The sequence below is a fragment of the Heterodontus francisci genome, chromosome 11 (assembly GCF_036365525.1).
Source record: "Heterodontus francisci isolate sHetFra1 chromosome 11, sHetFra1.hap1, whole genome shotgun sequence".
NCBI lineage: Eukaryota > Metazoa > Chordata > Chondrichthyes > Heterodontiformes > Heterodontidae > Heterodontus > Heterodontus francisci.
The window spans coordinates 100,164,832-100,236,920 of NC_090381.1; positions in this window are offsets into that span (position 1 = coordinate 100,164,832).

Consider the following 72,089-nt stretch of genomic DNA (forward strand, 5'->3'; position numbering starts at 1 on the left):
TTCCTAGTTGGCCTCCTTTATTTGGCCTTAACAAGGTCTTTAATGAGCCTAATCAGCTACCCACTGTGTGGGGGTGGGAAGCTCTGCCATCCCTGAACTCACCTGTGCAAAAATGGCAGGTGCCGGGAACAGGGTTGGGAAACTGGCACGCAGGCCAGTGCCGGTACATTCGGGCCCTGTCCACTTACCTTCCCGCCCTCTGTGGGGTCCGAAAATTCAGCCCATGGATTTTAATTATTGGGAAACATAAGTGAAGTCCAACATCTATGAGGTGGGATGCCGATCAAAATTGCTCAAGGGAGGAGTGTTAAATCAAGAAACAGCGATTTGGTGCTGTCAAAGTTGAATGTTAAAAGACTGCAGTATGACTTCTAGATTTTTAAGCGTCTGGAGAAAAACTGAATTGGAATAAGACTCGGTCCCAGTGAGTTTTCATTTGAACACAGTGGTGTAGGAATCAGTCAGGGCCTGTTGTTGGGGCCAGACCATGTGTTGCATGAGCAGCGCAAGCCCGAACAGAGAAAACAAAGACTGTCCTGAAATTGGGCCTCAATCCTCATCTACACCATTAAGGCAAGCTGCTGGCATCTGTTATACCTCGACAGGCAGCTCGTTCCATCAGAAAAATCAATCTCAAGCTGCCAGTGGCCAGACTGAGTTAAGATCTGGCTGAGGGGGTCAAGACAGAATAGGGTGGGTTGATTGCCAGTACTGTGCAGTGCTCTTGTGGGGTCTACAGAAACTTTGTTCCGAATTGAAAGCTTACCTGTAGTTGGCAGTCAGAGGAATAAATTCTGTACAGGGCTCTTTCAACAAGTGTTAGGCCCCTCATTAACCTACTTCATAAGAACATAAGAAATAGGAGCAGGATTAGGCCATGCAGCTCCTCAAGCCTGATCTGCCATTCAATAGGATCATGGCTGATTTTCTACCTCAACTCCACTCTCGCACCTGAACCTCATACTCCTTGATTCCTTTAAAGTTTTAAAATGTTTCCATCTCAGCCTTGAATATACTTAACAACTGAACATCCACAGCCCTCTGCAGTAGAGAATTCCGAAGATTCTCAAGAAGGTCTGCACTGAGTGTGAAGAAGGGAGTTTGGTATGTGAGTGAATTTTAAGGGTTAATCTCTCAAGACTAGTTTTTTTTACATCTTGCAATTAATTGAAATTCCTGTTTCAGTTAAGAGATAAGTTAGGCTTCTTGTAGGTTTAAACAGGGGTATACTAACACTCTGAGAGTAGATGTAGCGAGTTAATTAGGTAGCTAGCTTAAACTGGTTTCTGAGCTGTAGCAGAGCTCTAGCAGAGCTGACACAACATTGTTTTCAGAGTATAAAGACAGGGGACTCTCAGTACTGCTTGTCTGGAGGGCACAGTGTGTTAAGAAGGGAGTTCGGTAAGGAGGGGAACATAATTTAAGAAAAAAAATTTGAGTGCACAGAGTGTAAAGTGGGAGTTTGTTGCTTGAGGGAAGGGTTTCTTTCTTTCTTTCTTTCTTTCTTTCTTTCTTTCTTTCTTTCTTTCTTTCTTTCTTTCTTTCTTTCTTTCATTTTTTCACCTTTTTTCAGCCTCCAGTAGCTGCCTCTCTCTTCGGCATAGAGGGAGAAGTTAATTGGTGAGTAACTGGTAAGTTATTTTACTTCTCATTGTAATAAAAAGTTTTTAAAGTTACGTCGTGGCAGGTCAGCTCGACCAAGTGGAATATACGTCCTGTGGTATATGGGAAGTCATTGACGCACCATGTGTCCTCGACAAACACATCTACAGGAAGTGTCACCAGCTGCAGAAGCTTGAGCTCTGGGTTTTGGAACTCGAGCAGCGGCTGGAGTCACTGTTGTGCATCTGCGAGGCAGAGGACTACTTGGATAGCACGTTTAGGGAGGTAGTCACACCGCAGGTTAGGAGCTTGCAGGCAGACAGTGAATGGGTGACCGCCAGGCAGCCTAAGAGAACCAGACAGGCAGTGCAGGAGTCCCCCGAGTCTATCTTGCTTGCTAATCAGTTTTCCATTTTGGATACTGGTGAGAGCGATGGTTCCTCGGGGGACTGCAGCCAGAGCAAAGACTGTGGCACCATGGGTGGCTCAGCTGCACAAGAGGGAAGGAAGAAGAATGAGCAATAGTGATAGGGGATTTGTTAGTCAGGGGCTCAAACAGGCGTTTCTGTGGCAGTACATGTGACTCCAGGATGATGTGTTGCCTCCCTGGTTCCAGGATCAAGGATGTCACGGAGCAGCTGTAGCACATCCTTCTGGGGGAGGGTGAACAGCCAGAGGTTGTGGTCCACATTGGTACCAATGACATTGGTAGGAAGAGGGATGAGGTCCTGAAAGCAGATTTTGGGGAGTTAGGAAGGAAATTAAAAAGCAGGACCTCCAAAGCAGCAATCTCAGGATTACTCTCAGTGCCACGTGCTAGTGAACATAGGAATAGGAGGATTGGTGTAGGAGGGAAGGCATCAGATTTCTGAGGCATTGGGACCGGTTCTGGGGCAGGTGGGACCTGTGCAAGATGGACAGGCTACATGTTAACAGGACCGGAACTAATATGCTCGCAGGGAGATTTGCTAGTGCTGTTGGGGAGGGTTTAAACTAGCTTGTCGGGGGATGGCAACCTGAGGGGTAGCTCAAATGGGAAGGAAGTAAAGCTGGTAACAGGAGTTAGAAAAGTAGCAAGTGACATTAGAAGGCTGGTGAAACAAAGGCGAGCATCAACTAGGCTTAGAATGCAGAATGTCAAGAAGACAAGGTTAAGGACACTCTACCTGAATGAACGCAGCATTCGCAACAAGCTAGATGATTTAAAGGCCCAAATAGAGGTAAATGGGTATGATCTAATTGCCATAATAGAAATGTGGCTACAGGGTGACCAAGACTGGGAACTGAATATTCAAAGATATTCAACATTTAGGAAGGACAGGTAAAAAGGAAAATGAGGTGGGGTTGCTCTGATAATAAGGGATGGGATCAGTACATTAGTAAGGGAGGATCTCAGATCGGAAGAACAAAATGTGGAATCTGCTTGGGTGGAGCTAAGAAACAGCAAGGGGCAGCAAACATTGGTAGGAGTTGTTTATAGGCCACCAAACAGTTATGGTAGTGTGGGGCATGGTATTAATTAGGAGATTAAAGAAGCATGTGGCATGGGTAATGCAGTAATCATGGGTGAATTCAATCTGCATATAGACTGGGTAAAACTAATGAGCACTAATGCTGTGGAGGACGGGTTTCTGGAGTGTATTAGGGATGGTTCTCGAGAGCAGTATGTTGAGGAACCGACTAGAGAACAGGCTATTTTAGATCTAGTATTATGTAATGAGAAAGGGCCAGTTAGTAATCTTGTTGGAAAAGAACCTTTAGGGATGAGTGACCATAATATGACAGAATTTTAGACTATATTTGCAAGTGAGGTAGTTCATTCTGAAGCCAGGGTGTTAAATTCAAACAAAGGAAATTATGAAGGTATGAGGGGCAAATTGGCTGAGGTGGATTGGGAAAATACATTATAAGGTATGACAGTACATAGGCAATGGATAGTCTTTAAAGAAATATTGCATAGTTTACAACAACTATACATTCCTTCACGGCTCAAAAACCCCAAAAGTAACGGCAGTCAACCGTGGTTAACAAAAGAAGTTAAGGATTGTATAAGATTAAAAGAAAAAGCCTATAAAGTTGCCAGAAATAGTAGTAAATCAGAGGTTGGAAGGATTTTAGAATACAGCAAAGGACGACGAAGAAACTGATAAAGAAAGGGAGAATAGAATATGAACATAAGCTAGCAAAAAATATAAAAATTGACTGTAAAAGCTTCTACTGGTACATAAAAAGGAAATGTTTGGCTAAGACAAGTGTGAGTCCATTACAGGCAGAGTCAGGAGAATTTATAATAGGGAACAGAGAAATGGCAGAGAAGCTAAATGATTACTTTGTGTCTGTTTTCACTGAGGAAGATACAATAAATCTCCCAGAATTAGAGATCCAAGGGTTTAGGGGGAATGAGGAATTGAAGGAAATTAGTATTAGTGAGAAGGTTGTATTGGAGAAATTAATGGGGCTGAAGGTTGATAAATCCCCAGCACTTGATATTCTACATCCCAGAGTGTTGAAAGAGGTAGCTATGGAGATAGTGGATGCATTGGTGATCATCTTCCAAAATTCTATAGATTCTGGAACAGTTCCAGAAGGGAGGGAGAGAGAAAACAGGGAATTACAGATCTGTTAGTGTTACATCAGTCTTTTGGAAAATGCTAGAATCTATTCTAAAGGATGTGATAAATGGACACTTGGATAATAATGATCTGATTGGGAATAGTTAACATGGATATATGAATGGGAAATCATGTTTGACGAACCTGTTGGAGTTTTTTGAGGATGTTACTAACAGAATTGATAAAAGGGAATCGGTGGACATGGTATACTTGGATTTTCAGAAGGCATTTGATAAAGTCCCCCACAGGAGATTGGTTAGAAAGATTAAATCACATGGGATAGGAGGTAACATACTGGCATGGATTAAGGATTGTTAACAGGCAGAAAGCAGAGAGTAGGAATAAATGGGTCATTCTCACATTGGCAGGCTGTGACCAGTGGGATACTGCAGGGATCAGTGCTTGGGTCACAGCTATTCACAATATATATCAATGATTTGGTTGTGGGGACCAAAGGTAGTATTTCCAACTTCGCGGATGACACAAAACTAGGTGGGAATGTGTGTTGTGAGGAAGATGCAAAGCGGCTTCAAGGGGATTTGGACAGACTTAGTGAGTGGACAACAACGTGGCAGATGGAATAGAATGTGGAAAAATGTGAGGTTATCCACTTTGGTAGGAGGAATAGATGTGCAGAGTATTTCTTAAATTGTAAGAGATTAGAAAGTGTAGATGTACAAAGGGACCTGGGTATCCTTGTCAATAAGTCACTGAAAGCTAACATGCAGGCGCAGCAAGCAATTAGGAAGGCTAATGGTATGTTAGCCTTTATCGCAAGAGGATTCGAGTACAGAAGTAGTGAAGTCTTGCTTCAATTGTATAGAAGCTTGGTTAGACCGCACCTGGAGTACTGTGTGCAGTTTTGTCCCCTTGCCTTAGGAAGGATATTATTGCCATAGAGGGAGTGCAATGAAGGTTCACCAGACTTGTTCCCAGGATGACAGGACTGTCCTATGAAGAGAGATTGGGGAAACTGGGCCTGTATTCTCTAGAGTTTCGAAGAATGAGAGATGTTCTCATTGAAACCTACAAAATACTTAATGGAATAGACAGGGTAGATGCAGCTAAGATGTTTCCTCTAGTTGGGGAGTCTAGAATCAGGGAACACAATTTTAAAATAAGGGTGAAGCCACTTAGGACCGCGATGAGGAGAAATGTCTTTACTCAGAGGGTTGTGAATCTTTGGAATTCTCTACTCCAGAGGGCTGTGGAAGCTCAGTCATTGAGTATGTTTAAAGCAGAGATTGACAGATTTCTAAATACAAATGACATAAGGGGATATGGGGATAGTGTGGGAAAAAGGCATTGAAGTGGATGCTCAGCCATGATCATATTGAATGGCGGGGCAGGCTCGATGGGTTGAATGGCCTACTCATGCTCCTACATTCCTATGTTCCTTATGAATGAAGAAATTTCTCCTTATCTCAGTCCTAAATGACCGACCCCATATCCAGAACTAAGCCCCTAGTTCTAGACTATCCTACCTCTCAGCGTCTACACCGTCAAGCAGTCTTAGAATCAGATCATCTCTCATTCTTCTAAACTTCAGAAGGTATTGGTCCATTCAACTCACCTCTCCTCATAGGACAACCCTCTCATCTCAGGAATCAACCTAGTGAGCATTTGTTGCACCACCTGAAGGCACATATCTCTGTCCTTAGGTACAGAGACCAAAACTGTACACATTACTCCAGGTGTGATCTCACCAAAGCCCTGTACAATTTCAGCAAGATTTCCTTGCATGGTCTTGTAGCCTTTGAATCCAACCCCCTTGCAATAAAGACCAACAAACCATTTGCCTCCTCAATTGCTTGCTCTACCTGCATGTTAACTTTCTGCGTTTTGTGGGTCAAAAACCTGGAACTCCCTCCTTAACAGCACTGTGTGCATGTACCTACACTACATGGACTGCAGCGGTTCAAAAAGACAACTCACCACTCTCAAGGGCAATTAGAGATGGGTAATAAATGCTGATATCGCCAGCGACACTCACATCCCATGAACTATTAAAAGTACAAGAACACCCAAATCCCTACAAACACTTTTTTTTATTTTCAAAATATACTTTATTCATAAAATCTGTAAAAAAATACATTACAAAACAGTTCCAAAAAGCACAAAGTCAAACAATACAAAGAGTGCAAAGGAGATAAGTTTCCTTCAATACAGGAGTGAGTTGCCTCACAACCCTTCCATTTCATTTTACATGCCATGTATATTTTACAGCAAACAAATATCTTCTGGCTACAGTTCGAGGGGTTTTCCATGGATCCAGCCCCTCAGTTCACCTTGGTGGGGGGGACCTTACCAAATCCCTACAAGCACAAATGTTCAATAGCTTCTCACCATTTAAAAAATATTCTGTTTTTCTATTCTTCCTACCAAAGTGAATGTGCGTAGCACCTATTTTTAGGTATCAGCCCCATACGCCTAAAACTTTTTCCCACAAATTTAGTTTGTCTGGGTGGTAAAAGCTGCAGCAGTCATTTATTTTAAAAGAAATAGGAAATAAATGATGTGTGATAGAACAGGACCGCCTAAAAAGTTGCTTCGAATATAAATGAGGCTGGGAAGGCTCCCATTATTTGCTGTCAAATGACACCTACGTACCCCTTTAGAATCTGCATCACCATGCATCTTTGAAACAGAAAATGACACTACATAAAAATAGGAAAAGCGATAGTAAAGAAATTCACCGTCCTGTATATATGACAAACAATAAAAAATACAATAATTTCAAGCACAACCCAATTCTATTGAATGAAAATTGAAGCATCCACTATCATTTATAACATTGATGAACTTTTCAATCCCTTTGACCTTGTTATTAACTGGGAAGTCTGTAAAATGCTCTCTAAGCTCTGGAATTCCTACCCTAAACCTTTTTGCCTCTCTAGCTCTCTCAACATCCTTTAAAGACACTCCTTCAAACCTGCCTCTGTCCTAATATCTCCCTATGTGGCTTGGAAGCAAATTGTGTTTGATAATGCTTTTGTGAAGCACCTTGGAATATTTTACTACCTTAAAAACACTATCTAAATGTAAATTGTTGGTGTTGTTCTTGTTTTTATGATGAGACTTTCTGAAACAGAAAACCCAATTGCAATGCACCAAGAAAAAACAGGGTTCTCAAGGAGGGACTTGAATTAGGTCAAGGATTTCCTGCTATTATGTTTGCATATGCATGAAACTGTATTGTTCCTTTTTAAGGTGAATGTTTTCTGTAATAAGTATGTATATTGTACTAATTTAGAATTCTAGGCTGTCATCCATATAGTAACTATATGAGATGATGAAGAACATCGACAGCTTCCACAAACAATGGAAGTACATGTTGTTCAAGAACAAAGCAGTTTGTGTCTCAGGCCACCACGACTGTTTACCTGGTTTGGGAGAGTTACATCAGACGTGAGCCAATATGTTAGAGCGAATACTGAATCAAGGTGAGACATTTGATCTCATGGGTTGTGGGTAGAGTGAAAGGACACTACCATCTCGATGTCCTTTAATCATACCTATGGCAGCTTAGTTACAGATAAACACCAATAAAATCTGCAGCCAAGATTATTACAACTTCCATGTTGGTACCATTCAGGCAGAAAGAAGAAAGCACAAAAGAATTTCACACAGTACCTTGAACAACATATTTTATTTTAGAGATCAATAATTATAGAGCTTAGATGTCAGTATGGATTCGAACATTCCTTTCATCCTCCAAAGTATCCCAATCCAGTCCTGATGAACAGGATGAAATTTCTTCCCTGAAAACTCTCATGCATCCAACCTTTTGAGTTACTTCTGTACCTTCCTTACACAACATATACCATCTGCACCCAAAAGTGCATGTGGGCAACATCTCCCATGCCTTTGCTGAGGTTATTCTCAAACCAAACACTACAAAATGTCCAAAGGTAAGTCTTTGCCTTTCTGGGAAGCACGAGGTCTCGTCTCTACATCTCTACAAGTTGGCATGGCCAAAATCAGTAACTCTGGGTGTGACGTATAACAAGCATAAATATATATTACTGCTTTATGGAATAGCACATTAGAGTACGGTGCCAACAACATCCAGGTTGGACTTTTGGGGGTGAAATTGGTATTTGGCAATAGTGCAAACCGGCAGCCCATTTTCAACCCTGCACGATTTTCTTTTCCATTAACTTCAATAAATGTAGGCATGGTATAAAATGGCCAATTTGCCAAATAGTTATCAGCCCAGTCTTGTACAATTGCCTACCACTTTCATATGTTCATCTCACACTTGATGAGTTGAATTTATTAAGGCTCAGACAGTGGGCCTGAAAGCTCGGCCATTTGTGGGACCATTATTGGGCCAACCGGTAAATAATTAGTTGCCGTTGGGGCTCCTGTCCCTTTAAAGGACGAGAGCCCGCCTCTACGAGCTGCTGGCCAATCTGAGGGCTGGCAGCTCTTCAGTTTCAGCAGCACCACCAGGAGTGGTGACCATTGCTGGGAATTAACTTAACTGAGAGGATGTAGCGATGGACACCATCCTCACAACGTGGTTAGTAGGGTCTGGGGTCGCTGGGGCCAGTCAGGAAGGCCGCGGTGAGGGGGGGTGGGGGGAGCTGGTTAGTACGGGGAGGGTATTGCCACCGAGGATGGCCATTGCCGCCAGGGGGACCCTCCAAGGATCACAGAGTGCCTGATTAGGAGAGCCTAACCCCACCCGAGTATGCAGGGAAGCCACCAGCGGCAGTGGGAAGAGGTCCTTAATTGGTCACATAAGTGGCTCACCTGGCCTCTTTGCAGGAGGGCGGTCATCCACATTTTCCACTGCTGGTAAAATGCCACGGTGGCAGGAAGGCAACAGGCACCCAACACCCGCCTTATCTTGTCTCCTAGCCCATCCCTAGAGGGCTGGTAAGTGTCAGATATGGAATCCCATTCCACATCAGCATCATTACTTACTCCTAATCGTATACTGGGTTGTACTGAATGTCCTTGTAGCATTTGTGCAGCTTAAATAATTTCTGCCTGAAGATGTGCTTCAATTTGCCATTTTTCAGAATAGTGTATACCTTGGCTGATTTCATTCTACGATACTCATTGTGTCCCTCTGCTGACTGTCTTTGGGCCTGCTGCCAATAGTTGAATCCCTTATGGAATCTTTCTCTTAACATTCTGTGGATTCACCAAATCACTCAAGTCTTCATTGGCAGTGTATACTGCTATCTTTAGGCAATTTTGCCCTAATTGTATCAGTTAGAACCCGTTATCCAAAAAGAACTGTCCCTAGGAAGAAATAAGAGATTATGCCAGTCTTCTGCTCTCAATGTGCTGAGTCATGCTTTTGCTAAATGAAGATAGGACAGACTTCCCTGTATTGTGAATTTGCACAGAACAACTGTAGTTTATAAAACAGTAGTATATGCTCGAGGAAGAAAAGGACAATCAAAGTACTACTGGAAAAAAGGGAGACAAGATCAAACCTTCCAAAGGAATACAGAAGCTGCCTAACAGAAATTTAAATTAAATGATCATATAAGCAGACCTCGAAACAAATAGATGAACAATAAAAATCAACAAATGGAAGACAAGCTAAATCATGACACTCAGAAACTATTTCTCACATCTATCAATACATTGCCTGAAAAAAAACACAATACTCTTTCCTCATTCATTACTCCATCATAGCTGGTGTTGATTATCATCTGAAAGGAGAGACAGAATACTTCAATAAGCTACTAAATTGTGATTTACTTGACACTTCAAGGGGCACCCACAAAGTATCATTCACTGAAATAACTGTTTGCCTCAGGGAGAAAAAAATAAAATAAAAACATAACCAATGGATTGAAATGTCTGAGAAATAAATGGAACCTTGTGTGAATTATATCTCAGTGAACAGGAGCATTGCATGGTTGCACTTGAGTCATTGTTTACTTTAAGTACACCCAACAAATTGAACGTGAGTGGGTGATACACTGCCATCAATCTCATGCCAAATAAAACAGATAAAGCACTGGCAGCCAGCCCTCTGCCAAAAATAAGAACTGGCATTGGCAAATTGTCAGAATCAGTATTCAAGCATCAAACTTTCAATTTCGTTTTGTTTTTTAGAACCATTTTTAAAAGCAGTTGACATTTGGCCATAATTTTGATAGTATTCAAAGGCTGTAATGAATGCAGTCTGATTGATGTAGTGAATTGGAACATTGTCCTTTCATCCCCATATGGGACCTGCAGTCAAATCTAGCCCAGTCTAATGGTACAAAAATCATACAAATTCCTATCTGTTTCTAGGCATTGAGTTAGCAAAATCTAGGTGGAGGCCGGATGAATTTAAAGGGAACCATATCCACTGTTTCTGCCCCTAGTTAGCCACTCTGAGAATTTCTAATTGAGCAAAGGGAGGGGCTGTTGCCAGCCATCCCTTTTATGATGTCATAGATAGATGTGACACTGCTGGATGACAACTTCTCTGTGGAAACTCAAGCAACCTATTTATTCAAAATCTCCGCCAAGTCATCACTCTCTTTTCTTATGACCGAGGTTGGAGGAATGCACTGTCTTTCTCTAGTTCCACTACTTCACTGGTCACAACATATATTTAAATGTTTTATCCAGTTACTGATTTGGACAATTATATACTTTATCTATATTAGTTTCAGAATAAAAATCCGCCATCCAGGTTTTGTTAATAAGTATCAAAATTGTTGATTATCATATGTTATGACCGAGGCAGGAGGAATGCACGGTCTTTTCTAATTCCACTTCTCCACAGGTCACAACATCTATTTAAATGTTTACCTGGTTACCGATACAGCCAATCATATACTCTATTTTTTTAATCTCAGAATAAACCAACCGAGTTTCTTTAATAAACAACGAAATTATTAGTTTATTATAAAACAAGACTTAACCAGTAACAAAGCAAAGCATTAACACACCGATTAAAATATGAAAGTTCCCATTCTAAAAATTCCCCAATTACACTCACACACTGAAAAAAATACAGAAATTCACTCTGTTACAAAAAAAAAGACAAAAAAGACTACTTTGGCCAAATACTTGCTAATTCTTAAAGAAAAAGAAAGAAGATATGGAAGGAAGTCAGTTGTCCCTTTTTTGGTCAGGCATCCGGGTATACGGAGATGCGTCACTGGGATTGTTTCAGAAGCAGTCTGTTCTGGAGATGTCAAGAATTATTTTAATAGGCATTCTAGGAGAAATGTAGCATCATGGCTTTTCCGCCAACGTACACTTGAATCGCAGGATTTTTCTCCAGCTTCTCAGGAGATATACGGCACCAGGGATTTTATTTTCCCACACTGGACCTTGGCAGGATTTCTTCAAAACGGTAGAGAAAGAGGTGAGCTGGGTAATTTCTTTCTCCTTGGCAGGAAAACACCAACTTTCTTCAAGCAGTTCACACCACAACTAAAACTGAAAACAATGTCCAAACCTCAAACTGAGAGTCGCCCTCCTGACCTCCATAAACCTTGACATGTGCCTTCTCTGTAACGATATTTTCCCAAGTCACCAAAGTTTCTGCTGTTTTCTGAGCCCAAATCACAAATGGCCTCCAGCTTCGGTGGCTTTCAAACAACATTGTGTCCTGTCGGTGAACTTGGTAAAAAATACACATCCATGGAATCTTTTCAGTTTTAACTCAAATCCTCAAAAAATAAAAATATTAAAAATAATGGAAGCACTTTCGTATCATATAAAACAAGACTTATTCGATAAAGATGCAAAGCCTATTAACACATAGTTTGAAATATGAAAGTATAAATATCTATCCTTTTAAAATATCCTAACACACACGCACACACACACACACACACACAGGTTAAAGAAAAAAATAAAGAAAAATGAAAAAACTGGCTCTGCAGAGATCAACTTTAGAAAAAGAAAACACTTTGGCCAAGTTATTCTCAATTCTTGAAGAAAAAAGATAAGGATAAGATATGGAATGCTCCAGGTGACTTCCGGTCTGACGTCCTGGTACACATAGACAGCTGTCACTGGGATCTTTCTGGAACAGTTCTGTTCAGGAGACGTCAAGGAGTAGTCTTGCAGGCTTTTCAGGAGAATTACTGCATCAGTGGGTCCAGCTATCACACTGGATTCTCAGAAGGTTTTCCAAAGCCGGTGGAAAAGGATGAGTTGGGTGGTTCCTCTCTTTGCAGGCTATCCACTAACTGAACATTCAAACAGTATCCAAAAACGAAACCAAAACTCCTAACAGCCTAAACCCAGACAAGGCCACAAGGCTCCAACTGTTTACTTAGCTTAAGACATGTGACGTCCAGTAAGTGTTTGCTTTTAAATAAAGTCCCAAGTGTCCTTCCAGTGACCCTTTTAAAATAAACCAAGTCCAGGCATCATCTCAGGTATTTTCCAGTCTTTTAAACATAAGTCCTCAAAAAATATTAATAATGGAAGCACCTTTATGACACTTACTTCATTCTTTTAGAAGCCCTACTCTTACTTAGGTACCCTCTCTTACTACTGATGTGCCTATAGAAAACTACTTTATTATCCTTTATGTTATTTTCTCACATATTCCCTTTCAGTCTTTCTAATTTCCCTTTGCATCTTTCCTATATGTTCTTTATTCCTCATTTTAACTTGGGATAGAAATGGGGCCGTGGTGTGTTGCAACCTGCCTACCACCCCAGACAACACCAGTGTGAGGCCCGGGGGATTTTAACTCCTGGGAATCATTAGCGTGCCCTGGCCCTGAAACTGATGGGAAACTACAGCTACAACTACAGTGAACAGGAATGCAATCTCAGACTGTAAGGTACAGAAGGAACTGGCCCCAGCACTCAGATACGTCATGCGAAGGGGGTTTTGGGAGGACCTCACAATTAGGGTGGAGCCCAGAATAGGGGAGTCTGAAAACTTGCACGTGGAGCTCAAAGAAGCAAACCTGTTCCTCTAAACCCCACAAGGAAAGTCAAAAATGTTTTTAAAAATGACTTCTTTGGTCCTCTTCTGGCCTTGGCTCCTCTTCCCGCTAGTTGACATGGTTGAAAAGCCACAAAGCTTCTCTACTCAGGCCCATGGTTAAATTAGAAATCAGGGTCCCAGCCATGTCATCAGAGCCAGATGTGTATATTTGAAGAAAGACCCCATCAAATTCAGGTGGGTCTCATTTCTCACCTGTTTGAAAGAGCAGTTTAAAATAGCAACCCACAGCAAGAGAGTTGGCCGTGGATGTATGAGTCCCATGGGTTTTAAATGCCCACCAGTCCAACTTCTGCCAAGTTGGCAGAAAAATGACCCTTTTATACTTGTTCTTTTAATTTCCTGTTTATTATCTATGCTCCAAATGCTAAATCCAACATTTAGTTTCAAATTTAATCCCATTTCCCTACTCATCCAGGAATCCCTGCCCCCTCATACACTCCTTTTTTTCCTTATTAGGATATCCTTGATGCATACCCTGTCCAGCTCGTAGTTAAACATTTCTCATGGCTGATCTTTGGTTCCAAATTTTCCTTCCATTTCATTTGGACATGGTCTCTTTTTATTTCACTCTAATTTGTTTTTTCCAATCAAGTACCCTTGTCATTGACATTTCTTTCCCTTTTTTATTCTTCAATGAAATTAATTATAATGTGATGATTATTTCCCAAATAAGCCACGATTTGCTTCCTTTCTTTACACAGAACCTTGTTGGAGCAGCAAGATATTCATTGTGCAAACAAATGCTGCTGAGGTTTAGGTGTTATCCTTGGCTCAGTGATAACACTCTCACCTCTGAGTCTGAAAGTTGTGGGTTTAAATGTCTCTCTAGAGACCTGAGCACAAAAATCTTGGCTGACACTCCAGTGAATTTGTAAATGTTGATGTTCAGAGAGTGGTGTGTGCTCCTACAAGGAACACAGAAAGTTAGCATGCAGGTACAGCAAGCAATTAGAAAGACAAATGGCATGTTAGCCTTTATCACAAGGAGATTAAAGTACAAGAGTAAAGAAGTCTTGTCTGTACAGGGCCTTGATGAGACCACACCTGGAATACTGTGTGCAGTTTTGGTCTCTATATTTAAAGAAGGATATACTTGCATTGGAGGTGGTACAGCAAAGGTTCACTAGATTAGCCCCCGGGATGAGAGTGTTGTCCTATGATGAAAGACTGAGTAAATTGGGTTTATATTCTCTGAAGTTTAGAAGAATGAGAGGTGATCTCATTGAAACCAGACGCTGAAGGGGCTTGATAGGGTAGATACTGAACACTGAGGCACAGTCTCAGGATAAAGGGACGATTATTTAGGACTGAGATGAGGAGACATTTCTTCACTCAAAAGGTCGTAAACTTTTGGAATTCTCTACCCCAGGGGATAGTGAATGGTCCATCGTGGAATGAATTTAACGCTGGGATACACAGATTTTTGGTATTGCAGGGAATCAAGGCATATGGTGTGTGGTGGGGGGGTGGGGGGAGGGGGGCGAAGTGGAGTTGAAGCCCAAGATCAAGCATGATCATATTAAATGGTGGAGTAAGCTCAACATGCCATATGGTCCACTCCTGATCCTATTTCTTATGTTCTTATGCAGTACTGAGGGAGTGCTTCACTGTCAGAGGTACTTTCTTTCCAATGAGACATTAAAATGAGGCCCCGTCTACTCTCTCAGGTGGATATAAAAGATCCCAGGGCACTATTTCAAAAAAAAAAGCAGAGGAATTCTCTCCAGTGCCCTGACAAATATTTATCTCGACTGACTGAAACTAACAAATAAAACAGGTTAACTGGATAACACCACATTGCCGCTAGTGGGAGCTTGCTGTGTGCAAATTGGCTGCCTCATTTCCTACATTACAAAACTGACTTAACTTCAAAATGTATTTCATTGGCTGTTAAGTACTTAGAGATGACCTGAGCTTATGAAAGTCACGAAACAAATACAAATCTTCCTTTTTTGCTGAGTAGCACTATTAGGAAACACACATAGGCTGAATGGGCTCCTGCTTTGCTGTAATGACTCTGTGAAGACAAGGATAAGAATTGAGCATGCAGTTAGGATGTTTGGATAGCTCAGGGTGCCTTGCAGTACACACCCAGCACAATGCTACAAATTCTAGTCGCATTTTGCGTGCTAGAATCATAGAATAGTACAGAGGCACACCATTCAACACATTGATTTTGCACCAGAACCTAAACCTTGGCAGCATTTTGTGCCAGAAAGATTCACAATATTACTATCAGGAAAGGACTGATGGTGGATATGCCAGCAGATACCAGGGAACCTGATGATGAGATTGCAGATGCTGATAGCTCAGACCAGGAAGAACAGGAAGCAGGTGTAGTGGCATTGATTGCGACCAAACAATCAACACATCAAATATTATAATAAATTTATTACAATTATTTATAAAAACATGACTTGGTTCTGCCACTGAGCATACCCCTTGTGTCCATGTGAACTTTCCTCTGCCTTATACTGCTGCATCTTCTGCATATCCCCTGAGGATCTGGGGCCTGAGATTAGATGGCTGTTGAAAATTATTATGAGCCTCGTAGGAGATAGCCCTTTGTTCAAAGCCCCTACATCCTTGAATGGACTTAGAACAAGCTAATTTTTTGTCCTGGGCTGCTTGGAATCCTGCTCCAGTAAAGGTGATGGGCAGTTGATAAAGGGCTCCTTGGTGCTGCTGTTGTGATGGAATACAGCTTGAGATTTATGGATATCAGCTTCTCCAACTGATATTTCCAAAGATTAACGACCCTCTGAATGAAAAAAATCCTCCCCATCGCCATTTTAAATGGAAGGCCCCTTATTTTGAAACTGTGCCTCCAGTTCTAGATTTTCCCCACGAGGGGACACATCCTCTCAGCATTTACCTTGCCAAGACCCATCAATGGATCAGTGGGAGATCAGACCCACACAGAATCACAAAGATCTTTAAATCCCTGAGAGAAAGTAATTAGGAAGGCAAAAGAATGGGGTATAAAAGTAGGGAAGTCTTGCTACAACTGTACAGGGCGTTGGTGAAATCACAACTAGAATACTGTGTACAGTGTTCATCTCCTTATTTAAGGAGGGATATACTTGGATTGGAGGCAGTTCAGAGAAGGTTCATTCGTTTGATTCCTTGGATGGAGGTGTTGTCTTTTGAGAAAAGGTTGAGCAGGTTGGGCCTATACTCATTGGAGTTTAGAAGAATGAGAGATGATCTTATTGAAACATTTAAGTTTCTGATGGGTCTTGGCAAGGTAAATGCCGACAGGATGTGTCCCCTCATGGGGAAAACCTAGAACTAGGGGCACAGTTTCAAAATAAGGGGCCTTCCATTTAAGATGGAGATGAGGAGGATTTTTTTCACTCAGAGGGTCGTTAATCTTTGGAATTATCTTCCCTAGAGAGGAATGGAGGCTGGGTCATTGAATGTATTCAAGGCTGAGCTAGACAGATTTTTTGATCTACAAGGGCTCAAGGATTATGAGGGACGGGCAGGAAAGTAGAGTTAAGGCCACAATCAGATCAGCCATAATCTTATTGATGGTGGAGCAGGCTCAAGGGGCCAAATGGCCTACTCCTGTCCCTATTCCTTATGTTTAGAAAGTCAACAGCAATGCTCCTACTAATCTGCATGGGTGCAGAGTTGCTCAGCAGCCTGGAAGGAACTGCACAGGACTTGTTCAGGTATAAATACTACAGTTGCACAGACTGGTCATGCAAAAAAAGTGACTGCCTGCACAACAACTACATTTTAAAGGGAATATTGGTCAATAGAATGCATCAGTCCCTCTCAGACGCTGCCCTGTAATCCAGCTAACATTGACCAGGGTATTATCCTTTATTCAGTACTTTCATATTGAGTTGGTTGACTTATTTGGATCAGCCATGAAGTGGAGGAAGGTTTGCAGATGCTCCTGCAGTTGTCAGTTTCGCCATGGTGCCCTGCAATAAGTTGACTCTCTTCTCCGATGCTAACGCTCTCCATCAGCCATTAGTATTTCAGCCATTTGCTGCACATCTTGAGGAGCCCACCCAGAACCTCCTTATGTGTCTGATTGTTTGCTACACCCTTATCTTCATGGCAGGACCTCTGAAACCCTTAATCTATTGCTCTGCAGCCAGAGGTTTCCATGTCTTACACCTTTTCGTAACTCTCTCCATCTTCACTTGCACATCTTCATTATCTGATTTTGTTGTGCTCTGTATCAGACCACATGCCAATCCCTCAAGTCTTCAATCTGTATCCCCTCCAGTGGGTGGTTCTGAGCTGCTGAATTCAAGGCAGTGAGTAGATGAGTGGCTGACAGTGCTGCTAAAGGTAGAGGGGTCTACAAAGTCATCTCTTTACCAATCTTATCCACTTGTAGCCTCTGGAGATGAAACAGTCCTGAGAGCATTAGTCTATCTGAGCAGCATTCTTGTCCCACCAGCATATTTAAATGTGCTAATACTGGGTTTTCGAGAGGTTCACTTACATTGCCACATCAAGGTCTCGGGAATGGCCAGGGCCATATCTCCAGCCTAATTCACCTCCATAATCAGTTTTTTCCTGCATTGTGAACAGCAGAACGCTGGGAGTTATTCTGAGATTCCAATTTTTGAGGCTCTGCTTCTTACTTAGGAATTTACCTTCCATTGACTTTGGCCAAACCATTAAGAAACATTATAATTTGTTCCTAAAAATATTCCTCTATTAATGGACTAAATATTACTTTGCATTTACATAACTCATTATGGTTCTGATAAAGGACTGTGCTGGAAACAACATGAGGGTAATTCTGACTTTTGAAGATAGGTGAGACCAAGTTAGTCGCCCGTTATATATCTTTCTCCATTTCAATTTCCATTGTGCACATCGCAAAAAGTTAAAATAACCCCCCGTGTATGTTCTCTATGCAGATGCTGACTAATCAATCTACCGTGAATTTTCAGCATCTTCTGATTCTAGTTCTGATTTCCAGCATTCAAGAAAAGAAAGCATTAGTACCAAACTGTTTCCTCCATTCAGCATCCATTCTGCCTTAAATTCTTTTTTAGATCGCTTTGCATTTAGTCTATTTATATGTATAAAATGTAATCAGCTGCACACTTCAACAGACCACTTTGCTTAATTCTTTTTAAAAATGCATCTGGGAGGCTCGTATGAAAACATAACAAAACAGGTAGAGCTGTCTGCCACTTTGAAAGGGAAGAATATTTCTGGGTCCAAGCAACAAGGAGCAGCGACAGCAGGTCTTGTTTCCTGCACAGAAGGTTATTCATCCTGTCAGTTTAGGCAAGCTGCTTTAGCGAAAATGAAAAGACAATGTAAACTGAAGTGCATCATGGCATTTGCTCTATACATTAAAAGAGCATGTTGTTCATTAGTAGAGAAGCGAGATAATCCACCGTCAGATTTTGTTAATTATTTGGGAATGTTCCCATAAAAACACTTCTAGTTATTGTGGGACCTTTTAAAAAAATACATATTTACATGTATTTGTCAAAATGCTTTCTTTCATGGTTGTTTTTACTTCAATAGAAAGAATTAAAGTTCATCTTGGTGAACTTCCTTTTTTTTAACTGTATTAAGTACCTGATAGAGTAAGGCCTTGGACTATGTTGTTATTGAGTTCTTGTCCATATGCAGGGATTGATCCACTTCAATCTTCCAGCAGGGAGCAGTTTTCCAGTGTGGCACAGCATGGTTCCAAATCAATAAGGTTAATAGATGTAGGGCCACACAGTCAGAGGTGATGTGGCTGGCATTTTCGGTGCCAATGAAGAAGATTTCTGATGACGAGATGTCACTTTCGTGCTTGCGATAATGTCAGCCTGATTACCTACAGCACAGAGCCAGTTAGTGCGTTAGCAGGGCTGTATATGGCCCATTAATCTGAATTATCGTTACAGGAACACTTTGAAAATTGGCTTTTCTTCCCCCCACTGTCCCCACCACCCCCCCACCCTCGTCGACCAACCCCCACCACCCCCCCCAGCCTTCCCCTGAATTACTCAACTCGTCTTTTTATTTTACTGATGTGAAGAATTTGATGTTGATGGAAATTATAGCTGGCACATTGCGCTAGTCGTGTCTCTGCCTTTCTCTCTCTCTTTCTCTGGGTAAAGCCTTTTCCCTCCAAGTTTGTCAGTATATGACTATTGAAGTAAGGTTGCTTATGTATTAATCCCTGATGCGAAGACCATTCAGGAAAAATGAATAGAGAAATTATGAAAATTGGAATGACTGAATAAAATGATTGTAAATTGTCCCTTTTCATTTTTCTTCATCAGCCTTAGTGATCTCATTATCTGCAGTGTCACTGAACAGTGTTACCGAATGCTGATCAGATCATTACCCACACATGATAACAACAAATTAGCCAACATTACATTATAATATCTACAAGGCACTGAATACCTCAGCACAGCTGCAAAAGCACCATCTTTTGGTATGATGTTTAAACTATGTAAGAGTAGGAATAGTCTGGATGTTAGGCAGTTCTTCTTTTCCTGGAAAGTAGTGAGTCTCCAGAGTAGAATGCTGACTAGGGTGGTGGATGCTGACTCACTGTGGGTCTTCAAGGGGGAGCTGGACCAGTTTCTGACTGGGACAGAGATCGCATCAGGTAAAAGGTGTCTATAAAGATAACACTTACTCCATGTGGTCTCTTGGACTGTTTCAATAGCCTGAAAGCATCAGAGAGGATTTTTGCATAGTTTTTGTTTGTTTATTGGCCTGAAGTTCTTTGTTTTTTTTGCCTCTCCCAGGAGATTGCATGATTATATAGAAACATAGGAACATAAGGCATTGGAACGTAGGAGCTAGGAGGAGGAGTAAGCCAATTGACCCGTCACGCCTTCTCCGCCATTCAACTAGATAATGGCTGATCTTCTACCTCAATGCCATTTTCCTGCACTATTCCCATATCCCTTGATATCTTTAATATCTAGAAATCTATCGATCTCTGTCTTGAATATACTCAATGACTGAGCCTCCACTGGCCTCCAGGGTAGAGAATTTCACAGATTCACCACCCACTGAGAGAAGAAATTCCTCCTCATCTCAGTTATAGATGGCATACCTCTTATTCTGAGATTGTGTCCCCTGGTTCTAGACTCCCCAGCCAGGGGAAACATCCTTCCTGCACTTACCCTGTCGAGCCCTGTAAGAATTTAGTATGCTTCAATGAGATCACCTCGCATTCTTCTAAACTCTAGAGAATATAGGCCCAGTCTGCACAATCTCTCCTCATAGGACAATCCCGCCATCCCAGGGATCAGTCTGGTGAACCTTCATTGCACTCCCTGTATGGCAAGTATATCCTTTGTTACGGCCACGTGGTAAGGTTTGGGTGGTTCCCCCTGTTCAACGCCCACCTAACCACAGTAAGTGTGTTTTGTTGTTAGGGCTTAGCCCTTTGGTGTTTTATTTATCAAATAAACAGACAGTGACAGGTTTTCTTGTAAGTGTAAAACAGAAAATCAATTGTTTATTGATCAATATGCCATACCCTGAAATTGTCGCAACCGCATCCACTCACACATTCGCTCGCTCACACACAAGAAGAGACAGATAGAGAGGGAAAAAAGGTGAAAATGATTATAAGTGGTGGGTAGGTTTTGGGGGAAGTCATGGTAAACCTGTTGAATTCTCTTGGAAATTGAGTTGTCGTTGGTTTCAGGCTTGTAATGATTGTTCTAGTTCATTGCTGTAGATGTAGGGTTCTACAGCAGGGCATGTTTGCTGGAAACAAGCTTCTGGGTTGCTGCTTTTCTTCTTTCTCTGCAGGTCTCTCTCTCTAGGCTGCTTTTTAAGGTAAAGCTGTGTTACTTCTCTCCTCTTAATAGAAGATGCTTTGGTTTACTCCCCATGGTGATTGCACAATGGCCCAGGATGTGGTTACTTCACACCTTCTTTGTTTCAGAAGAGACATTCATTCTGGAATACTTAGGATGATTTTAGGATGGGTGCAGTTGACACCTCTTAGCTTTGAAGATTTTCCTTTGTCCCTGTCAGACAGTTTGAATATACAAAGTCCAAGCCCCCCTTTCTTTTTTTCTTCGATGGCCATTTTGGATCATTGTTCACGTTTTAAAAAATAGGTTCATTTTTATAAGACAAAGGCAGTTTTTAGAACTCTTCAGATTTTGTTCATAATTTTTGTATCAGGGCACTTCTTGTGTGTGTGACACACCTACCTTCGGTAAGGAGACCAAAACTGTGTACAATACTCCAGGTGCAGTCTCGCCAAGGCTCTATAGAATTGCAGTAAGACAAAATTACGGCAATAGTACTGAAGACCTGTGCTCCAGAACTTGCCGCAACCCTAGCCAAGCTATTCCAGTATAGCTACAACACTGGCATCTACCCGGCAATGTGGAAAATTGCCCAGGTATGTCCTGTACACAAAAAGCAGGACAAGCCCAACCCGGCCAATTACCGCCCCATCAGTCTACTCTCAATCATCAACAAAGTGATGGAAGGTGTCAACAGTCAAACATCAACAGTGCCATCAAGCAGCACTTGCTTAGCAATAACCTGTTCAGTGATACCCAGTTTGGGTTCCGACAGGGCCACTCAGCACCTGACCTCATTACAGCCTTGGTTCAAACATGGACTAAAGAGCTGAACTCAAGAGGCGAGGTGAGAGTGACTCCCCTTGACATCAAGGCAGCATTTGACAGAGTATGGCATCAAGGAGCCCTAGCAAAACTGAGTTCAATGGAACTCAGGGGGAAAACTCTCTGCTGGTTAGAGTCATATCTAGTGCAAAGGAAGATGGCTGCGGTTGTTGGAGGTCAATCATCTCAGCTCCAGGACATCACTGCAGGAGTTCCTCAGGGTAGTGGCCTAGGCCCAACCATCTTCAGCTGCTTCATCAATGACCTTCCTTCAATCATAAGGTCAGAAGTGGGGATGTTCGCTGATGATTGCACAATGTTCAGCACCATTCATGACTCCTCAAATACTTAAGCAGTCCATGTAGAAATGCAGCATGACCTGGACAATATCCAGGCTTGGGCTGATAAGTGGCAAGTAACATTTGCGCCACACAAGAGCCAGGCAATGACCATCTCCAACAAGAGAGAATATAACCATCTGCTCTTGACAGTCAATGGCATTACCATCACTGAATCCCCCACTATCAACATCCTAGGGGTGACCATTAACCAGAAACTGAACTGGAGTAGCCATACAAATACCGTGGCTACAAGAGCAGGTCAGATTCCCTGAGAGACCAAAATCTGTCCATCCCAACCTTAAATGTGTTCAACGATGGAGCATCCACAATCCTCTGGGGTCGAGAATTCCAAAGATTTACAACACTTTGAGTGAGTTAATTTCTCTTCATCTCAGTCCTAAACGATCGTTCCTTTATCCTGGGACTGTGTCCCCGTGTTTTAGATTCGCCAACCAGCAAAAACAATCTCTCAGTGTCTACCCTATACAGCCCCTTCAGAATCTTGCATGTTTCAATGAGATCGCCTCTCTTCTAAACTCCAGAGAATATAGGCCCTATTTACTCAGCCTCTCATCATAGGAAACCCCCTCCTCCCAGGGACCAATTTAGTGAACCTTCACTACACTGCCTCCAATGCATGTATATCCTTTCTTAAATGTGGAGACCAAAACTGAACACAGTATTCCAGCTGTGGTCTCACCAAAATCCTGTACAATTGTAACACGACTTCTTATTCCTGTTTTTTCTAATTGTTCAGGGGATGTGGGTGTTGCCAGCATTTATTGCCAATCCTTAATTGCCCTTGAGAAGGTGATGGTGAACTGCCTTCTTGAACTGCCGCAGTTCTGTACTCCAATCCCCTTGCAATAAAGGCCACATGCCATTTGTCTTCCTAATTGCTTGCTGTACCTGCATGATAACTTTCTGCGTTCCTTGCACAAGCACATCCAAGTCCCTTTGAACATCAACCTTTTACAAAATATGTCTACCCAATCTACTATAGCCAATTTTCCCCCATACCGTCATAGCTTCCTTTGTTTAGATTTAAAACCCTAGTTTCGGATTGAACTACATCACTTTCAAACTTAATGTAAAATTATACACATTATGATCACTCTTCCCTAGATGCTTCCTTACAACGAGATTATTAATTAGCCCTTTCTCATTGCACAATACTCGATCTAAAATAGCCCATTCTCTGTTGGTTCCTCAACATATTGTTCTAGAAAACCAGATTGTATACATTCCAGAAAATTGTACTCCACAGCATTAGTGCTAATTAGGTTTACTCAGTCCACATGTAAACTGAAGTCCGCCATGATTACTGTATTATCCTTGTTATATGCACCTCTAATTTCCTGATTTATACTGTGTACTACATTACTACTACTGTTTGGTGGCCTTTAAACAACTCCTACCAATATTTGCTGCCCCTTGTGGTTTCTTAGCTCCACCCAAATTGACCAGTACACCTACTCAGCATCTATGCTCCAACACTCTGCTCCCCACCTGAAGCTAAAGACCAGTTCTATGAACAACTCCATAACATCATTAGCAGCATCCCCAACACCGAACACCTATTCCTGCTGGGGGACTTTAATGCCAGGGTTGGGGCCGACCATGACTCATGGCCCTCCTGCCTTGGGCGCTATGGCATTGGAAGGATGAATGAGAACGGGCAGAGACTGCTTGAGTTGTGTACCTATCATAACCTCTGCATCACCAACTCGTTCTTTCACACTAAACCCTGTCACCAGGTTTCATGGAGGCACCCAAGATCGCGTCGTTGGCACCAGCTGGACCTCATTGTCACAAGGCGAGCCGCCTTAAACAGTGTTCAAATCACACGCAGCTTCCACAGTGCGGACTGCGACACCGACCACTCCCTGGTGTGCAGCAAGGTTAGACTCAGACCAAAGAAGTTGCATCATTCCAAGCAGAAGGGCCACCCGCGCATCAACACGAGCAGAATTTCTCACCCACAGCTGTTACAAAAATTTCTAAATTCACTTGTAACAGCCCTTCAAAACACTCCCACAGGGGATGCTGAGACCAAGTGGGCCCACATCAGAGATGCCATCTATGAGTCAGCTTTGACCACCTACGGCAAAAGTGCGAAGAGAAATGCAGACTGGTTTCAATCTCATAATGAAGAGCTGGAACCTGTCATAGCCGCTAAGCGCATTGCACTGTTGAACTACAAGAAAGCCCCCAGCGATTTAACATCCGCAGCACTTAAAGCAGCCAGAAGTACTGCACAAAGAACAGCTAGGCGTTGCGCAAACGACTACTGGCAACACCTATGCAGTCATATTCAGCTGGCCTCAGACACCGGAAACATCAGAGGAATGTATGATGGCATGAAGAGAGCTCTTGGGCCAACCATCAAGAAGATCGCCCCCCTCAAATCTAAATCGGGGGACATAATCACTGACCAACGCAAACAGATGGACCGCTGGGTTGAGCACTACCTAGAACTGTACTCCAGGGAGAATGCTGTCATTGAGACTGCCCTCAATGCAGCCCAGCCTCTACCAGTCATGGATGAGCTGGACATACAGCCAACCAAATCGGAACTCAGTGATGCCATTGATTCTCTAGCCAGCGGAAAAGCCCCTGGGAAGGACAGCATTACCCCTGAAATAATCAAGAGTGCCAAGCCTGCTATACTCTCAGCACTACATGAACTGCTATGCCTGTGCTGGGACGAGGGAGCAGTACCCCAGGACATGTGCGATGCCAATATCATCACCCTCTATAAAAACAAAGGTGACCGCGGTGACTGCAACAACTACCGTGGAATCTCCCTGCTCAGCATAGTGGGGAAAGTCTTTGCTCGAGTCGCTCTGAACAGGCTCCAGAAGCTGGCCGAGCGCGTCTACCCTGAGGCACAGTGTGGCTTTCGTGCAGAGAGATCGACCATTGACATGCTGCTCTCCCTTCGTCAGATACAGGAGAAATGCCGTGAACAACAGATGCCCCTCTACATTGCTTTCATTGATCTCACCAAAGCCTTTGACCTCGTCAGCAGACGTGGTCTCTTCAGACTACTAGAAAAGATCGGATGTCCACCAAAGCTACTAAGTATCATCACCTCATTCCATGACAATATGAAAGGCACAATTCAACATGGTGGCTCCTCATCAGAGCCCTTTCCTATCCTGAGTGGTGTGAAACAGGGCTGTGTTCTCGCACCCACACTTTTTGGGATTTTCTTCTCCCTGCTGCTTTCACATGCGTTCAAATCCTTTGAAGAAGGAATTTTCCTCCACACAAGATCAGGGGGCAGGTTGTTCAACCTTACCCGTCTAAGAGCGAAGTCCAAAGTACGGAAAGTCCTCATCAGAGAACTCCTCTTTGCTGACGATGCTGCTTTAACATCTCACACTGAAGAGTGCCTGCAGAGTCTCATCGACAGGTTTGCGGCTGCCTGCAATGAATTTGGCCTAACCATCAGCCTCAAGAAAACGAACATCATGGGGCAGGACGTCAGAAATGCTCCATCCATCAATATTGGCGACCACGCTCTGGAAGTGGTTCAAGAGTTCACCTACCTAGGCTCAACTATCACCAGTAACCTGTCTCTAGATGCAGAAATCAACAAGCGCATGGGTAAGGCTTCCACTGCTATGTCCAGACTGGCCAAGAGAGTGTGGGAAAATGGCGCACTGACACGGAACACAAAAGTCCGAGTGTATCAGGCCTGTGTCCTCAGTACTTTGCTCTACGGCAGCGAGGCCTGGACAACGTATGCCAGCCAAGAGCGACGTCTCAATTCATTCCATCTTCGCTGCCTTCGGAGAATACTTGGCATCAGGTGGCAGGACTATATCTCCAACACAGAAGTCCTTGAAGCGGCCAACACCCCCAGCTTATACACACTACTGAGTCAGCGGCGCTTGAGATGGCTTGGCCATGTGAGCTGCATGGAAGATGGCAGGATCCCCAAAGACACATTGTACAGCGAGCTCGCCACTGGTATCAGACCCACCGGCCGTCCATGTCTCCGCTATAAAGACATCTGCAAACGCGACATGAAATCCTGTGACATTGATCACAAGTCGTGGGAGTCAGTTGCCAGCATTCGCCAGAGCTGGCGGGCAGCCATAAAGACAGGGCTAAATTGTGGCGAGTCGAAGAGACTTAGTAGTTGGCAGGAAAAAAGACAGAGGCGCAAGGGGAGAGCCAACTGTGTAACAGCCCCAACAAACAAATTTCTCTGCAGCACCTGTGGAAGAGCCTGTCACTCCAGAATTGGCCTTTATAGCCACTCCAGGCGCTGCTTCACAAACCACTGACCACCTCCAGGCGCGTATCCATTGTCTCTCGAGATAAGGAGGCCCAAAAGAAGAAAAAAAAGAGACTGTGTACTACATTACTACTACTGTTTGGTGGCCTTTAAACAACTCCTACCAATATTTGCTGCCCCTTGTGGTTTCTTAGCTCCACCCAAATTGATTCTACATCTTGATCTTCTGAACTAAGATCCTCAGTCACTAATGTACTGATCTCATCCTTTATTAACAGTGCTACCCCACCTCCTTTTCCTTTTTGGCTAACCTTCCTAAATGTCGAATACCCTTGGACATTCAGTTCCCAGCCTTGGTCTTCCTATAGCCATGTCCCTGTAAAGGCAATTAGATCATACCTGTTTACTTCCATTTGTGCTGTCACTTCATCTACCTTGTTGTGAATGGTGTGTGCATTCAGATAGAGTGCCTTTAATTCTGTCTTCTTATTATTTTCACAACCTTTAACCTCATCTTCTGGTGCACTCTTAAGTTTGTAAACACTGTCCCTTAGAGTCATAGAGTGATACAGCACCGAAACAAGCCCTTTGGCCCACCGTGTCCGTGCGACCATCAACCACCCATTTATACCAATCCTATATTGATCCCATTGTTCCCTCTCACATCCCTCAATTCTCCTACCACCTTCCTATTCTAGGAACAATTTTTTACAATTTACCTATCAACGCACAAGTCTTTGGCATGTGGGAGGAAACCGGAGCATCCGGAGGAAACCCACGCGGTCACAGGGAGCACTTGCAAACTCCACACAGGTAATACCCAGAACGGGACACGGGTCACTGGAGCTGTGAGGATGTGGTGCTGGCCACTGCGCTACTTGTCACACTCGGATTATCAATTCTTTCTTGCTACCTTGCTCTGTCTTATCCTCTCTCTTTAGTTTATCACATCTTCCCTCACTTGATCCCTCACCCCCACTATTTACTTTAAAGCCCTCTCTACCACCCTAGTTATATGATTTGCTAGAATACTGGTCCCAAAACTGTTTAGTGAAGACCACCCAACAGTACAGCCCACAGTTTTCCCAGTACTGGTGCCAGTGCCCCGTGAATCGAAACCCTTTACTCCCACACCAATCTTTGAGTCACGCATTTAACTCTTTAATCTTATTTACACTTCTCCAATTTTCTCATGGTTCAGGTAAAAATGCAGAGATGATTACCTTTGAGGTTCTGCTTTTTAATTTAGCCCCTAGCTATTCATACTCTCTATGCAGAACCTCTTTTCTAGTCTGAGCTATGTCATTGGAACCCACGTGGACCACAACAACTGGATCCTCCCCCTCCCATTGCAAGTTCCTCTCCAGCCCTGAGCAGATGTCCTGAACTCTGGCCTTGGGCAGGCAGCACAGCCTTCTGGACTCTCTTTCTCTTGGCTGCAAAGAACTGTGTCTATCCCCCTGACTATACTGTCTCCTACTACCACTACATTCCTATTTACTCCCCCCATTTGAATGACTTCCTGCACCATGGTGCCATGGTCAGTTTGCTTATCCACCCTGCAGCCCTCACTCTCATCCATACAAGCTGAAAGAACCTCAAATCCGTTGGACAATTGCAAGGGCTGAGGCTCCTCCACTTCTGCCTTCTCAATCCCCTTACCTGCCTCACTCGCAATCACACTCCCCTGTCCCTGACCACTGACCAAATCAGAAGACCCTAGCCTGAGGGGTGTGGCTGCCTTCTTGACCAAAGTGTCCAAGTAACTTTCCCCCTCCTTGATGCATTGCAGTGTCTGTAGCTTGGCCTCCAGCTCATCCACTCTCAGCCGAAGCTCCTGGTGCTGTAGGCAGTTACTGCAGACATGGTTGCCATGGATCACATTGGTGTCCATGAGCTCCCACATACTGCAGCTGCAACATATCACCTGCCCTGCTATCCTTATTGTGTTTTGTCATGCTGGGCCCCATCTGTCAAGAATGAGCCATATTAATTTTGCCATATGGACATTAAATTTCAAATTGTTGCTGGGAAGAAGAAAAGGCCTGTTACAAGGGCTGTCAGGCACTTGGGTGGAGGACATTTGCTTACCAATGAAGACAGGAGAGGTTACTTGCCTTATCCATTGAACCTAAAATGGACTTTGATCACTAGGTATTGTGTGTAAGAAGAGACATTCCAGGCTCTGCTAGGACAAGAGAATCCACAAACATGGAAGTGGTTAAACCAGTTGGTCACATGACTAACCTGCTGGCCAATTTGGGAGTTTTTGAATTGTGCACTGATAGTTTTTGAACTCAGAAAGACTGTTTGCTCCTGGACTGTAAAGACCCCTCCTGGCTGGCTTGCCACAGCCTCTCCTGTCTGCACCCATCTCTTTCTCACAGTTCTCCAAATCCACTGAAGACGTGAACCTCAAGAGAGAAAAGGTCTCCGACATTGAACAGAGTTTAAGAAGGATACTGGGCCCCAACAAAAAGCAAGACCTGCCTACAATCAAGGACTCTATAGCGAGCTTGAAGAACAGTAACCAAAACCATCTTCAGATATTGCCTCGAACTTTTCCTCTTTATTTCTTCTGCTTTTTTCTGTCTCTATCTGCATGTGTGTTTATCGCGGATGTATGCTAGCGTGTGCACGTTGTGTATCCATAGGCGTTAACTGAATTAGAGTTTAAGTTTAATAAATTTCAACCTTTCTTCTTTAAGCCTAATAAAACCTATTTGGAAAGCAGTGAACAAGGATTCACCAAGGGGGAGTTAAAAACACAGTGTGTTTAAAATAAAACCCTATTACAGTATAGACCAGGTGAAGGCTGAGAGGGAACCCTAGACCCCTTTCTCACCATGTCGTAACAGAAATTTGGGGGCTACTGTCTGAGATTTTACCCACAGACAAACAAGAGAAATTGGAAGTGGGAAGCCAAATCGTTCCCAATCAAAAAAAGAGCAAGATTTCAATACAGGTTTTCTTGTGGTTGTGTGTGATTGAATACTAACATGTCTGCGACTGAAGCTAATAGCTCCCCAAGCCAGGGTGAAGTAATTTGGGATAAGTTAAAAGCATTGTCTATGGAGGAGCTGAGAAAATGTATGTTGCAAGGCGTGGAAGTCTGAACTCCTAAGACTAGTGGCCAACCATTTTTCCCTTGAATCTGAAGAAGAAGAAGCAGGGTTAGAAGTAGACCCCGTCAGGGTATTGCGAGCAAAGATACAATTGGAGCAGAGGAAACTTGAATTACAGGAGAGAGAGAAAAAAAGAGCATTCCAGAAGAAACATGAAGACAAAGAGCGGCAGGAGAGAGAGAAAGAACCTTCTGGAAAGAATGCAAAGAAAGAGAGCTGAAGTGGCTTGAGTTAACTAGGGGGCGACAGAGTAACCTCAGTGAAAGCATAGCCAATATGGAGGAGCAAAATTCAGGGCTGGGTACAGAATTGTTGAAACTATCTCAACTAACTCCCAAATTCAATGAGGAAGATGTGAAAGCGTTTTTTGTGTCTTTTGAGAAAATTGGGAAGGCAGCTAAAATGGCCAGCTGAGACCTGGCCTCTTTTATTACAAAGCAAGCTAACCAGAAAAGCCCATGAGGTTTATCCATGTTGCCAGATGAGAGTTCATCAAATTATGAACTGACAAAAAAGCTATCCTCGGGGTATGTGAATTAGTACCTGAAGCCTGTCGCCAAAAGTCTAGAACCCTCAAGAAGCAAGCTAATCAAACTTATCTAGAGTTTGAAAGAAGCAAGCAGCTGGTTTTTGACCAGTGGCTGAGGGCTCTTAAAGTACAGCTTGACTATGAGAATCTCAAAGAAGTAATTCTGTTAGAGGAATTTAAACACCCTCTCCCACTCTCCATAAAGACCCATGTACAGGAGCCGTGGGTTCAGAGAGACCAGCAAGCGGACATTATGGCTGATGAGTTTGCTTTAATTTATAAGTCAGTTTCCCAGGGGAGAACCTTTCCTAGTCACCCCCACAAATCAAAAAAGGGCAAGGGGTGGGAAAGTGATAGAAGCCCAATCCTGGGAGAGAAATAAAAGCAGGAGACACAGTGGGCCCTCTTCTAGTCAAAAAGGAAGGTGCTGTGAACAGGAGTGAGACCAGAAACCTGTGTGCTTCCATTGTAATAAAGCAGGTCATCTAAAAGCTGACGGCTAGAAACTAAAGGGAAAACCTGTAGGATTAATCAAGGCACACCCGCTTAGTGAAGAAATGAACCTGATGGAAGGCACAGCAGAACAAGCTGTAGCTTTAACTGCAGCAAGAGTGAGATCCAGGAGGCTTACTACTACAAGTGCAGGAAAATTTAATAGGATTCCTGAAGGATAGCTGAGTTTTGTGTCTGAAGGGAAAGTAATCCCATACCCCTGAGTGGGGCAAGCAAGCCCATAGTAATTCTTAGGGACACAGGAGCCACTATATCCCTTTTACTGGGAAAAGGCCTGACCTTTCCCCCAGAGAGTGCAGTGAAAACCAGAACTGTGGTTAATGGTATTGGAGGGCAGTGTATGCCTGTACCTGTACAGCAGGTGCACCTGGAATGCGACCTAGCTTCGGGACTGGTGACCATAGGGATTGCCCCTAGTTTGCCTGTGGACGGGGTTGACCTGCTCCTAGGTAATGATCTCGCATGGGTGAAGGTGGTAGCCCCCCAATTAATGAAAGAGAGACCGCAGGAGGTCAGAGAGACAGGGCAGTGGCAGGAGACGGTCCCCTGCAGTTTCCCTGAATATGTAATGAATCAGGCTATGATCAAACCAGCTCCCCCAGAGGAGACTGCAATGGCACTACAAGCAAATGACCTTGAGGTCTGTCTGTCCGAGACCTTTTTTGGGAAGTTAAAAGACCCAGGGAGTGAATTAAATAATTTTCTGTCACTGACAGGCCAAAACTCCACAAAGATGTGGTGGAGTACTGCAGGAGTTGCCACTGTGCCAGGTTGAGGGGAAACCCCAACCTCCAGTGAAACCTGCACCCCTAAGTCCTGTACCGGTGTTAGGAGGACCCTCCAGCAGAGGGCTGGTGAACTGTAAGGGACCCCTGCTGAGAACAGAAGGGGACAGGCAGGCACAATGCCGGAAAAAGGTTAGAAAGGGAAGGGGAAAAAGCGACCAAGAGGGCAGGTTAGAGGAAGTCTGGGAGGAATCCCGGATGAACCCCCTACTGTCCGGTCAGCCAACCCCGAAAAATTAGAAAAATTAGACCCCACATCCTCTTGCATAAATGCAGACTCTGGAAGCACCGCACCAGAGTTGCTAACAGCATTTACAGGAACCTGCAGAGACAAAGAAAGACCCCTCGCGGAAAGAGAAACCGTGAGGGTGATGCCTCACCTAGCCAAATGTGCCACAGGGGAGTGCAGTAGAGTCTGCACAAATACCTGCAGGCAGGAGTGTCTCAGAGGCCAAAGGGGGGATTAGCAAAGAATCCTCCTGCACAGCCCGAAAAAAAACCCACGCTGAACCACTCTGAAGTCAAAAGCCTTTGCATGACTCAGCAAAGCACTGAAAGAGAGTTCAGGATAGACCCATCCACTACTGACTCTCCTGAGGAAGATAATTCCAACTTAGGGCTAATTAAACCATCCCTCCCCACCTTTGCCGACCTCAACAGGAACAAAGACCCTAGGCAGTCATGAAAATGAGCAAACTGAAGAAAAACCTCCCTAAAGATCCAGATGTTTATTGGGATGCCAAAAAGAGGATAGTCAAAGCGGCACTGGCACTAAGAAAAGACAGGCTGTAATAAGTTTTAGGATTTATGAACGAATGGGAATGAATGAGAGAGAGAGAGAGAGAGACGCATGTCTTTTTCCTCTATCTTCTATTTTATCTCGACCCTTTTTAATGAAATGCACTTTTTTACAAATCACATTTCATTCCACTGGGTGTGGAAGTGTCATGCTGGGCCTCCAACTGCCAAGAATGAGCCATATTAATTTCACCATATGGACATTAAATTTCAAATTGTTGCTGGGAAAAAGAAAGGCCTGTTACAACGGCTGCCAGACACTTGGACACTTGGATGTAGGACATTTGCATACCAATGGAGACAAGAGAGGTTACTTGCCTTATCCACTTAACCTAAAATGGACTTTGATCACCAAGTATTGTGTGTAAGAAGAGACATTCCAGGGTCTGCTAGGACAAGAGAATCCACAAATATGGAAGTGGTTAAACCAATTGGTCATGTGGCTAACCTGCTGGCCAACGTGGGAGTTTTTGAATTGTGCACTGATAGTTCTTGAACACAGAAAGACCCCATCTTCTCAAATGTCTCCCACTGATTTACCTTCAAGTAACTGTTTCCAGTCCAGTTTTGCCAAATCAGATCTCAGCTTAGTAAAATTGGCCTTTCCCCAATTTAAGACTTTTACTCTAGGACTATCTTTATCCTTTCCCTAACTACACTAAATCAAACTGAATTACGATCACAAAGATTGAAATGCTCTCCCCTGATACCCCTCCCATCTGCCCAGCTTCATTCCCTGAAACTAAGTCAAGAACTGCCCCGTCTCTTGTTGGGTTTGCTATGCACTAGCTAAAAAAAGTTCTACTGAATGCCTTTTAAGAATTCTGTGCCTTTTTATACTTTTTACACAGATTTTAACCCAGTTAATATTAGGGTAGGTGAAATCCCCTACTATTATTGCCCTCTTGTTTCTGGCCTTCTCAGAAACGTATTTATATATTTGCTCTTCTAGCTCCCTTCGACTGTTTGTGGATCTAAAACAAACTCCCAGCAGCATGATTGACCCTTTTTTATTCTTTAGTTCAACTGATATGGCCTTATTTGATGATCCCGCTAGCATATCATCCCTCCTCACATCTGTAATGCAACCCGCCCCCTCCTTTATTATCCCCTCTCTATCCCATCTGAAACCCTTGTAACCAGGAATGTTGAGCTGCCATTCTTGTCCTTCTTTTAGCCATGTTTCAGTAATAGCTATGATACTATACTTCCAAGTTGCTGGGGAAGGGGATGGTCGGGTTTGTGGTGGTGAGTGGTGTGGAAAATAGAAGGGGACACAGGAGAAGGAAGGGGGTAAGTGTTTAGTCCTGATACTGTGGCCATCATGAGTGTGGGGCAGACTTGTTGGACCAGCTAGTCCTTTCCTGAGCATCAATTTTGTATCTTTGCATGATTTACATGCTATCCAATCAATCAGGTACTGCTGCATCATATACGTGATGGCTAATCCATTGGGACACTATCACACAAAAACTATAATAAAAACAAGAAATGCTGGAACCACTCAGCAGGTCTGGCAGCATCTGTGGAAAGAGTTAACGTTTCGGGTCAGTGACCCTTCATCGGAACTGACAAATATTAGAAAAGTCACAGGTTATAAGCAAGTGAGGTGGGGGTGGGGCAAGAGATAACAAAGGAGGTCTAGATTGGACCAGGCCACATAGCTGACCAAAAGGTCACGGAGCAAAGGCAAACAATATGTTAATGATGTGTTGAAAGACAAAGCATTAGTACAGATTAGGTGTTAATACACTGAATATTGAACAGCAGCAAGTACAAACCTGAAAAGAAACAGTGGGTAAGCAAACTGAACAAACTAAGATGAAATGAAATAAATGCAAAAAAAAGATTGTAAAAAATGTAAAAAAGAATGTAAAAAAAAGGAAGAAAAAATAACTAAAAATGAAAGTAAAATGGGGGGCTGTCATGCTCTGAAATTATTGAACTCAATGTTCAGTCCGGCAGGCTGTAGTGTGCCTAATCGGTAGATGAGATGCTGTTCCTCGAGCTTGCGTTGATGTTCACAAAAGCTATACCTGACTTAGCTTTCCTCTGGTATATAAATACAAAGAACCAAATGGAAAGATTTTTCCAAGGCCTCAGCACTATGAAGGGTTGAAGTGTTATTGTATCAAGGACAGCTGATTCACTCTCAAACCAGCATTTTCACTGTCTCTGGAACTGTTTGTACAAAATTGCACCAATGAGCAGGAAGTTACAATAAGTGTAGGGATTTGCAGGCTGTTGCAACACAACAAATCTTTTGCTTAAACCTAATTTCTGAGGCTCAAGTTACACTCAATGGGGTGAAACTTGACTTTGTGCGATAATGTAAAACAGATCATTCCAAGGAAATAAAAACCGTGAGAAAAGTAAGACAGGCTGTTCAGCTATCAGCTGCTTTACACTATCGCACAATGTCAAAATATATCCCAGTGAGTCAACTTAGGGTTGCCACCATTCGTATGGCCAAAAAGGGGGCAGGACTGTGGGTGCCGAGGCTAATCAAAGTTCTTTGAAAACAATCGTATAACTTCAGGCAATTCATCAGGCAGCAATGTAGCCATACATTTTTGTTTTAAAAAAACTCTCGAAGGTAAATTCAAACTTCCATTGTAGAAGTGTGCACAAAGGGACCCATGTTGGGGGAGAGCTATGCTCGAAGAGAACCATACTGAAATGGAGAACAGCTCCACACTGGGTGCACAGCTCCACACTGGGTGCACAGCTTTGTGAACGCAGCTCCATTCTTTGTGCACAGCTCCACACTGGGTGCACAGCTTTGTGAATGCAGCTCCACACTGGGTGCATAGTTTCATATTGGGTGCATAGTTTCACACTGGGAACACAGCTTTGTGAACACAGCTCTACACTGGGTGCATAGCTTCACACTGGGTGCACTAGTCCACACTGGAATTTGGATATGATGAGCTTACCCTGAAAGGTCTGTTTTCTTTGTAAATGGAAAAGAAGGTTTCTAATCCTGAACACTAGCCTCTTCTCAGACTCCTGCTGGACAGTACATGCATGTGGACATTCGGATAGGATCAAGCTTAGCTCTGGTCCAGTCCATGGTTGGAGACAGTACTAGAACTAATACTCTGACCTTTGCTCCATTTGAGCATGTGGGGATGGTAAATTTGACCCTTGGTATCAAGATTACAATTTTTAAACTTTCAGACAGCCCACAATTCAAAATTGGACAGGTGGAAACCTGAGTTAAGCTCCTTGACTGTACTTGCCACGACCTCTTTGACTAAAATTACATTTGTAACATGTTTCAATAATTGATGTACATGTTATATAAAATGAGAAATACACCACTACATGTTTGAAAGTTATAATAGTCAGAGCATGTTAGCTCTCTGTAGCATTCCATGAAATAAAAGCCCCTTTTAACGCTGTATGAGTCTTGTGGTACCACATCCCCTCAATTTGAGTCACATTAGAAACAACCTGCATTTATATCGAAACTTTCATATTTTCAGGAGATCCTAATGTGTTCATAAGCCATTGAAGCACTTTTAAAAGTGTGGTCACTAATATTTTTATCGTCATCAATGTAAGGGTGTTCGCACCCAGTAGCCATCAGTGGCAAGTAACCCACCTCCTGACTCCCCGAAGCCTGTCCACCATCTACAAAGCACAAATCAGGAGCATGATGGAATACTCTCCACTTGCCTGGATGGGTGCAGCTTCAACAACACTCATGAAGCCCGACACCATCCAAGGCAAAGCAGCTGCTTCATCGGCACTCCATCCACCACCTTCAACATTTGCTCCCTTGACCACCAGCCCACAGTGGCAGCAGTGTGTACCATCTACAAGATGCGCTGCAGCAATTCATCAAGGCTACTTCGACAGCACCTTCCAAACGCGCGACCTCCACCACCTAGAAGGACAAAAGCAGTAGATGCATGCTGCTCTAAACCCTGCAAGTTCCCCTCCAAGCACACAGCATCCTGACTTGGAATTATATCGCCGTTCCTTCACTGTTGCTGGATCAAAATCCTGGAACACCCTCCTTAATAGCATGGTTGGTGTACCTATACCACATAGACTGCAGCGGTTAAGAAGGTAGCTCACCAGCACCTTCTCCAGGGTCATCAGGGATGGGCAATAAATTCTGGCCTTACCAGCGATGCCCACATCCCAAGAATGAATTTAAAAAATCATTATTGACCTCAAAGATAACTCCCTCTACTCTCTCCCAAAAACAGGCCTGGTCTACAGCCTCAGAAATGTATCCTCCAAAATGCCAATGCCACACAGGGGATGCTACAAATGGCATAGAAAACCACATATCCAAGTTTGACGAATCATATGAAGATGGCTGGGATTGTAAGCAGTGTAGATGGAAGCATGAAACTGCAAATGGATATTTTATAGACTGAGCAAATGGACAAAACAGTTGCAAATGGATTTCAATAAACGCAAATATGAGGTCCACTTTGAACCTAAAAAAGGATAGAATAGGGTACTTTCTAAATGATGTAAAGCTGAAAACAGTTGAAGTCCAAAGAAACTAGGGACTGAGGGTCCAGATACATAGCTCATTAAAATGTCATGAATAGTTACAGAAAATAATCAAAAAGGCTAATGGAATGCTGGCCTGTACGCTTAGAAGATTAGAATACGAGGGGTAGAAATTCTGCTTCAGCTATGCAAAGCCCTGGTTAGACCAAACCTGGAGCACTGTGAGCAGTTCTGGGCACCACATCTTAGGAAGGATATGCTGGCCTTGGAGATTTACCAGCATAATACCTGAACTCCAAGGGTTAAATTACAAGGAGAGATTACAGAAACTATGGTGGCATTCCCTGGAATTTGGAAGGGTAAGGGGTGATTTAATTGCAGTTTTCAAGATTTTAAGGGGATGTGCTAGGGTAGATAGAGGGTAACTATTTCCCTGGTTGGTCTAGAACTAGGTGGGGGTGGGGGGGGGGGTCATAGTCCAAAAATTAGAGCAACACCTTTCAGGCGTGAAATTAGGGAACACTTCTACACACAAAGGGCTGGATTTTGTTCTGGAGGCGGGGCTCCTGGCATAGACCAAAAAGGCGGGGGGAGCCCTGCCTCTGCCATTGCCCACACCCCCCAACCCCCTACAGTGCAATCCTCCGGTCTTTTTTTGTCAAAGTTTTAGGAGGTGGGCTCCCCATCTCTTTAAAGACTTTAAAGACCAAGAGGTGCCGGCCAATCACAGGGAGCAGTGGCCACTGCTGGTACTGGAGGGGCCTCGGACACAGGCCCAGCAATGAAACCCTGGACCAGAGATAGGTGAGGAGAGACCGCTGGGGCCAGTCCAGAGACCCCTGCGAGGTGGGGTGGGTGAGTGGTCTGTCTGTCCCGGAGGAGGGGTTCCCAGTGGTGAATTGGTTTTGGGTGGTGGCCCTCCGTGGGTCACAAATTGCCCACAAGGGAGGGACCGCACCCAAGCTGGCAGGGAAAGCGTCTTGTTTTACAAGGCGTCCTCCCCGCGCTGCGGAGGCAACCCCCCCCCCCCCCCCCCCACAAACCCACTGATGCTGGTAAGATCCCAGCGGCGGCAGGAAGAGGCCCTTAATTGACCCTCAATGGGGTACATTTCAGACTGGGATAGATAGATTTTTGGTCTCGCAGGGAATCAAGGGATATGGGGAATGGGCAGGAAAGTGGAATTGAAGCCCAAGATCAGCTATGATCGTATTGAATGGCGGAGCAGGCTCAATGGGCCATATGGTCTACTTCTGCTCCTATTTCTTGTGTTCTTGTGAGCTAAAAGAATATAAGTTTGAGCACCTAAAGACTGATTTTACAAATGCATCCTCTGAGGGTAGAGGTTTGCACACAATATAGCCATAAAATCACACGCAGCTCACCCACAATTGCCTGATACACAATCCCAGCAAGAATTCTGCACGCTAGAAATTCACATTCACCAGTTCACCAGTTCGCCTCTATAATCTAGGCTGATAGTTTAGCACCGTACTACAGGAATACTTTGCTGGTCGAAGGCACCGTCTTTTTCAATCTGCTAGTTCAGTTGAACATTAACGACTCCATGTGTTTGAAGGAAACTGAAGGGTTCTCTTTGTGTCCTACTCCCTCAATCACTATTGCAGAAACAGATTAAGTGGTCACTCATCTCATTGATACACAAGAACGAATGTGGAATCTTCCTATGTGCAAAATGGTGATCATGTTTGTTTCTTTCACAACAATCATTACATTTCAAAGTAATTAATTATGTCTGAAGCACTTTGCTGTTTTCTGGGCAATGTAATATATTGCTGAATAAATGTAAGTCTCTTGTCGATAGATTTACTGTTGTCTGTCTATAGTAATGGAGCATTCTCTGGAGGGATGGTGCTAAGTAAATCTTTTAAGCTTTGACAAAAAATGTTTTGCTGTGTTTTCCAGCAGACCCAGAGTTCAGACAAGTCTTTCTGCAATGCAAGCGTAAGGTCCTTATCTGGACTTCGTTTCTACATTCCAGATAATAATGAGACAGTTTACACAATGTAGGAAGTTCACAGCCAGAAATTTCATTTCTTACTCAATATGGGATGCAGTGGGCCCATTAACCTTGATGAGTAAGCTATCAAAGGGTTTTTTTCAGGCATACAGCAGCTGGTAAACAGTGATATGTTAATTAATGCTTTCTGCCCATTCAGGTAGTCACACATCTCTATACCTGCATAATCTCCATAAAGGCAAATCTATCGGGGGATCATATCTTCTACCACACCCTCAATTATACAAAGAATAATTGCACAAGGTGAGGAGGGGGAGAAGAGGGGAATGGCAGGTGGCTGTCCCACCCCTTTCTTCCAAAGCTACTTTTATCAGACATCAGTGGGAGTATTTCTTGAAAGAGCTTTCATGCATCAGAATTGGTTATTTCTTCAAACAACTGATGGCATGCAGAGGAAACTTTAAATGGAAATGAGAATCTTCTCTCCTTCATTGTTAGGTTTAGGACCCCCTCCTGTTACCCTGGGATGGATTAAGCTGGCTCTGAAAGACCCCATACTACACTGCAATGTATTTGTAATGTATGGAATCACATCCCAACTCAAAGCTCTGATATCCTCCTTTTTTTCTGGCTTGGATTATATTGCAAAACTGTCAACATTCAGTTCTACGGGACTTCATTTCAGAGCCGTTTTTCTCCACTTTACAGCTTTTTCTCTAATCTGAAGTTTTAAACTTTTCCAACCCATTTACAATGAAACTGTGATGTTAAAATCTGATTGCTCAATATATTTGTATTAAATTCTTTTGACTGCTATCTCAACTCTGGTGTTAACCTATAAAATCTGCAGACAAAAGAACTCCCTATAAAATGTGGTAATTCTTCGAGAGTTAATATTGCAAAGTTTCATTTCAAGGCCCATATCATCTGCTTGCCCAATATCAGGTCAGTAAAACTGCTTCTTTATGATTTTATTAATCAGGTTGGCATAATCCCAAACTAGGCTATCCAACTCAAATTGAAAATCTGAGACCATGCTGATTTAAACCAGGTCTAGAAGAATAATGCTTGCCTCTGACTTACACAGTCATGGGTTCAAGTTCCACTCCAACCACTCGAGCACATTTACACTGACAATATAATGCAGTACTGAGGGAGCATTGCACTGTTGAACATGTCATCTTTCAGATGAGATGTTAAACCAAAGCTCCATCTGCCACCTTATGTGGATGTAAAAGATCCCATGGCACTCTTGAAACAGAGCTGGGAAGTTTTCCCTGATGTTCTGGCCAATCCCACAAGCAATATCAATAAATAAAACAGGTGATCTGGCCATTAATCACATTGCTGTTTGCGGAATCTTGCTGAACACAAAATTGGCTATCGTATTTCTTATATAACAACAGTGACTACACTTCATTAGTACCCAATTGGCTGTAAAGCACTTAGGGACATCCCGAGGTTGTGAAAGAGGCTATATAAATGCAAGTTAGTTCTTTCTGTGTCTAAGATTAAAAATGAATGAAGGCACATAGAGGCATGGAAGAATGGCATTGAAATATAAATAAGACTGCACACTTATCTCAAGACACAAAATGTTGTCTTGCAAGTTGGGTTTATATCCGACCTCCAGAGGCAGGACTCCAACAATATCAAATAAAAACAGATGCTGGTGCACCCATTTTATTCTAGCTGAAGCAGGCTTGATGCTCAACCAAGCTGTACAGACCATCAATGCATTTCTGGTGTTGGTGGAGTTTCCTCTTCTATCAGGGAAATTCTTTAAGTAATTTTTTTTTAGAGATACAGCACTGAAACAGGCCCTTTGGCTCACTGAGTCTGTGCCGACCATCAACCACCCATTTATACTAATCCTACACTAACTCCATATTCCTACTACATCCCCACCTGTCCCTATATATTTCCCTACCACCTACCTATACTAGGGGCAATTTATAATGGGCCAATTAACCTATCAACCAGCAAGTCTTTGGCATGTGGGAGGAAACCGGAGCACCCGGAGGAAACCCACGCAGACACAGGGAGAATTTGCAAACTCCACACAGGCAGTACCCAGTAATGCCATGGGATCTTTTAAACCAACCTGAAGAGGCAGAGTCTTGGCTCAATGCCTCAGATGAAAAAAAGTGCCTCTGGCAATGCAGCTCTCCCTCAGTGCAGCATTGAAGAATCTGCCTTGATTATGTGTACAGGTCACCAAGTGTGTGGCTGGAATCTGCAACTTTCTGACTCAGAGGCAAAAGTGAACAAAGCTCACAACTAATAGACTTTACTTGGCAGTTTCCTTATCTTCTGGTTCTCTGCTTTCATAATTCTGATTGCTTCATTGTCAGGTTTGATATGTAGAAAAAAACAGCATAAACGGATATAAGACACCGACAGGAGTTATTAAGTAAGGATACTGTAATAAAATTCCATAGCTGAGAACATGAAAACACAGAGAATGGATGATACAAAATCCATTCATCAGATGCAGTCACTGCGAAAAGGAGGGATGCTAAAATTAACCTCAGCATCCTGGGTTGTGAAGGACAGAATTTGGAGTTCAAGCTCACGATTGCCAGCCCATAATCCCTGCTGGAAAGTGACATGCACAGATATTAGGTGAGGATAGGATTGAGCTTGATGGTGATGTTGTCCTGGTCACCTAAACACTGAGGGCTGTATGGTCCAAGCACCATCATTGGATCTTTACACCTGGTGGGTGACCTGGCAAAATATTGCAGGTACATTGTGCACAGCTGGTGAAGCAGCTCAGTAACTTCTGTCCACAGGACCCCCCAAAGAATTTCCCTACCAATGAAATACTTTTAAAGTGTCGTCACTTCTGTGGATTGGCAAATAAAGTGGAATATACCGTGCATAAACAAGCATCAACAATGAAACATAAAGGGCAATAATGCCTTGAACTACACATGATGTATATTAATATACAACAAGCTGCAAATGCCATGAAACTCTGGGCTGTGCCGTCATGTATCTGCAGTATTGAAAGGTAGCTGGCTGTTCTTCAATCATTGTCATTCCATTGTTAAAACATTTGATTGGTTTAGGGCACAATAACTGTTTGTCATGCATTGAGATTTGACAGGCAATAAAGTGAGGTATGTCAATGAAGGTTGACTGGGTTAAAAGAAAAGGGTCACAGCACATGACAATTCACTCGCACCTTGTAAAGTATGGTCCATGTATGTCTCAATCACACTGATTGTCTCTCAGTAGGAGTGATATTTACTTATTTTGCTTTTAAAATGCAACCTGGGATCAGCTGATGACCTAATGGGTAACAGGTAAAGCTCACTACAGACCGGGAATTGAATCAGCATGCTTTGTAATCTGTATGGCTCAGTACCAACACTGCATACTGTGTTAACCATTATGCCATTGCAGGATCACCAGTGTTGTCCATGTACATGGTATCAGTTAGCCTGCCTGTCAGTCTCAGATGTGGATTTGTTGGTAGTACTCTTGCTTTGAGCTAGAAGGTTGTTGGTTCATGTCCCATACTAGAGACATAAACACAAAATTCAAGGCTGATATGCCTGTATATTACTGAGGGGATGCTACCCTGTGGGTGATACTGTATTTTAGCTGAAGCATTTAAAGCAAAGTCTTATCTGCTCTCTCAAGTGGTCATTAAAGCTCCCACGACTTGATTTTGAATAAGAACATGGGAATTATCCCAATATCCTGGATAATATTTACCCATCACTAAAAACAGATGATCTAGTTATTTCCACGTTGCTATTTGTGCGAGCTTGCGGTGCTCAAATTGGATGCCTCGTTGTCTACATTATAACAGTGACTACATTTCAAAAGCACTTCAACATCTGTAAAGTGTTTTAGGATGTTCTGAGGTCATGAAAAGTGCTATATAAATGCAAGACTTGTTTTTTCTTCCTTTAGAAGTGGAGTTGATACTCAAGAGCAGAAGAAGGTGCCATAGCTCTCTGGACAGCACATGACTCCTTTAGCAATAAAACATGCACAAAGCAAGGTCTGCTTCTCATTGCAGTTTCTGGGATCTTGCTGTGCACAAATTGGCTGCCATGTTTCCTGCATTACAACAATCACCACACTTCTAAACTATCAAAAGGCTGCAAAGTGCTTTGGAATATTCAAAGGTGTGAAAGGTTCTATGTAAATGCAAGTCTTTCTTCTTTTTATGTGGAGTGGACCACACCAAGCACAACATCCAGCCTCCCAACTATTGGGCTAAACATTTGGTTATACAGCACGAACAAGATAGCATTGTAAATGCAGTACATTACCTGCCTGTTTATTGGTGCTTGAGTTAAAAGAATGCAGAGATTTGTTATGAAGTGAAGAATTTATGATTTTATGGCATTTGGGCTAAACATTTAACTGAGACAGTAAAATGTAGTTGTGTGACATGAAAACAATTTCATTGGTGCTTCAGCTATATAATTACTGCAAATGCTGTCTTAAGTAAATGATGGCGGAGTGCAATAATTCTATTGACTATTGTCCTATAATACCACAGAACAAAGACATTTACTCATTAGTGCTCCCATGGTGATGACTACAAGTATACCATTAACTTGTTAAAGCCATACATTCTGTTGACTGAAAATGAAGAAAGCTATATCTTGGTAATATAGGTGCATAAAGTTCTCTATTGGTTTCATAAGCACATTGTTTTTTAAAAGATTTAATTTGTAATGACTCTGCAGGTGTTCTGAATCTCAAACCATTCTTCTGACAAAGAATGGGAACAGATAATCTATTGCCATGTCACAGTCATTAAATAGTTTTGAACCAGCAAAAATTCTCCTCTCCCCACCCCTGATTGCACAGCCCAGATGTGACTGAACTTCAGATTTTCCCTCCTTCCTTGCAGGAAAAAAGTGCTTGGCCTTAACCTTTTGCCCTTTTCCTCAATTAGCCTGAGTTTAAAATGCCTTGTTGTCCAATCACTCCATGGCACAGTATGTTGTAGCATCATCAAGGTACGCCAGCATGCCACAGACCTTAACAAATCCTAATACACAAGGGGGGAAAGAACAGGAAGAAATCAATGTAATGGAAATTGCTTTGGTAATTTGGAAGAAGTGAAAAAAAGAGTATCACACTCAGAAAAGAAATAATTTATTTTTCTGCCTGTAACCAGTGACAAAAAGGGGAGTTCAAATTCAATCACTGATGTAGGATTTCATCCTCCATGACAGCAGGACTCCATCCTTAGTGTAGTAACAACCTGTTATACCATCAAGTATATTTGCATGGTGGTTTGGTGAGATGAAGAGAGTGGTAGTTTACTGCGGACATTTATCTACCATCTCCTAACCCCCACCTCTCTCAGCCGAGACAGAACCACTTTGCTTCACTCCTATACATTTCTTTTTGTCATTCCTATCGATTGCATCACATTATTTACTTACGTGACTATAGCCTAAAAATCACTACCAGCAGGTAAATGCTTAACCCATTTTTATGGCATTTCTTTGTCTGCTAATTTAGCAGAGGTGTTAACCCATTATAAATAAATTCTAACCAATCATCTCTACACATCCAGCCAACTTATGTTGGGAATAAATCATCTGATTTATGAGTTTTCAGGCCCAATATATTTTAAGGTATGAATCATATTAAGAGGTATTTAATCAGTCTGAAATTTTAATGAAATTTTAAGGATTTTACTCAGTTTTTTATTGGCTCTTTGACCAGTTTGGAAATTGGATGTAAACTCATTCTGAGTTGACCTGATACTGGTTCCATCAAAATAATGCTGTTGGTACTTGATATTCAACACCCAAAACACTTCCGTTCCCACCCAAAATCCTATTGCTTCCACCCAAAACCCTCTTACTCCAACTCGAAACCCTACTAACCCCATCCAAATCTCTACTGATTGTACCCCAAACCTGACTGTCCCCACCCAAAACTTTACTGATCTCACCCCACATCCGACTGCTCTCACCCAAAACCCTATTGCTCTCACCCAAAATCCTACTGATCCCACCCAAAGCCCTAATGCTCTCATCCAAACCCAAAACCCTACTGATCCCACCCAAAGCCCTACTGCTCTCACCCAAAACCCTACTGATTCCATCCAAAACCTTACTGATCCCACCCAAAACCCTAATGCTCTCATCCAAACCCAAAACCCTACTGATCCCATTCAAAATGCAACTGGCCACACCCAAAATCCTAAATAGATTGAACACAGAAGTGTTCATTTTCAAACAGATGGAAATTTTGCCCAATATCTATCACAGAATCCTCATTTATCTTGTTTTTCAAAGTATTTTTATTTTCATTTGAAATGTTATAATTTGCCAGTGACTGTAAGGATGTTTAAATTCAAACACATAGCCCCTTAGGAAACCTTTTCTTTCCTCTGAATTTTAAAACTAGACCAGCCGTACCTCACTTAATTATAGAGCTTAGGCTGATGCAACAACCTTTAATTTTTGTGTCATCTGGGAGCACAGAGTTTAACAAGTTCAGGAGACACAGACACATATTAAAGATTTTACATAAGAAATACAATGGTTACAAAGGCTAGCCAAAGGCTGCAACCTAAGCAGCTGATAAATCACATGGAGTGAGCACAAAGAACATGCAAACATTACAATGGTGTCTACAAGTGATGCTGGTTGAGGTATTTTTTGGAACTGATGAAATAAAAACAGGTTCTTTAACGAAACCATTCTGAGCCTTTCTGTCACTCCAAGCAGACACTTATCAAGTAGTCATTTATCAAGGAACCTTGAGTTGGAGTGGGCAGCAAAAAATATTCAGACCAAGTGTTCTGAGGGATACATTTAATGTGGTGACAGACCATAATACATTGCAACATGAACAGAATGAAATGTTTCACTCACTATAAAAGTGCAGAATAACCTACCAAATAAAATGGCATATTTTGTCTGTCAACACAGGAGCTGAAAGCTTATAAGAAAACATAGCTTCAAAGAATAGTAAAACCAGAAGGAGGCTTTTTGGCCCATTGAGTCTGCATCAGCTCTTCCAAAGAACAACCAGTTCGTCTCACTCTCCCACTCTTTCCTCATATCCTTGCAATTTTTTCTCCTTCAAGTACATATCCAAATCCCTTTTGGAGACTACGACTGAATATGTATTCACCACCCTAGCAGGCAGTGTATTCCAAATCTCAACCACTCGTTGCGTAAAAAAGCTTTTCCTCGTGTCACTTCTGATTCATTTGCCTATCATCCTAAATCTATGCTCTCTGGTTATCGAACCTTCAGACATTGGAAACAGTTTCTTTTTTTTAACTCCATCTAAACTCTTCATGATATTATATTATGTGAGGTTTTGGAAATGTGTACTATTAGGAAAATGAAGGGCCGATTCTACAGTTCTTGGAATGGGATAGTCCTCACAGGAAACGCTAGTTGGAAAATTGAGGGCCTGCAGTGCTTAAGTTTCCACCCTGACTCAGAAGATTTGAGAATCGACACTTACTTTCATATAGGCACTTGACTGTAATTATAGAGAGCACAGCTGAAAGATAAGTTAGCTGCAGCTCCTCTGCTACACTAAGTATTTGGTATTCATGAGTAAAGTTGATTAACGTAATCCATTGTGTTGAAAAGTGCTACAACATTGTGGCACTGAGTCCTCAACCCACAACAGCTTGCATTTATACAGCACCTTTAACAACAACACAACAACTTATATTTATATAGCACTTTAATGTAATGAAACATCCCAAGGCGCTTTACAAGAGCATTATAAAACAAAGTATGACACAGAGCCAGAAAAGGAGATATTAGGTCCTATGACCAAAAACTTGGTCAAAGAGGTCTGTTTTAAGGAGTGTCTTAAAGATGGAAAGCAAGGTGGAGAGGCGGAGAGGTGTAGGAAGGGTATTCCAGAGCTTGGAGCATAGGCAACTGAAGACATGGCCACCAATGGTGGAGCAATTAAAATCAGGGATGCACAAGAGGCCAGGATTAGAGGAGCACAGATATCTTGGGGGGTTGTGGGGCTGGAGGAGATTACCGAGATAGGGAGAGGGTGAGATCGTAGAGAGATTTGAAAACAAGGATGAGAATTTTAAAATCAAGATGTTGCTTGACCAGGAGCCAATGTAGGTCAGCGAGCACAGGGGAACGGGACTTGGTGTGAGTTAAGACAGTGGCAAAAGAGTTTTGGATGACCTCAAGTTTACAGAGGGTAGAATGTGGGAGACCAGCAAGGAGTGCATTGGAATAGTCAAGTCTAGAGGTAATAAAAGCATGAATGAATGTTTCAGCAGCAGATGAGTGAGACCAGGGCAAAGTCGGGCGATGTTACAGAAGTGGAAATAGGCATCTTAGTGATGGCATGCATATGAAGTTGGAAGCTCATCTCAGAGTCAAATATGACACCAAAGTTGTGAACAGACTGGCTTAATTTCAGACTGTGAGGGAGAGGTATGGAGTTGGTAGCTAGGGAATGGATTTTGGAGCAGGGACTGAAAACCGTGGCTTCAGTCTTCCCAATATTTAATTTAGTAAAACTTCCTAAGGAGCTTAACAGGAGCGTTGCAGGACAAAATTTGACACTGAGCTATTTAAGGAGATACTAGGATGGGTGACCAAAAGCTTGGTCTATGAGGTAGGTTTTAAGTAGCGTCTTTAATGAGGAGAGAGAGGTAGAAAAGTGGAAAGACTGAAGTGGGGGGGGGGGGGGCGAGTTCCGAGCTTAGGGCCTAGGTAGCTGAATGCATTGCCCCCATTGTGAAGCAAAGAAAATCAGGGATACACAAGAGACCATAATTGAAATCTCAGATAGTTGTAGGTGTGGAAAGTCATTGAAATGACTCCAAGCACATAAAATCCCACAACACAGTCATTTCTGACTTTCTGTCTGGGTAACCTGGAAGAACAGATTGCTTATTGTGTTGCCCGCTCAATTTTCATCTCCATTGAATTTAATTGATGGAAATTGGGCAGGTTCTACATGGATGGGCAAACTTTTCTGCCAGGTTGCCACCCAGCCAGTGACATTGAAAATGACCCCTAGAGTCTGTGGTCAGGTGATATGTGTATCCCACAGTTTCTAAGATTCATTTGTGAACTACCTCAAACCCATGGTAATGGTGTAGTTTGTTTTCAAGGTCAGGCGAAACACTCCAAAAGCCCTTTGTTATCTTCCAAAACATCCAAAATTTAGCTGTCCTTTCTTGGCACCAAGGCTCATTCACCTATCACCCTTCCCGGTCTGACAACACCTCAATTTTAAATTCTCATTCTTGTTTTCAAATCTGTCCTTGCTCTCACTCCTCCTTATCTCTTTATCCTCCTCCAGGCCTACAAGCCTTCGAGATATCTGTGTTGCTCCGATTCTGGCATCTTGTGCATCCACAATTTTAATCACTCCACCATTGGGGGAGGACTTGCTTTCATCTGCCTTGGCCAGAAGCTCTGCAATTCCTTCCCTAAACCTCTCCACCTCTCTACCTATCCTTCCTCCTTTAGGATGTTCTTTAAAACCTACTTTTTTGACCAAGCTTTCAGTCATCTGGACTAATATTTCCCTAGGTGGCTCATTGTCAAATTTTGATTGATAGCACTCTGTGAAGCACCTTGGACATTTTGCTAGGTTAAAGATGTATATAAAGGCAAGATGTTGCTTATTTTAAGATTATTTTAAATGCAGCACTCATGGATGTGCCAAACGGTCTGAAGCTGGAATCTCTTCCTGACTATTTCTCTTTAAAAATTCAAAACAGTCCTGGGAATTAATAGCACAGACATGCCATGCTGACTAGACATCACATTGCAGTTAAGAACAAGTGATATGGAAGATATTCTCATTGTTGCTGGGTTAAAATCCTAGAACTCCCTCCCTGACGGCGTTGTGGGAGTACCTTCACTGCATGGACTGCAGAGGCTCAAGAAGGTTCACCACAACCTTTAGAAGGGCAATTAGGGATGGGAAATAGATGCTGGCCTTGCTAAAAATGCCCATATCCCAAGAATTAAAAAAAACAAAACAAATTCTACATATGTTGTACTATCACATCCTCACAGTGGGCTAAGGAACTGCCACTGAGCCAGTTCTGTGCATCAATGTGCACCCACCATGAACAACCTTTTGTGTAATGCTGTATGCATGATGTTGCACTAATCTGTCTCAGTGTGTTTATTAGACCAGAAGAGGAGGTGGGTAATTTGACAGCGGATCACAAGACTCACAAATATTTAGATCTTCCTTGCTATTGGTTTTCCAGATGCCAGATTATTTACAATCTGGACTGCTGCATCTGCTGCTTATGGAACTACACCAGGGTAATAACGTTTTCAGTCTTGTGAGAGTCTCTCAAAAAGATCTGGGCATTAAGTTGGCAGCACTTGCACATGCTTACATCCCATGAGAGCACTCCACCATTTGGAGAAGCTGCAAATTGGGATCCTTTTAGCCCCATTAAACAATCCACACTCTCTGCAATCTATCAGAGAACACAGGAAATAGGAGCAGGAGTAGGCCATTCAGCCCCTCGAGACTGCTCGCTATTCATGGCTGATCTTCTATCTCAATGCCATTTTCCTGCACTATCCCCATATCTCCTGATGCCTTTAATATCTAGCAATCTATCGATCTCTGTCTTAAATATAATCAATGGCTGAGCCTCCACAGCCCTCTGGGACAGAGAATTCCTAAGATTCACCACCCTCTGAGTGAAGAAATTCCTCCTCATCTCAGTCTTAAATGGTTTACCTCTTAATCTGAGACTGTGTCCTCTGGTTCTAGAATCACTAGCCAGGGGAAACATACTTCCTGCATCTACCCTGTTGAGACTTGAAAGAATGTTGTATGTTTCAATCAGATCACCTCTCATTCTTCTAAACTCTGGAGAATACAGGCCCAACCTCCTCAATCTCTCCTCATAGGACACACTCCCACCGTCCCAGGAATTAGTTCTGGTGTACCATTATTGCACTCCCTCTATGGCAAATATATTCTTCCTTAGGTAAGGAGACAAAAACTGTACACAAAACTCCAGGTGTGGTCGCACCAAGACTTCTTTACTCCTGTACTCAAATCTTCTTGCAATAAAGACAAACATACCATTTGCCATCCCAATTGCTTGCTGCACCTTGTTAGCTTTTAGAGACTCATGAACAAGGACACTCAGGCCCCTTCAGATATCAACACTTTACAATTTCTCACCATTTAAGAAATGCGTGAGGTGAGAGTGACTGCCCTTGACATCAAGGCAGCATTTAACTGAGTATGGCATCTAGGAGTCCTATCAAAACTGAAGTCAATGGGACTCCTGGGGAAAACTCTCTGCTGGTTGGAGTCATACCTAGCACAAAGGAAGATCGTTGTGGTTGTTGTAGGTCAATCATCTCAGCTCCAGGACATCACTGCAGGAGTTCCTCAGGGTAGTGTCCTAGGCCCAACCATCTTCAGCTGCTTCATCAATGAGCTTCCTTCAATCATAAGGTCAGAAGTGAGGATGTTCGCTGATGATTTCACAACGTTCAGCACCATTTGCAACTCCTCAGATACTGAAGCAGCCCATGTAGAAATGCAGCATGACCTGGACAATATCCAGGCTTGGGCTGATAAGTGGAAAGTTAACATTCGCACCACATAAGTGCCAGGCAATGACCATTTCCAACAAGAGAGAATCAAACCATCTGCTCTTGACAGTCAATGGCATTACGATCGCTGAATCCCCCACTATCAACATCTTGGGGTTTACCATTGACCAGAAACTGAAATGGAGCAACCATATAAATACCGTGGCTACAAGAGCAGGTCAGAGGCTAGGAATCTTGTGGCGAGTAACTCACTTCCTGACTCCCCAAATCCTGGCCACCATCTACAAAGCACAAGTCAGGAGTGTGATGGAATACTCACCACTTGACTGGATGGGTGTAGCTCCAACAACACTCAAGAAGCTCGACACTATCCAGAACAAAGCAGCCCACTTGATTGGCACCCCATCTGCAAACATTCACTCCCTCCACCACCAACGATGCACAGTGGCAGCAATGTGTACCATCTACAAGATGCACTGCAGCAACGCACCAAGACTCCTTAGACAGCACCTTCCAAACCTGTGACCTCTACCACCTAGAAGGACAAGGGCAGCAGTTGCATGGGAACACCACCACCTGCAAGTTCCCCTCCAAGCTACACACCATCCTGACTCGGAACTATATCGCCGTTCCTTCACTATCACTGGGTCAAAATCCTGGAACTCCCTTCCTAACAGCACTGTGGGTGTACCTACCTCACATGGACTGCAGTTGTTCAAGAAGGAGGCTCACCACCACCTTCTCAAGATCAATTAGGGATGGACAATAAATGCTGTCCTAGCCACATCCCATGAATGAATTTTAAAAATCGGCATTTCTGTTTTTCCTACCAAAGTGGATCACTTCACATTTTCCACATTATATTCCATCTGCCTTGTTCTTGCCCACCCAACCTTTCTAAATCCCTTTGAAGCCTATTTACATCCTCCCCACAACTCACATTCCCACCTAGTTTTGTGTCATCAGCAAACTTGGAAATATTACATTTGGGCCCAACATCTAAATCATTGATATAGATTGTGAATAGCTGAGGCCCAAGCACTGATCCTTGTGGTACCCCACTAGTCACAGCCCGCCAGCCTGACAATAACCTATTTATTCCTACTCCCTGCTTTCTGTCTGTTAACCAATTCTCAATCCATTGCAGTATATTATCCCCAATCCCATGTGCTCTAATTTTGTTTACTAACCTCCTGTGTGGCACCTTATCAAAAGCCTTCTGAAAATCCAAATGCACTACATCCACTGGTTTTCCTGAATCAATTCTGCTAATTACATCCTCAAAAAACTCCAACAGATTTTTCAAACATGATTTCCCTTTCAGAAATCCATGTTGATTCTGCCCTATCCTATCATTATTTTCTAAGTGTCCAGTTATCACATCCTTTCCAAAAGATTTTAGAATTTTTCCTACTACTGATGTCAGGCTAACAGATCTGTAGTTCCCCTTTTTCTTTCTCCCTCCTTTCTTAAATAGTGAGGTTACATTTGCTACCTTCTAATCTGCAGGAACCATTCCAGAATCTATACAACTTTTGAAGATGACCACAAATTCATCCATGACTAGAATTTTATGTTGGGTGAGAGTTTCCGCCTACCAGAAGAAAAATCGGGGGCGAGCCCACCTCCGCCAAGTCTGGGGAGGCACACCAGGACCTTTTGCTCCCCAGGCCCCTAATTGGCCTTGGACGGAACAGGAAGTCCCACCTAATGGAGCTGCCTGCCAATCAGCGGGCCAGCAACTCTTAGTCCCAGCAGCGCCACCAAGAACGAAGGCCAATGCTGGGACTACACCCAGCCATCGGAGGATAGATGAAGGATGGCCCCAGAACAAAAGTAAGTTTTTGAGACCTCACCAGGGATAATCGGCCAGGTCCTGGTGAGGCAAGCGGGGGGTCGGTTAGTGGTGGGGGAGGAGTGTTGTACGATGGGACGATTGGGGCTTCAGGGGCGCCGCTCCCTCCGTGGGGCATAGGGTGCCCAATCAGGAGGGCACCCCTCCCCAGCCTGCAAGAAGGCCACCAGGTTTTACCTGGCAGTGTTCTTGAGGTGTTTGTTGTCTGCCAGTCACGAGTAAAATACCAGTGGCGGCAGGAGGAGGCCCTTAAGTGGCAGTTAACTGGCAAATTGAGGGCCTTGATTGGCCTGGGGTGGGCAGGCCATTACTTGCTGCCGCCCCGCATAAAATTGCATTGGGAGCGGGAAGGCATCGAGAACGGCCCACTCCACCTCCCACTCTATTTTATGCAACCCCCACACCCCCCGCCCCGCCACCAGCCCACCCATTGGGGGACTGTATATTTCCAGCCAATATCTCTACAGCCACCTTTTTCAACACTCTGGGATGTAGATCATCAGGTCCAGGTGATTTACCAACTTTCAGTCCCATTAATTTCTCCAGTATTACTTTTTTACTAATTCTAATTTCTTTCAGTTCTTCATTCTCACTAGTCACTTGGTTCTCTAGTATTTCAGGGAGGTTTTTTGCATCTTCCTCTGTGAAGACAAACTCAAAGTATTTGTTTAGTTTCTCTGCCATTTCCTTATTCCTCAGTATAAATTCTCCTGTCTCTGCCAGTAATGGGCCCACATTTGTCTTTGCTAATCTTTTCCTTTTTACATATCTATAGAAGCTTTTACAGTCTGTTTTTATGTTTCTTGCTAGTTTACTTTCATATTCTATTTTCCTTTCTTTATTAGTTTCTTGTTAATCCTTTGCTGAATTCTGAAATGCTCCCAATACTCAGGCTTGCTACTTTGTTGGCAACTTTATAAGCCTCTTCCTTTGATCTAATACAATCTTTAACTTCTCTTGTTCATCACAAAGTGTTGCCTTCCACTTTTCTACATTCATAATCAAAATCAATAGTCCACAATTCAAATAAAATTCAGGAATGAATTTTGTTTAAAATAAAGCCTGATGTTCTATCTTGTACTAATGTGAGATAAATTGATTGTAGTCAGTTAGTCACTGAAGTTTTCAGCTTATTGGTTCTTGTAGCAGTGATAAAAATTACCACATCCGTTCTGGTGAAAGGTGACTGACCTGAAACGTTAACTCTGCTTCTCTCTCCACAGATGCTGCCAGACCTACTGAGTTTTTCCAGCACTTTCTGTTTTTATTTCAGATTTCCAGCATCCACAGTATTTTGCTTTTATAAAATTACCACAGTGTTTGCTTACCAAGTCAGGAACTTCATGTTACAGACTGCCATTGACTCACAAAGGAGAATGGGAAACTTGTGTAAAAATAACACTTAAAAAGCACAAGGAGATTCATCTTTGTCTCCCAAGCCTGTTATATCAATCATGAGATTAAGTGGTATTCCCCGATGAATCACCTTCAGCTGGGGAATGGAAAGCAGATCTCGCTGCTGCAATTGACCTTGGTGGAGCCTCAGGGCATCATCTATCAGCTTTTGAAGTTATGACATGACATCAGGGATGTCACAAAGAGCAGGAACCTCCACTCGGTTCTGGCAGTGGGGAATAAATCTTTTCCTCTATCTGTTGTACATAGCAGGTATATCATGATTCCTTTATATCCAGAGGACCAGAATGCAAGGGTGTTAAAGTCATGCATCAGCTTTCAAAGCCCTGGATAGGCCACACCTGGAGCACTGTGAGCAGTTCTGGGCACCACATCTTAGGAAGGAAATATTGGCCTTGGAGGGAGTGCAATATAGATTTACCAGACTGATACTTAGACTCTAGGGGTTAAATTACAAGGAGAGATTACTAGCTCAGTGGCTCAGAAGGGAAGGGGGGAGAATAGGAGAGCGATAGTGATAGGAGATTCAATGGTTAGAGGAACAGACAGGAGATTCTGTGGTCGAGAACGAGACTCCCAGATGGTATGTTGCCTCCCGGGTGCCAGGGTCAGGGATGTCTCGGATCGAGTCTACAGGATTCTTAAGGGGGAGGGGGAGCAGCCAGAGGTCGTGGTACATATAGGTACCAATGACATAGCTAGGAAAAGGGATGAGGGCCTGAAAGGCGAATATAGGGAGTTAGGTTGGAAGCTGAAAGGCAGGAAGAGCAGAGTAGTAATCTCAGGATTGTTACCGGTGCCACGTGCTAGTGAGACTAGAAACAGGGAGCGAGTGCAGCTGAACACGTGGCTACAGAACTGGAGTAGGAGGAAGGGATTCAGATATGTGGATCATTGGGATACCTTCTGGGGAAGGTGGGACCTGTACAAAAAGGATGGGTTGCATCTGAACTGGAGGGGCACCAATATCCTGGGCGGGAGGTCTGCGAGAGCTCTTCGGGAGGGTTTAAACTAGTTTGGCAGGGGGATGGGAACCGGAGCTACGGATCAGTGGATGGGGTAGCTGTTGAACAGGCAGATACCGAGTGCAGAGAGTCTGTGAGGAAGGTTAGACAATTGACACAACAAAGTTGCAGCCAGTATGATGGGTTGAAGTGTGTCTATTTTAACGCAAGAAGTGTCAGAAATAAGGGTGATGAACTTAGAGCATGGATCAGTACTTGGAGCTACGATGTTGTGGCCATTACGGAGACTTGGATATCACAGGGGCAGGAATGGATGTTGGATGTTCCGGGGTTTAGATGTTTCAAAAGGAATAGGGAGGGATGTAAAAGAGGTGGGGGAGTGGCATTGCTAATCAGGGATAGTATCACAGCTGCAGAAAAGGAGGTCGTCGAGGAGGGTTTGTCTACTGAGTCATTATGGGTGGAAGTTAGAAACAGGAAAGGAGCAGTCACTTTGTTGGGAGTTTTCTATAGACCCCCCAATAGCAACAGAGACATGGAGGAACAGATTGGGAGGCAGATTTTGGAAAGGTGCAGAAGTAACAGGGTTGTTGTCATGGGTGACTTCAACTTCCCTAATATTGATTGGAACCTCCTTAGTGCAAATAGTTTGGATGGAGCAGTTTTTGTCAGGAGTGTCCAGGAAGGTTTCCTGACTCAATATGTAGATAGGCCGACTAGAGGGGAGACTATGTTGGACTTGGTGCTTGGCAACGAAGCAGGCCAGGTGGCAGATCTCTCGGTGGGAGAGCATTTCGGTGATAGTGATCACAACTCCCTGACCTTTACTATAGTCATGGAGAGGGACAGGAGCAGACGGGATGGGAAAATATTTAATTGGGGGAAGGGGAATTACAGTGCTATTAGGCAAGAACTGGGGAGCATAAACTGGGAACAGATGTTCTCAGGGAAATGCACGACAAAAATTGGAGGTTGTTTAGGGAGCACTTGCTGCGACTGCTGGATAGGTTTGTCCCGATGAGGCAAGGAAGGGATGGTAGGGTGAAGGAACCTTGGATGACAAGAGATGTGGAACAGCTAGTCAAGAGGAAGAAGGAAGCTTACTTAAGGTTAGGAAGCAAGGATCAGAAAGGGCTCTTGAGGGTTACAAGGTAGCCAGGAAAGAACTGAAGAATGGACTTAGGAGAGCTAGAAGGGGACAGGAAAAAGTCTTGGCGGGTAGGATTATCTGATGAACAAGAGGATGGCCAGAGTGAGGGTAGGGCCGATCAGGGATAGTGGAGGGAACTTGTACCTGGAGTCGGAGGAGGTAGGGGAGGTCCTAAATGAATACATTGCTTCAGTATTCACTAGTGAGAGGGACCTGGTCATTTGTGAGGACAGCGTGGAACAGGCTGATATGCTCGAACAGGTTGAGGTTAAGAGGGAGGATGTGCTGGAAATTTTGAATGATATGAGGACAGATAAGTCCCCGGGGCCAGACGGGATATACCCAAGGATATTACGGGAAGCGAGGGAAGAGATTGCTGCGCCTTTGGCGATGATCTTTGCGTCCTCACTGTCCACTGGAGTAGTACCGGATGATTGGAGGGTGGCAAATGTTGTTCCCTTGTTCAAGAAAGGGAATAGGGATAACCCTGGGAATTATAGACCAGTCAGTCTTATGTCGGAAGTGGGCAAATTATTGGAGAGGATTCTGAGAGACAGGATTTATGATTTTTTGGAAAAGCATGGTTTGATTAGAGACAGTCAGCATGGCTTTGTGAGGGGCAGGTCATCCCTCACAAGCCTTATTGAATTCTTTGAAGATGTGACAAAACACATTAATGAAGGAAGAGCAGTGGATGTGGTGTATATGGATTTTAGCAAGGCGTTTGATAAGGTTCCCCATGGTAGGCTCATTCAGAAAGTGAGGAGGCATGGGATACAGGGAAAGTTGGCTGTCTGGATACAAAATTGGCTGGCCCATAGAAGACAGAGGGTGGTAGTAGATGGAAAGTATTCAGCATGGAGCTCGGTGACCAGTGGTGTTCCGCAGGGATCTGTTCTGGGACCTCTGCTCTTTGTGATTTTTATAAATGACTTGGATGAGGAAGTGGAAGGCTGGGTTAGCAAGTTTGCCGATGACACGAAGGTTGCTGGAGTTGTGGATAGTGTGGAAGGCTGTTGTAGGTTGCAACGGGACATTGACAGGATGCAGAGCTGGGCTGAGAAGTGGCAGATGGAGTTCAACCTGGAAAAGTGTGAAGTGATTCATATTGGAAGGTCGAATTTGAATGCGGAATACAGGCTTAAAGACAGGATTCTTGGTAGTGTGGAGGAACAGAGGGATCTTGGGGTCTATGTCCATAGATCGCTCAAAGTTGCCACCCAAGTTGATAGGGTTGTTAAGAAGGCGTATGGTGTGTTGGCTTTCATTAACAGGGGGATTGAGTTTAAGAGCCGCAAGGTTATGCTGCAGCTCTATAAGGCCCTGGTTCGACCACACTTGGAATATTGTGTTCAGTTCTGGTCGCCTCATTATAGGAAGGATGTGGAAGCTGTAGAGCGGGTGCAGAGGAGATTTACCAGGATGCTGCCTGGACTGGAGGGCATGTCTTACGAAGAAAGATTGAGGGAGCTAGGGCTTTTCTCCTTGGAGCGAAGAAGGATGAGAGGTGACTTGATAAAGGGGTACAAGATGATGAGAGGCATAGATAGAGTGGATAGCCAGAGACTTTTTCCCAAGATGGAAAGGGCTATCACCAGGGGGCATAATTTTAAGGTGATTGGAGGAAGGTTTTGGGGAGATGTCAGAGGTAGGTTCTTTACACCGAGAGTGGTGGGTGCGTGGAATGCGCTGCCAGCGGTGGTAGTAGAAGCAGATACATTGGGGACATTTAAGCGACTATTGGATAGGTACATGGATGATAGTAGAATGAAGGGTATGTAGTTAGTTTGATCTTAGATTCGGCACAACATCGTGGGCCGAAGGGCCTGTACTGTGCTGTACTGTTCTATGTTCTATGTTCTATTACACAAACAAGGGTTGTATTCTTTGGAATTTAGTAAGTTAAGGGGTGATTTGATCAAAGTTTTCAAGATATTAAGAGGAAGAGATAGGATAGATAGGGAGAAACTATTTCCGCTAGCTGGGGGGTCTAGGACTAGGGGGAATAGTCTAAAAACTACAGCTCGGCCTTTCAAAGGGTGGTAGATGTATGGAACTCTCTTTTGCAAATGGCAATTGATGTTAGTTCATTTGTTAATTTTAAATCTGAGATTTATAGCTTTTTGTTAACCAAAGGTATTAAATGATATGAGGAAAAGGCGTGCATGTGGAGTTAGGTCACAGATCAGTCATGATCCCATTGCATGGCAAAACAGGCTCGAGGGGCTAAATGGCCTACTCTTGTTCCTATGTTCCTGGATATGATGATCACTTCAGTTACATTTTAAGATAGACTGTGCAGGTATTTATGTACATGGTCCTAATATTCAAACAGATCTTACCCAGGCACCTACACCAAAAGCAACAGGACAGCCAACTGTAAAGAGGAAGGACAAGATTATGTTTCTGGCTAAACAGTAGTGTGCCTTGCCTCTGCCAATGCTGAATCACCTATTGTTTACTTCCAGAGCTTTTATTTACATTTTTGATCCAACATGTGCCGTTTTTATTTTCTACGTTCACTGCACTGCCATCCCTTGACCCAGCGTTAGAAAGAGGAAAAACTATGGCCCCAAACTCCGCTCCACAGGTGCAACTGTGATGGAATGGAACCCGTAGCAGCACTAAGCCCGAGCTGGAGACTGCTCTTCCTGAAGGCTGGGTGGATGGGGTCAATATTTTTAGCACGAGAAATGTTAGAGAGCAACAAGTGTGAAGCAAGAGCGGAGAAAGAAATGGCTGCTGAAAGTAGCTGTCATTTGTCTACCAGAGTAGAAAGGGGGAGATGGAAGCAAGAAGGGAATGTGGTGGAAAGAAACACTGCACAATGCCTCATCCACTTCCACGCCTGAGTTATGATAACGAGCTGGCAGTGCCAACTTTACGTGGTCCCAATATATTGTGGTGCTGAGCCTTTCTCCTACTGAAGGCACAGACTCAGATCTGGGCCCAGGTCCAGTTTCATGAGCTTAGGAAAGCTTCAGAAATCCCAGGAAGCACTGTGGGGAGAGAGGCCTGACAGTGCATCCTTGTTCTCATTCCCCTTCACTGCAGCTGAGAACTGAACATTCCCCAGGTGCAACAAAGAGGAAAATCTCCATGAAGATTTACACTGAGAGCTTAGTGTTGACACAAAATGGAAAATGCCTCACACCAATGCGAAAGCTGCATGCAGTATAAGCAGACACCAACCCTACCATCAACTAGTGGAATATGTAATCATATGGTCATACCATACTCAGCCACAGGAGTATGATATCAGGGACAATCTGGATGAACTATACTGTCACAAATTTTGAATGCCATTCTCTGGAGGAGGTCAAGGACCTCATTCTCCTCTGCTTGATGAACTTTACTACCTGATAATTTATGCACAAAGAAGGGTTGACTGCCCTGGGATTAAATGGTGAAAGCACTAGGAACAGAGATAATTTGCCCTATTCTTTATTCTCATTAAATTAGCATATTTCTGGTCTTCCTACTGTCACCAAATCTATTTTCTGTATGTACACCTTTCCTCATGAGAGTTGCCTATTTTAAGTAACAGAAAACGTATTGATTATTTAAGATTGCATTTTTTCAGCAAATAATACTTCCACGGCAAGGAAGTCTGAATTTTAGAAAAAGATAATAAATAGTATTCAATTAGAAAAATCTAAATGAAACTCTTTTATCTGCTTTATCTGCTTACTAACATCTAATCAGTTGATGTAATGATTTTCTTAATAATTGCTGTTGAAATTATTATGCTTTTGCCAGGTTTGCCATGAATGCTGCTTGTTGGAGAGCAGTTATTGCTTCCTCCAGGGAAAAATGGTCTCAGCCTATAGTTGTTAAATGGACACTTTTTTGGCAGCTGTGGTTAAGTTTCGAGCACTCTGGTCTCTGATTCAGAAAGTTGTGAGTGCAAGTCCCACTCTAGAGACTTGAGCACATAATCACTGACAGTGTGTGGCACTGTCAGAGGTACTACCTTTGGATGAGATGTTAAACTGAGGCCCCATCTGCACCCTCGGATGGACGTAATAGATCCCATGGCACTATTTCAAAAAAGAGCAAGGGAGATATTCTTGGTGTCCTGGCCAATATTTATCCCTCAAACAACATCACTGCAAGAAAACAGATCATTATCACATTGCTGTTTGTGGGAGCTTGCTGTGTGCAAATTGCATGCTGTGTTTCCTACATTACTACACTTCTTAAAGTATTTCATTGGCAGTAAAGTGCTTTGGGACATCCTGAGTTTGTGAAAGGTGCTCCACAAATGTCAGTCTATTTTCATGTCATAGGTTCCTTCACGGGAATAGCAGAAGACCTGGGAAAAGATTGGCTTATGGTTTACAACTGCATTAGTCAGATCATGAATGTCCCATTTCGACGTGCTAGTGAACACATTAAAATCAATAAAAGTAAAATCCTGCAGATGCTGGAAATCTGAAATAAAAACAAAAAGTGCTGGAAATACTCAGCAGGTCAGGCAGCATCTGTGAAGAAAGAAGCAGAGTTAACGTTTCAGGTTTGTGACCTTTCATCAGAACTCAGACCTGAAATGTTAACTCTGCTTCTCTCTCCACAGATGCTGCCTGAACTGCTGAGTATTTCCAGCACTTTCTGTTTTTATATTAAAATCAATTCTGCCAGTAGTACCTGCGACAGGAATTTTTGACAGACATGGCATTCCCAGAGTAGAAGATGCAATTAAATTAAAAGCAAAATGCTGCGGATGCTGGAAATCTGAAATAAAAACAAGAAATGCTGGAACCACTCAGCAGGTCTGGCAGCATCTGTGGAAAGAGAAGCAGAGTTAACGTTTCGGGTCAGTGACCCTTATTCGGAACTAACAAGTATTAAAAATGTCACAGGTTATAAGCAAGTGAGGTGGGGGTGGGGGAAGAGATAACAAAGGAGAAGGTGCAGATTGGACAAGGCCAAAAGGTCATGGAGCAAAGGCAAACAATATGTTAATGGTGTGTTGAAAGACAAAGCATTAGTACAGAATAGATGTTAACGGACTGAATATTGAACAGCAGCAAGTGCAAACATGAAAAAAAACAGTGGGTAAGCAAACTGAACAAACTAAGATGAAATGAAATAAATGCAAGAAAAAGGTTGTAAAAAATGTAAAAAAAGAAAAAAAGAAGAAAAAAGAAAAAACAACTAAAAATGAAAGTAAAATGGGGGGCTGTCATGCTCTGAAATTATTGAACTCAATGTTCAGTCCGGCAGGCTGTAGTGTGCCTAATCGGTAGATGAGATGCTGTTTCTCGAGCTTGCGTTGATGTTCACTGGAGCACTGCAGCAATCCCAGGACAGAGATGTGAGCATGAGAGCAGGGGGGAGTGTTGAAATGGCAAGCAACTGGAAGCTCAGGGTCCTGCTTGCGGACCGAGCGGAGGTGTTCCGCAAAACGGTCACCCAGTCTGCACTTGGTCTCCCCAATGTAGAGGGGACCACATTGTGAGCAGCGAATACAGTATACTACATTGAAAGAAGTACAAGTAAGTCGCTGCTTCACCTGAAAGGAGTGTTTGGGGCCTGGGATAGTGAGGAGAGAGGAGGTAAATGGGCAGGTATTACACCTCCTGCGATTGTAGGGGAAGGTGCCATGGGACCGGGACGAGGTGGTGGGGGTAATGGAGGAGTGGACCAGGGTGTCGCGGAGGGGACGATCCCTTCGGAATGCTGACAGAGGAAGGGAGGGGAAGATGCGTTTGGTAGTGGTATCACGCTGGAGGTGGCGGAAATGGCGGAGGATGATCCTTTGGATATGGAGGCTGATGGGGTGAAAAGTGAGGACAAGGGGAACCCTGTCACGGTTCTGGGAAGGAGGGGAAGGGTTGAGGGCAGAGGTACGGGAAATGGGTCGGACACGGTTGAGGGCCCTGTCAACAACAGTGGAGGGGGGAATCCTCGGTTGAGGAAAAAGGTCATACCAGAAGCACCGTCATGGAAGGTAACATCATCAGAGCAGATGCGTCGAAAACGGAGAAACTGGGAGAATGGAATGGAGTCCTTACAGGAGGTAGGGTGTGAAGAAGTGTAGTCGAGGTAGCTGTGGGAGTCGGTGGGCTTATAATGGATATTAGTGGACAACCTATCCCCAGAGATGGAGACAGAGAAGTCGAGGAAAGGAAGGGAAGTGTCAGAGATGGACCATGTAAAGGTGAGAGAAGGGTGGAAATTGGAAGCAAAGTTGATAAAGTTTTCCAGTTCGGGGTGGGAGCAAGAAACAGCACTGATACAGTCATCAATGTACCGGAAAAAGAGTTGGGGGAGGGGGCCTGAGTAGGACTGGAACAAAGAATGCTCGACATATCCCACAAAAAGACAGGCATAACTAGGACCCATGCAGATACCCATAGCGACACCTTTTACTTGAAGGAAGTGCGTGGAGTTGAAGGAGAAGTTGTTCAATGTGAGAACAAGTTCAGCCAGGCAGAGGAGGGTGGTGGTGGATGGGAACTGGTTGGGTCTCTGTTCCAGGAAGAAGCGGAGAGCCCTCAAACCATACTGGTGGGGGATGGAGGTGTAGAGCGATTGGACGTCCATAGTGAAGAGGAGGCGGGTGGGACCAGAAAACTGGAAATTGTCAAAATGACGTAGGGTGTCAGAAGAGTCACGGATGTAGGTGGCAAGAGACTGCACCAGAGGAGAAAAGATGGAGTCAAGATAGGAAGAAATAAGTTCAGTGGGGCAGGAGCAGGCTGACACAATGGGTCTGCCGGGACAGTCCCGTTTGTGGATTTTGGGAAGGAGATAGAAGCGGGCTGTCCGGGGTTGCGGGACTATGAGGTTGGAAGCTGTAGGAGGAAGATCTCCAGAGGAGATGAGGTCAGTGACAGTCCTTTGGACGGTGGCTTGATGTTCAGTGGTGGGGTCATAGTCTAGAGGGAGGTAGGAAGAAGTGTCTGTGAGTTGCCGTTGAGTTTCTACAAGGTAGAGGTCGGTACGCCATACAACAACAGCACCACCCTTGTCTGCAGGTTTGATGACCATGTCGGGGTTAGACCTGAGAGAACGGAGTGGCTCAAGTTCAGAGGGGGACAGGTTAGAGTGAGTGAGGAGGGCTGAGAAATTGAGATGACCGATGTCTTGCCGACAGTTTTCAATGAAGAGATCAAGAGCGGGTAACTTACTTGCTTACTTGCTTATAACCTGTGACATTTTTAATATTTGTCAGTTCCGAAGAAGCGTCACTGACCCGAAACGTTAACTCTGCTTCTCTTTCCACAGGTACTGCCAGACCTGCTGAATGGTTCCAGCATTTCTTATTTTTATTTCAGATTTCCAGCATCCGCAGCATTTTGCTTTTAATTTAGTGTTTAATTCACTGCCACTTCTCTTCCAGGAATGCCTCCCTTGAAGAAGTTCTGCTCTTCTCTCCGACGGGATTTTCGTTTGTCTCTTTTACCTTGTTCACCTTCATTGCTTTCTATTTCCCTCCTGGTGTTTGATAAAGTTTCTACCAAAACTCGTTTTCACAGCCACATCTCCTTCCTCAGTGACTGTCTACGGCTCCGACTTATTCCACGTGGATTCCAACTGCAGTTTCACTCATCATGCTTTGAATCCACCCAGGATTACAGGTATCTCCAAGAAATACAACGTTCCTCGGACTACTACTCTCGCCGCATCCTGAGATCCACACTCAGTGCTATGCGCTGCCACATGCACACACTGGACCTCTCTCTCCAGCAGCACCGCCTCACCTTATCTCAAAGCTGTTCTACTCCGCAGTTTCATTTCATCTTTAGTCTCATCCGACGCATTAACAAATAATTTTTTTTCTTCCTTTCACTTGTTAAGGAACGCAAGCTCCAGCAGCTGATGGGGACGAATGCTCCTCCAGATCCTCCTTCCGCTTCACTTCCCTCTGACCCCACCCCTTCTGATCTGACCCCTTGCCGTGTATTCACTTTACCCTCTGACCTCCCCCTCTCTGATTCTGAACGTTCTGTACTCAGCAAAGGTCTCAGTTTTATCCCTTACGCCCCCACCTCAATGAATTTCACGCTCGGCATGACGTTGAGCTCTTCTTCCGTCGCCTCCACCTCCGGGCTCACTTCTTTGACCAGAAGTCCTCCTCCCGACCAGCAGACCCATTCACCCACCTCCAGCATTGTCCCTCTACCTGGACCCCTCCCCCTGGCCACTTACCCGCTCTTGATCTCTTCATTGAAAACTGTCAGCGAGACATCGGTCATTTCAATTTCTCGGCCCCCCTCACTCACTCTAACCTGTCCCCCTCTGAACTTGAGGCACTCCGTTCTCTCAGGTCTAACCTTGACATGGTCATCAAACCTGCAGACAAGGCTGGTGCTGTTGTTGTATGGCGTACCGACCTCTACCTTGCAGAAGCTCAACGCCAACTCACAGACAAAAAGAACAAAGAACAAAGAAAATTACAGCACAGGAACAGGCCCTTCAGCCCTCCAAGCCTACGCCGATCCAGATCCTCTATCTAAACCTGTCGCCTATTTTCTAAGGGTCTGTATCTCTTTACTTCCTGCCCATTCATGTCTAGATACATCTTAAAAGACACTATCATGCCCGCGTCTACCACCTCCGCTGGCAACGCGTTCCAGGCACCCACCACCCTCTGCGTAAAGAACTTTCCACGCATATCCCCCCTAAACTTTTCCCCTTTCACTTTGAACTCGTGTCCCCTAGTAATTGAATCCCCCACTCTGGGAAAAAGCTTCTTGCTATCCACCCTGTCTATACCTCTCATGATTTTGTACACCTCAATCAGGTCCCCCCTCAACCTCCGTCTTTCTAATGAAAATAATCCTAATCTACTCAACCTCTCTTCATAGCTAGCGCCCTCCATACCAGGCAACATCCTGGTGAACCTCCTCTGCACCCTCTCCAAAGCATCCACATCCTTTTGGTAATGTGGTGACCAGAACTGCACGCAGTATTCCAAATGTGGCCGAACCAAAGTCCTATACAACTGTAACATGACCTGCCAACTCTTGTACTCAATACCCCATCCGATGAAGGAAAGCATGCCGTAGGCCTTCTTGACCACTCTATTGACCTACATTGCCACCTTCAGGGAACAATGGACCTGAACACCCAAATCTCTCTGTACATCAATTTTCCCCAGCACTTTTCCATTTACTGTATAGTTCACTCTTGAATTGGATCTTCCAAAATGCATCACCTCGCATTTACCCTGATTGAACTCCACCTGCCATTTCTCTGCCCAACTCTCCAATCTATCTATATTCTGCTGTATTCTCTGACAGTCCCCTTCAGTATCTGCTACTCCACCAATCTTAGTGTCGTCTGCAAACTTGCTAATCAGACCACCTATACTTTCCTCCAAACCATTTATGTATATCACAAACAACAGTGGTCCCAGCACGGATCCCTGTGGAACACCACTGGTTACACGTCTCCATTTTGAGAAACTCCCTTCCACTGCTACTCTCTGTCTCCTGTTGCCCAGCCAGTTCTTTATCCATCTAGCTAGTACACCTTGGACCCCATGCGCCTTCACTTTCTCCATCAGCCTACCATGGGGAACCTTATCAAATGCCTTACTGAAGTCCATGTATATGAGATCTACAGCCCTTCCCTCATCAATCAACTTTGTCACTTCCTCAAAGAATTCTATTAAGTTGGTAAGACATGGCCTTCCTCTGGACCATGACCCCACCACCGAACATTAAGCCACTGTCCAAAGGACTGTCACTGACCTCATCTCCTCTGGAGATCTTCCCCCTACAGCTTCCAACCTCATAGTCCCGCAACCCCGGACAGCCCGCTTCTACCTCCTTCCCAAAATCCACAAACGGGACTGTCCCGGCAGACCCATTGTGTCAGCCTGCTCCTGCCCCACTGAACTTATTTCTTCCTATCTTGACTCTATCTTTTCTCCTCTGGTGCAGTCTCTTCCCACCTACATCCGTGACTCTTCTGACACCCTACGTCATTTTGACAATTTCCAGTTTCCTGGTCCCACCCGCCTCCTCTTCACTATGGACGTCCAATCGCTCTACACCTCCATCCCCCACCAGGATGGTTTGAGGGCTCTCCGCTTCTTCCTGGAACAGAGGCCCAACCAATCCCCATCCACCACCACCCTCCTCCGCCTGACTGAACTTGTTCTCACATTGAACAACTTCTCCTTCAACTCGATGCACTTCCTTCAAGTAAAAGGTGGCGCTATGGGTATCTGCATGGGTCCTAGTTATGCCTGTCTTTTTGTGGGATATGTCGAGCATTCTTTGTTCCAGTCCTGCTCAGGCCCCCTCCCCAACTCTTTTTCCGGTACATTGATGACTGTATCGGTGCCGTTTCCTGCTCCCGCCCCGAACTGGAAAACTTTATCAACTTTGCTTCCAATTTCCACCCTTCTCTCACCTTTACATGGTCCATCTCTGACACTTCCCTTCCCTTCCTCGACTTCTCTGTCTCCATCTCTGGGGATAGGTTGTCTACTAATATCCATTATAAGCCCACCGACTCCCACAGCTACCCAGACTACACTTCTTCACACCCTACCTCCTGTAAGGACTCCATTCCATTCTCCCAGTTTCTCCGTCTTCGACGCATCTGCTCTGATGATGCTACCTTCCATGACGGTGCTTCTGGTATGACCTCCTTTTTCCTCAACCGAGGATTCCCCCCCACTGTTGTTGACAGGGCCCTCAACCGTGTCCGGCCCATTTCCCGTACCTCTGCCCTCAACCCTTCCCCTCCCTCCCAGAACCGTGACAGGGTTCCCCTTGTCCTCACTTTTCACCCCATCAGCCTCCATATCCAAAGGATCATCCTCCGCCATTTCCGCCACCTCCAGCGTGATGCCACTCCCAAACGCATCTTCCCCTCCCTTCCCCTGTCAGCATTCCGAAGGGATCGTCCCCTCCGTGACACCCTGGTCCACTCCTCCATTACCCCCACCACCTCGTCCCCATCCCATGGCACCTTCCCCTGCAATCGCAGGAGGTGTAATACCTGCCCATTTACCTCCTCGCTCCTCACTATCCCAGGCCCCAAACACTCCTTTCAGGTGAAGCAGCGATTTACTTGTACTTCTTTCAATGTAGTAAACTGTATTCGCTGCTCACAGTGTGGTCTCCTCTACATTGGGGAGACCAAGTGCAGACTGGGTGACCGTTTTGCGGAACACCTCCGCTCGGTCCGCAAGCAGGACCCTGAGCTTCCAGTTGCTTGCCATTTCAACACTCCCCCCTGCTCTCATGCTCACATCTCTGTCCTGGGATTGCTGCAGTGTTCCAGTGAACATCAACGCAAGCTCGAGGAACAGCATCTCATCTACCGATTAGGCACACTACAGCCTGCCGGACTGAACATTGAGTTCAATAATTTCAGAGCATGACAGCCCCCCATTTTACTTTCATTTTTAGTTGTTTTTTCTTTTTTCTTCTTTTTTTCTTTTTTACATTTTTTACAACCTTATTCAGTCCGTTAACACCTATTCTGTACTAATGCTTTGTCTTTCAACACACCATTAACATATTGTTTGCCTTTGCTCCAAGTGGAGCTCTTCATTAAGATAGTATGCATGGGGAATTGTATGCACTTTTTATGTGACTCTAAAATCAATATTACAAAGAACATATCAATGTAATACATTACTGTGAAGTTAATAGAAATATATATCTGAAAACCAATTTAATACAGAAGTATTAAATAGTATGCACAGTGACTACTGTGCTAAAAGAAAACACACACACAGAAGTTCAAACATTCACCTGAGGAAAGCAAAGGCATGATCCTGTGTACTTACCATTCCATGCCACAGTGGGCTGACTCGGCCATCAATGCATAAATCAAAATGTGATTTTTTTTTAATCCACAAAATGGTGACACCTCCTTGCAAAATTAAACCATCAGTTCCCAGAAGCTGTGATCACACAAAATAATTTCTGCTGTACTTGGTGTAAACTTCTGTATTAAATTGGTTTTCAGATATATATTTCTATTAACTTCACAGTAATGTATTACATTGATATGTTCTTTGTAATATTGATTTTAGAGTCACATAAAAAGTGCATTATGGAAAAGGGCGTCTAATAGAGTCATAGCACTGAAACAGGCCCTTCAGCCCACCAAGTCTGTGCTGACCATCAACCACCCATTTATATTAATCCTACATTAATCTCATATTCCCTACCATATCCCCACAACTCTCCTACCACGATCTACACTAGGGGCAATTTACCTATCAACCTGCAAGTCTTTGGTGTGGGAGGAAACCAGAGCACCCCGTAGAAACCCACACACTTACAGGGAGAACTTACAAACTCCACACAGGCAGTACCCAGAACCAAACCTGGGTTGCTGGAGCTGTGAGGCTGCAGTGCTAACTACTGCGCCACACAGAGGGAACACCTTTTGAAATTGCAAATGGAGGGAGAGTTAGTATCTATTGTTTAGCAGTTGCTGCTGTATGAGAAAGTAAGAGATATGCAGTGGGACATTTACTTATCTTGCTAGTTAGAGAAGCAGTTATATTTGGGTCCTTACGTAGCCGGAAATGATTTAGTGGATTTAATGTTAAAATGATGGTGTCGGTTTATATGGCTTACCTACTAGTGAACTAACCACTAGTAATATATATATGTAATAAAACAGAGAGTGTGATGGTGTTATACCGAGGGCATATTGTTTTCTTATAAAAGAAAGACAAATAAAGAGTATGCAATGTAACTGCGAAGCAGATGTGATCAGTGCAGTACTGAGGACATGCTGCAATGTAAGAGGTGCCGCCTTTTGGTTGAGACATTAAACTGCGGCTCCATTTGCCCTCTCATGGCACTATTCTTTTTAAAAAGGGGAGGGGAATTCTCCCCAGTGTACTGGCTAACATTTATCCCTCAACCAACATCACTAAAAGAAACCAGATTATCTATTCATTATTTCATTGCTATTTGTGGGAGCTTACAGTGCACAAATTGATTACCGCGTTTCTCTACTTAACAGTGACTGCACTGCAAAAATTAATTAATTTGGCTGTAAAACATTTTGCAATGTCCCTTCTTCCTTTTCTTTCTGATAATAAGAGCGTTCTCTGTGATTTCTTGTGAAACAGGCATAAGCAATATGCTTTTTACCAGCGATTATGGTGCATGGATGGTGTGTTAGAGCAGCAAGTTACTGCTTTTGGCAATCCATATCTATCGAATTAACTGATCCATAGTGTTCCATAACTAATTGTTAATGATGGTAGCATCACAACTAGAATATCACAGCCAAATCTTCTTCTAAACATTACCCAATGTCCACAAGTGTCTGCTTTCCAACAGCAGTCTCTGTCCAGGATTGGGGATTCCATCATCAAGCCCAAGGATGCTGGGGCCACTGGTAGCACCATTACTACCGTTCTGGTTGAGATCAACTAACACAATACAGACCAAAGTTTGAATCTGAGATTCTCTTGTGCGATCTGTGGGGCTGTGGGTTTAACACTGGATCATACATTTAACAGCTAAGCCATTAGGTGAGCAATGATGACACTGAACAGTTGAAAGTTAATTCTCTGCCTGTAAACACTATCAAAGTGGAGAAACAATGGCTGTCATTTCTTTCTAGAATTAGAAGAATAGGAGAAAATTTATAAGGAAAGAAAGAATGGAGACAGTTTCATTCTGTAAAAGGTTATGATTTAAATCATTGATGCTGCATGAAGCGAACATTTGTTAAAACCGAGCTCACTAAAAAAAGGCTTTGTGAAAACATTTTTAATCTCCCTTTACTCCCACCCATTGCTTAAAGCTGTATATTCTATAATTGCACCAGTCAAAATCTTAATACTTTCAGGCTTAGTACATAAAAAGGTTGCTGTGGTTTGTACATTAGAAAATAAGTCATTCCACTGAGAACTACCCAGCATTTGAATGATAACTTAAAAATATAGGACTCAAGCAAGAAAATACACATGAAACACTTCCAGGAATCAAAAGCAGGATAAAAGTCATCTCCTTCAAGTTTCTCTTTTAAAAATATTCAATGCTAACTATGCCAATTATTTTAAATTTAAAACGTCCCAGGGATGTTCGATGGAGCCCTGTGCAACACGCAGCTGTTTGATCGGAAAACAGTGGGTGGTTTTCTGAAGCCTTGTAGAAAAAATTTTTGACGGAAGTTCAAGGCATAACTGGTGGTAGCAACGGCTGGCTTTTTTGACTTTATAGTAAAGATGGCTATTGATCTGATAGCATTACAAGATGATGATAGCCCATGCCTTAGAAGTGGTTGCGTAGGTTCCGTGACAGATTGAATGGCTTGACATGAGCATAGAGCATGATGAGATAGTTAGCATATAATATGAAGGAACAAAGTATGTACATGCAGTTGAGCACAAAGGATTAACTTGGTTAAGAGGGAAATTGAGATAAAATGGAACAAGGACATCTGGCACAAAATGGACATTCGCTTAAGCATAACTAATTGAATAAGTATTGGGAGGGCTTGAATGAATGTTGGATAATCTTAAGAATTATGTGAAAATAAAAATAAGGCTGAACACTTCTGTGAGCTGCACAGCTGTGAGTCGGGCATCTCCCAGTCCACGCTTCACACTCTCCCGCAACTTCCTGTCATGGATGAGTGAGATGAAGAGCCCTCATCACTGGAGCTCATGAAGGCCATAGACCACCTAGCAAACAGAAGGGCTTCCGACAAGGACGGAATCCCAGCCGAACTGCTCAAGCACAAAATGTCCCATCTATTGCCACACCTTAATGACCTCCTTCTCTGCTGGAAAGTAGGCTTTGATCTCTGATGCGTGACACCAAAATCATCACATTATACAAAAACAAAGGCAACAGAAGAGACAACAACAACTACAGGGGCACCTTACTCCTTAGTGTCATTGGGAAGGCCTTTGTTAGGGTCATACTTAAAAAACTCCATTCACTTGCAGACCAAGTGCACCTGGATGCACAGTACAATTTTTGTTCTGGCAGATCTACTGCGGATATAATCTTTGCATACGCCAGCTACAAAAGAAGTGTAGGGAACAAAGTAAACCCCTTTACCTTACTTTTGTAGATCACACTAAGGCATTCGATACCATCAGCACAGCAGGGTGCTACAAGATTTTGGGAAAAATTGGCTGTCCACCGAAGCTCCGCAGTCTCATCCACTCCTTCCATGACATGTGAACATACGAAGTAGGAGCAGGAGGAGGCTATTCGGCCCCTTGAGCCTGCTCCACCATTCTATAAGATCATGGCTGATCTTTTTGTGGATTCAACTCCACTTTCCTGCATACCCCCAATACCCTTTGACTCCCTTGTTTGTCAAGAATCTGTCTACCTCTGCCTTAAAAACATTCAATGACCCCGCCTCCATCGCTCTCTGGAGAAGAGAGTTCCACAGACTCACGACCCTCTGAGAGAAGAAATTTCTCCCCATCTCTGTCTTAAATGGGAGACCCCTTACTTCTAAATTGTGCCCCCTCGTTTCAGTCTCTCCCATAAGGGGAAACATCCTTTCAACATCCATCCTGTCAAGTCCCCTCAGGATCTTATATGATTCAATCAGATCGCCTCTCATCCTTCTAAATTTTGAAGAATACAAACCCAACCTGTCCAACCTTTCCTCCTAAGAGAACACTCTCATCCCAGGAATCAGTTGAATGAATCTTCTTTGAACCACTTCCAATGCAATTATATCTTTTCTTAAGTAAGGAGACCAAAACTGTACACAGTACTCTAGATGTGGTCTCACCAATGCCCTGCATAACTGTAGCAAAACATCTCTACTTTTATATTGCATTCCCCTTGCAATAAATGACAACATTGCATTTGCCTTCTTAATCACTTGCTGTACCTGCATGCTAACTTTTTGGGCTGAATTTTACGCCCCCCCCTCCCCACCCACCACCACCACCATCCCACTCTTTGGGGGAAAGGAGGTGGAAGTCCCACCCAAGGGAGCAAAAAATCCCGGCACGGTTCCCAGGCCCAGTGGAGGCTGGCTCGCCACCAACTTTATGACAGAGGGTGGGGCCTCCTGCCCAACGTAAAACCTTGTCCCCGATTTCCCTTTCACATTTCCATGTTGACTCTGCCTGATTGCATTGAGATTTTCTAAATGACCTGCTATAATCTCCTAAATAACAAATTCCATCATTTTCCCTATGACAGATGTTGAGCTAACTGGCCTGTAGTTTCCTGATTTCTGTCTTCCTCCTTTCTTGAATAGCAGAGTTACATTTGCTATTTTCCAATCTGATAGGAACTTTCCAGAATCTAATGAATTTTGGAAAATTAAAACCAATGCAACCATTATCTCAGCAGCCACTTCTTTTAAGACCCTAGGATGAAGTCCGTCAGGACCTGGGAACTTGTCAGCTTTTAGTTCTGTGGCAGAAACCACACTGGCCAAATAGAAGCATATTAATTTCATCATATGGAACTCTGCTTGAACCCTTTTTACTGGATATTGAACATAACTTGTTTAAAAGGAACACCGAGCTGAATAGCTAAAACACAGTTGCACATTTGCATTCCAAGAGACAGTTGCATAGAGAGACAATGGGAGCGCTCACTGATTCAATTAGTGAGATGGGTTTTGTCAATAGTGGTGATCATAAGACATTGAGTGTCACTGACTTTGTAAA